The sequence below is a fragment of the Lagopus muta genome, chromosome 1, assembly GCF_023343835.1.
Source record: "Lagopus muta isolate bLagMut1 chromosome 1, bLagMut1 primary, whole genome shotgun sequence".
Lineage (NCBI taxonomy): Eukaryota > Metazoa > Chordata > Aves > Galliformes > Phasianidae > Lagopus > Lagopus muta.
In genome coordinates, this window is record NC_064433.1 from 57,232,691 (window position 1) to 57,304,779 (window position 72,089).

Sequence of the window (72,089 nt, forward strand, 5' to 3'; positions counted from 1 at the left end):
AGAGTGTTCCTTTCTGTCTTTCTTGCTGAAACAGTTACATTTTAATGAATCATTAAACATTCATCGGTTTGGAGAAAGACTGATTTCAAATATGAGTGAAGCAGGAACTCAGAGGGGCTACTGGAAATCTGTTTTCAGGAACTTGGCTTGTCTGATTCACAGTAGCAGAAATTTTTGTTTCACTAAATGTATTCAGTGCTGGGAAAAAAAAAAAAGAGGAAGGAAGGAAGGAAGGAAGGAAGGAAGGAAGGAAGGAAGGAAGGAAGGAAGGAAGGAAGGAAGGAAGGAAGGAAGGAAGGAAGGAAGGAAGGAAGGAAGGAAGGAAGGAAGGAAGGAAGGAAGGAAGGAAGGAAGGAAGGAAGCCCACCCAAATTTAAATATTATAACTGCTACTCATAGTCACTGACTGAAAACTCTCTCTGTAAGATGCATCAGTGCAATATCTGCTTGCTACCTGACTGCCTTGCCAGCTTGCTTGATGTGATGCAGGTTACAGCATGTGGTTGGAGAAATGATGGGAAACCACAGGGGGACATCTAACAGTGGGAGACCTCCCTTTCTTACAGAAAGGTCATTTTAGAACAACTGTCACCCTTTATAAAGATACTCACTTGGTGCCTGAGATGTGGGCAGTGAAAGGATGTATTGGCACTGAATGCTGACTTTAGCAGGAGCTTACTAATACAAACTTCAAATGTATGCTGGTGTTACCCCGGGCTTTAAGTGGATGTGAAAGGCCTAACAAAATGGGATCCAAACTTTAATATATTCTCACAGTTACGTGGACCTTTGGAGCTGGTGTGGACATGGGATCCATGCTGTACCCCAGGATTGTTTCTGGATGTCAGATTTATGTGCCTCTCTGGAATTGATAAATGTCTCTGCCTTGAAATTTTGGTGTGTTTTGTTGTTTTGTTGTTTGATTGCTTGTTATTGTTGTTTTCATTTGTTTTAAAATGATTGATATCTTCAAAGACAAGGAGATTGCCTCTTCTTGATTTTTTACTTTTAAATATTTCCTTAATCTGTAACACTGAATATGTATTAAGCAGTTGCAGATCTGCATCGTGCCACTTGTTTTAGAAGACTGGCATTAGTGGCAATGTTAAGGTGTGTGCTAATGTGATTTTAATAGAAGTCAGGATGAGGAAAGCATATCACAATCTGCAAGTCTGACAGAAGCCAGTGGATTGCCCTTTCTTAATTCCCACTTCACATTCACTAGGTGTTCTTGAGCTAGAATATCTCTTTGAGGAAAAAAAAATCAAATATTCCTATATACATTTTCAGTGATGCAGAATGTATTGGCTGCCTAGATTCATTGCTACAGTGATTGAATACTCCTGTTGTTAAAAATACATTTTCTGTTCTTCCCTGAGTATTTTCTGTTACAATAGAGAAAAAAGGCCTGCTTTGGCAAAACAAAGAAACAAAAACCACCACCACCAACAACAAAAAACCAACAGTGCGAGATAAAAATATCTTCAGCATAATAAGGAAAAAAAAAAACAACCCAAGAATAAGAACACTTCTACTAATTTCAATATGCTCCTCAATATACAAACTGTAACCAACTTACTTATTAGCTTATTTTAGTGAGATAAATATATTAAATTCTCAAGACAGACTTCTAACATTCATTTTCTCGTTAGTATTCTTTGAACTGTCTGTAATTTCTTAAACTCCCTTTTACAGGGTGGGCCATAACAAGATATAGTGCTCCAGTAGCAGACATACTGGTGCCAATAGCAAAAGAGAACATAAATTCTGTTCTGTAGTTCCCAATTGCACATCTGAAGATGACAGCAATTGTTTTGACCATTGTTGTTACACTATCAACAGGTGAAAATCCTATTCTACACCATAAAACTCAATTCTTTATCATTTTCTACTTTGAAATTATGACTTGTATCCTCCTGCTATGAAAAATATTATTTTATATTTGGGAATATTCTAACAGGTTTACTTCTTTGCAGTTTTTGCCACCTCATGGTGAACACTATATATCAGTACTTTCTGTCATCATCTACATTTTGTCATTGTTTTATTTATCTTTAATTTTATGTCATCTGAAAACTTTGTTAACGTGACTTTAAGATATTTTTCATGATCATGAAAGAAGATGAATTTACTTAAATTTGAGGAAAAAATATTAAACACGCTTAGATAAGAGCTAGGACTAAAAGAAACGCAGCATCTCATCAAGCTTTCTTGATTCTAAGAACGTATTAGAACTATTATTTAAGCAGTTTGAAGTTGATTTACAATATAGTACGCTGATTTTACACTATTTCAGTTGATTCATCAAGAATTCAAGAAACAACTTAAACGCCTTGCCTCTGCCTTAGAATGCTATATCAACACTTTTGCTTTTGCTGCCTAACTTTATTCTGCTGACAAAATATATGCAGTCAGTTTTTTCAGTCTTTTCTTCTATAATCATTTTAATTCCATTATCAGTCAGGGTCCCTTACTAATAATTATACCATTTTTTCATTTATTTATATTAGTCTAAATAAACTGCTCAAGTCATGTGATGTCTTTTAAAATAAGTATATAACATTATCCCAGTGTCAGATCAATGGAACTACCTCTGCAAGCAAAACTTGTTCAAAACATATGGGGATGGTGATCTCAGTTCTGGGATCAATACTGGGAGTAACAAAAGTGGTAGAGATAGGAGGCACAGTAAACCGCAAATACTTCTTTACTACTTGTTTTACTGCCTTCCCATCACCTACTAATGGTTTCTTATTGCCTTTTTCTCTCTCACTTTTTGGTCCTCTGCTCTTTAATTCCCTTACGCTCTTTCGTATGTTCTTCTACCTTTTCTCTATACCTTCTTTTCTGTTCACTTCATTGGTACCTGAATGTGGAAAATCACTCTCTCCTTAAGAGCTTAGTTTGCTTCTTCCTGATTCTCCATTTTGTTTCTTCTTCCAGCCTTTTATTGTTTTTTTTATTATTATTATTATTTGTCATTCAAAGAAAGCTAATTCACTTGTTAACTTATTCTTTTCCTTTCTTATGTTGATACTGAGCAACGCATTTTCATGTATGTTTGTTCGTTTTTCTCCATTTTCAAATTCTTTTTAAAGCAGTATCTATCTATCTTTTGATAGGAGACTGATTTGAAAAAAAAAAAAAAGAAAGAAACACTCTAGATCTTCACATGAATGAAAAATCAACTTCAGCAACTGAGATTATATTTGACCTCCTCTTTTTGATGATCTGCGGTGACTTAAAGGAAATCATTGCTCTTGACTACTTATATCCGGTCACTTCTTTTCACAAAATAGAACAGATATTTCTGTCCTAAAAAGAATGGATTGCATAAATACCTTAACCCTGAATCAATTAATTCAACACATTCTTTACAAAAGAATAAGTATTTCAAGTAGCAAGAAGCCTGCAACCCGTTCTTTCTTTTTCCAAAACAAGATGAATGTTAAACATTCTCTTTAAAGTGTCAGCATTGCCATTTTATTTCATTAGCTTGTGCATGGATTTGTAGATTTTGCTGTTTAAATCATATTGATTTCATGATTAAATTTTATTTGCAATATTAATGTGGTTATCACATTACTTCACCTCTATTTAGCTTAGTATTATGCAGAAATTATGTTGATGGATTGTCTATATTTGCTTCCTCACACCTTACAATAAAATACATTAAAAGATAGACAGATCACCTTTTCTCTACCATGTTGAAGCAAGATTCATAAATTCTGTAAGCACAAATGATCTCAAGTAACTATTCTTCAAATCCACTAAGAATTCCTCAGTCTTGAGCAAGGAATCTGCAGGTCATCTGCCTCTTTGCAGATAAATCCTCTTAAGAGACACTGAAAAGATCCCCTAATGCTGATGTAATGGCTGGAAAGCAACAACAAATATTGGATACAACATATGAAATATTTAGACTTCCAAATCCTGTTAATATTCTTTTGGATATTAGCAATGCCCCCATTTGCAAAGGATTGCTCTGTCGAGTAATTTTTGAGCAATGAAAAATCCAACATAGAAGCAGGACCTGAAGCACTAGTCATGCCTGCAAAAAACCTTGCCTTGCTTACTGCACACTTTGCATTTTTCCACACTTTTTTTTTTTTCTACACTTTGTTTACCATACATTTGTGGGTGCATGTATCTAGTGTCATCAACACTTCCACCCACTCTGTGGCACTGGGAAGATGTAATGCTGTCATCATATACCCACAAAATCAGTGGCAGCCAAATATCCCTGGCTTTGTTGTTGCTTATGTAAAACATCTGTGATAGTAAAAATGAGAAATAAATGCTATTTGCTTCACTGTCTAATCAGGAAACTGCTCTTTTAGTGAATGCATTTTTCAGCACAGAGTACTTCTACTGAAATGTATTAGACCCAATTATACGGTTGCTCATCATGTAAATCGAACGGTATTTTCCTTAGTTCTGCTACTAAAAAAAAATAGCACTGAACGTCAAATCAAAGGACAAATTACCTTGTCTTGCCACTGGTCTTATTTGAAGAGCAAGAGAACAAAGTATCATAACACTGAAGTCACCTTGTCTTGCCACTGGTCTTATTTGAAGAGCAAGAGAACAAAGTATCATAACACTGAAGTCTACTGGATCTGGGTCATGCATTTGATCACATTGGTGTCATTTTGCTGTGCTGTAGGTTGAATGATGGAGCATAAATATCAAGATGGAAATCAGATAAAATCCACCAATTTGCTTTAAAATTCTTAAGAAAGAGATTTCAACTGCAGGCTATAGAGAGGCTAGCAGGAGTTTGGAGGAGGAGGAGGGATTGAAATGGCTTGCCACAGTTTTTTAGTCCTTTAAAGCTGAATATGTAGTGTAAATGAAAGTTTGGGGCACCTGGAGAGACAACAATTTCTAGTGTGCAGCAGATTCCCAGCTTGAGCTCTGTAGCTGTTTAGATATACAGGATAAATCACTCTCTGAATCTCTCTTCTGACTGTAAACAAGATTTAAGCATTCAGACTGCTGAACAACATCTACTTTTCATGCCACAGAGGTTATGTAGGAGAGCCATTTCAACAGATTTTTATTGTTCACAGTCTTTTTATATGTTTTCAAGGCAGAAAATATAGAAAAAAATGTAGAAAAATACTCTTATGGTTGCTATCCCAGTTCACCACATATACACTTGGGAGAGATGAAAATGGTTGTGTGAAGGAGAAGAATTGCAGCAGTCAGACTACCACAACTAGGTTCTTACAGATCATTCTCTTAATTGTCAGATGAAAGAAGTTATGATTCAAGGCTCATCAATTTCCTGAGTGTCTTTTTTTACTGACTTCAGTGATTATCAGAATAATCCCTACAGTGACTTCTACATAGCAAATAAACAACATGAGCTCCTCAACATATGAGTAATGTCTCCTTTTTCATTCTCTTGGCCCACAATGAGGTGGATGGTGGTGGTATGGAAGTAGAAGTTGAAGCTTCCCACCAATATTCTGTTATATTTTGTTGTTGTGTGACAGATGGCAGCAGAGGAATAGTCTGATGTATTGGCATCTGACATAGAAGTGCATATGAAGTAAAGAGTGTCACTGAATTCCTCCATGCAAAATAAAATGGTACTTGTTGACTTGTTGACTTGTTAATCAACTTTTACTGAACATATAAGTAGACCGAAGAGTGGATAGTGAGGCAGTGGGTGGTGTGTTTTAGCAGTGGTGACTGTTATATGAAAGACAAGTCCCATTCCGGATGGCCATGCACAGCTGTCACACCATGAAAAGTAGAGAATCTTGATCAGCTCATCCAGCTAATGGTGGTAACTATGTTGAAAATAGTAGCTGAGAATTTGCTCTATCAGACAGTGTTAATGTGCTCTTTCTATCCGTTGTAGTTTCTGCCGAAATAAATAGGAGGCATTACTTTCAGAGCAACCTACATATCAATGCAGGACAGAAACTGTAATGTAAATCCATCATTTATGTTATGAATGCTAAATATACCTACCTTTTATGAACTCTCTATGCTTTAATCCACTGTCTGATCCCTGAGGCAGTTAAACTTTCTAGGTGAAAATTTTGTTGAATCTGTCAAGTTCTGAAGAAAAATGTATTTTCATAAACTAAAACAAAACAAAACAAAACAACAACAACAAAGACTATTTGGATTAGGACTTGCAGTGAAAAGAAGTGGAGCCTATGCTTAGTTCCAATTCTATGTGAGACAGCAGTTTAAAAATGGTAAAAATAATGAAATTAATGTAGCTCTGAAATGTGAAAGTACCTCACAAAAAAACAAAGAAACAAACAAACAAAACAACAACAACAAAAAAACAAAAGCGTATAGGGTAGTTTTGGAATCTAAAAGAATGAAGAAACAATGTCTGTTTAGTGACTTTGAGAACTCAAAAAACAGCTTTTCAACTTTCTCAAAATCAATAGTTACAATGCTATAGTTACATAGTTACCCTTTCAAAAGAATTGATGTGCAAATCTTATGCCTACAGCTCCCCATGTTATGTTTTTACGAAAAACTAAACAAATGGTTAGCCCATATAGCTTAGCCTCTTTAAGTTATTGCTTGCTAGAACTTTCAAATCTTTGTCTTTCTTGCTGTGCCAACCCTGACAGATTCATGATATGTATCAGAAATAATGCTAGTTGAAAGAAAAGTAGAATCTATAAATTTGTAGTATTACCTATCTAAATTTTAATCTGGATCAACAGCTTTATTGCATCCTTGATTTTTTTCGAACACTTGCACTGTATATCACCAGGAATAGCTGATGTCTACCTTGGTTTCATTCAGTGAAATCTCAAAGGGGGATCTCAACTATTGCTAATGACCAGATGACTGCAGGATTTCTCCTAAGCTAGGATGAGAACTTTCAAAAATGAATTGTACTGGATCAGAAGTTTTTAAAGGGAAAGAAATTTCAAATGACGATGATGTACATCCGTACTATAGAGCCTATCATAACTTGGATTAACTATTAGGTAGATTATATTCTTCTAAGGTTACCCAGTCTAATTTTCCTGACAAGAGACAATGCATATGAGTTTTTTAAAATATGTACAGCTTCTGGTTTCATAGCATCTACTGATGGAGCTAGTGTCTCTGTCAGAAACCCATTCATTAGATACAGGGATTCACCTGGGTTTCTTATCTGATTTCTTCTCTCATGTTTTCACTGTTTTATTTCTTGCTTTATTCTACTAATAAGGAAGTGGAGTCCAAAGGCCATGAAGGGAGAACAAGGGAAATCTAAACTACTCCAAAGAAATGCACACATACTAGGGTTCTGAAAGACATGGATAAGTATACAGGAATGAGAAAGTAAGCCCTCTAGAGCTAGACTGTAATCTTCAGTCAATTGGCTGTGAGACTAATATGATAGCAGGAACAACTTAGAGACAGAAGTGTTTTCTCGTAAAACTTGGAAGTCTTTCCATTAACAGAGTGGCAACAAATCATATTGCCTCTTTTTATGTGAATGTACAAATATTTACACATGCACATATACACAAGTGTACACAGAGATGGCATTCTTCTTCGGACCCCTCTCTAAGTCTTATAAGCAGCTCCAAAAAGACAAGTTGAGTGCTGGGGTATGGAGATACACAGTACTGCCAGAAACACTAGCACCAGTGGCTTCATCCATGCCAGAGAATGATCTCTAACCCGGTTATCACTATTAATACGTCTCTGGCTACTACTGTCAAAGGAGAAAAATGAAAAGAATGTTATTATACATATTCCTACTACTTCCTCAGCCTTAGATATTTGACTTATACATTGTTCCATCTTGCTGCCTTTCTGACAAGGACTTGGAGAAGTTAGACATGTTCACATTCTGTACGTAACCACTGGATATGTGAACAGGCAAGAATGACTTTCTTTTCCAAGCTCTCCTCGTCCACTGAGGTCATGTCAATGTAGTGCAGGATTTATGACACTCCTCAAATTTCTGCTAAGTACTACATTACTTCACTGTTTTCCACACGGATGCTTCCTGGTGGATACACCTCCTTTTTGGAGCTAAGTGCTCTTTCTGTCAGAGTTTTCTATGCTTTTTATGGCTTTTATGTGTGTATGGTTCATTCACTGAACTGAAAAATCAGTAGTTCACATATTCCCAGTCAGACATATTTTCCATTCCTAGCATCTTCATAAATGTGTATGGAGATAACTCCTGAGTACATGAATCAAAAGTCTAATTTTATCTACCATTTGTTGACAAGTTTGCCTAAAGACTTTTCTTCAGACAGCATGGACCTGAATTAAGCTGCATTTATTGCTCTGGTGATTTTCGTGTTCACATTAACCTTCTGGGAAAAAAAAAAAATAAAGAGAATCCCTATGATTAAACTTCACCAAGCTCAGCTAAGAGAAATGAGATCATTCTGCTTTCCTGACTCATCTCAGTTAAACGAGCTACTGAAAAGTTTTTGCTGCAGTCCAACCAATCAAGCATCATCTGCAATGATTCAGACTTCAGATATCTAATTATCTCTGTGTAATTATTTCAGGAATCCCCACATTGGGACTATTAAAGATGACAAGATAACTGAGCATGGCAGGCAGGATCGCCATAAGCTGCAGTCCTCCAACAGCATATGTAACTGTTTTTAGAAAGCACAAAATACGCAACAGCAGACTGAGAAGAGAGCACCTCCTGTTACTCTCTTACCTGGTCATAAATAATAAATAAGTAATTATTGGTTATACTAATATATACATATGCAAAATATATAAATATAAATATAAATAACTGTTGAGAACTTGCATCATCAACCTGAAAAAAAATATTTTAAAACACTTTGTCCAATCCACTACTGTATCAGGGCTCAAGTCACAGGATCATTCTCATGACCCACTAAGAATCCTTTTTTAGTATCTTCAGTTAAATTAATGTATGATTGTAAGGATTGAACTGAGGAAGTTCTTGTACCTCATGATGCTAGTAACACTTTTTTCAAGACAGATCACAAACCTTTTAAGAATCAGTATCTTTTGAAACAGTGTGGAATTAAGAGTCATCTTTGAAAATCATTTGAGCATTGAAATTCTATGTCTTCTTGAACTAAAGGGAAGAACCTCTGCCAGTCTACTTTATCTGAGTTAATTCTTGGGCACAACAGAAGTAGTAAATCTTAATTCTTCCAAGAAACAGAAAAAACCTTAAAGAAAAAATTGAATAGAAAAAAAAAAAAGATAAAAATTATGAAAATGTATCTGATTGCATTACGCTGACCTTTTTTCTAGCTTAAAGGTATTTTCTGAATGGAAATGCTATAATAGTGCTAAATAGCAATTTACTCACCTTTTTTCCCCCTGTGATTGATGTTTTCTATTTACTAGGCTGTCATGGAAACAGAGCATCTGTGCTCCTGAGGGCAAGTACAGCTGCTGTGTGCTGTTGAGTTAGAGGGAATCCTTCAATAGAGAATTCAGATGAGCTTCAGGGAGAGTGGACAATTTTAGTTTCTGTAGGCAAGATTTTCTGTGCTGATTTAGAGGAATATACTAGAGGTATGTGAGAAATATAAAACAGAAGTCTCTGTAACATTTGAAAGATAAAATCCTATCTCCCCCAAGTGATCAGAGAAAGCACTCAAAAGATTGCCACCTTGCACAAAAGCAGAAAGCTGGTAAATAGAAACACCTGTAATATACATTTAAAGAAGAGAAGAGGCCCTCAGATAAAATATTAACAGAGATTTCTTGCAGAATCATGGTCAAGTGGAAAGTAGGATTTCATTCTGGAAGTGGATTCATCATCCAGAAAAGTACAAGGTCACTTTTCTACAAAAATGGGGATATTTGCCACATTTAATGGTAAAATATTTACATTTTTACAACATAGCTCAAAAAACATAGTGGGATAGGCCTGAGAAAAACTTGGTGGCATAACTGCTTCAAATGAACTGTTTGACCGAATATGTATGTGGTTTAGCTAACGTGTGTGGTGGGTCTGGAAGTCTGCAGAGTTACCACAATGCACTTCTTAGCAGTAACACCAATGCTCACTGGCATCTAAAGCAGGAGTAACTAGGGACTGAGAAGAAATGACATGGAGAAATACCTTCCAAGCTGTTGAGGGTGAGGGGATGTTAATCAATTCTGAGCATTGTTGCAGGGAGAAAGACTCCAAATCTCTGTGAGATTAAGAGGTGTGGCTAAAGAATAATTGAGGTGCCGCTTTAATATTTTTACAGGTATTTTACAGGTCATCATCTTATTTTTTTGCATCACTCTCCACTGAGAACCAGTATCAGCCCATCGAGACAGCTTTTAAAGGAAGAAAATTCACTATGTAGCAAAGGAGACCTCTGGGCCTTTCCAGTGTGCCTAAACAAGGAAAAAAAAACAACCTAGACTTGATCAAGGGAGATGTAAGGGTATGAAAGGAAGATGTTAATAAGTTATATAATAATAAGTATAATAATAAGTATAATAAGTATAATAATAAATACTGTGCAGGAGTTTGTTTATTTGAGGAATAATTTAGAGCTCAGAAACATGAATAATGTCATGACATTTTTGTGTCTGAGTGACTAATCCACAAAAACTTTTCACTAGAAATTTTTTACCAGCATCTGGGAAAAATAAAAATATTAATATGTATGAGTGCTTCATAATCTATAGGTGGAGGAAAAAGTTGAAATAAACTAAACTTAATCATTTACTATAAATTCTTTTGTGAACGGATATGCTTCTCAGAAAGCAGATTCTAGACCAAATTTTTCTACTCTGACTTTAGATTATAATGAAGAGATGATTGGAAAAAAAGAAAAGGCATTTCTTATGAAGGAGCTGCCGGAGATATTCTAAAATGGAAGAAAGCTGTCCTGGTTTTATCAGTCTTCCATATCATGACATCATGTAGGAAGCTGTGTACTGCTGCACTTCTTGGGTCAGTTTCTGCTAGTGTCAGCTTACAAGAGTTCTGGCTCTTTAAGAGGAAGATACAGCAAGAAGAGACAGACTACTGTTCCCGGAAGACTCCAGTACTCTTCACTTCCCAGTCATTTCTGATTCTGGGTAAATTAGGTGGAATAGCACAGTGACTGGGGAGTGGGCTCTCTCTTCTTTCCAGTAGTGCAGTGAGCAACAAGGTTTGAACATTTCTCTCTCCCATTATTACTCATAAGTCCTTATTTTCTTACATTCTTTTACCATTTGCAGTAAATTTGTTACCTCTCCTTATCTTGGTCTAGTCTTTCACACTTCTTGCCCCTTGAAGATGGAAAGGGAAAGCCCTGTTGCTTGTGATAAAATCAACTAGACTGAAACACCAGCAGAAGAACAGAGATGACATAGCATGCAATATGGCAGCCACTGCTCTTGACAAGAGGTAGGATAATTCTGCAAACAAGAACAGAGCGAAATTCCCTTTTCTACTACTTACATATTTTCTTGCCTCTGTTTTATGACCTGTTTTATACAGTCATTATTACATCAAGTTGTACTTTCTTGACAGTTTATAGGTGTAGTTTCTAACATTTCCAGTCTTCTGGGTTAGAGAATGTTGAGCTGAGTTTGAACTTTGACTAGCTGCTTTCAAAACCAACAGGCTCCAAGGCAGCATAGGGCAGAGGTAATGAAGTGATTGCATCAGTTAATGCCCTTCAATACACTCTCCTATAAAATCTGCAGCCATCCGGCCGTAATATTCTGATACACTGAGGAGAAAATATTATTATCCTGTCCAAAACTTTAGGCTTCACTCTTATACTTTATTCTGTAAAAATTACTACTGTGCCACGTATCTTTAGCATAAAATGGTATTTTTCATAGTTACATTTGATATACAAATTTTGGACCACATAATGTGGTCTTCTATGAAATATGGCAGAATATAATGATTTCTCCTTAAAAAGAACCCCTCCCAACCCAGCAAAACTTTAGAAACACTTCCATATAATACTATGTGGCCCAAGTACTCATTTAGGACCTGACTTTTTTTGTTATAAGAACGTTATCAGCATTTTTTTTAAAAAAAAAGGAAGAATATATTTAAAAAAATGCATTATATAGTATCACTTTGCTTATTCAACTGTAGCCAGAAATCATCAAATTTATGATTCTATTAACTACAAATACATATGTTGCAGTCTAGCAGGTCAAACTTCTCCTTTTAATGTTACTTTTAAATGCCATTGAATAAACCCATTGTTTTCACACATGTATGAGTCTAACAGATCCACAGCAGGATAATGGCTGCGTCTTACTATGCAAAAACTATGTTTATTGTGTAGAGCTATTTACTTTAGAGGTAAATAAATCTGTGCAAATGAGTTGTATTGCCCTGAGGAAAAGAAAAATCACAAAATTCTTTAAGAAGCATTGTCATAGACTCAGCTGTCCCCTCTCCATTTGCTTTTTCACTTCATTAATGCTGGTCCAGCTGTTGAAGGGAAGCAGAACTTTCTGCTAATACATCCAAAATGATTATCAAAATAAAAAGCAGAAAAAAAAGAAAGAATCTGCAAAATAACCCGATTGGCAGAGAGTTTATTTGGCTTTTTAAAGACACATATAACACACTGACAGAGTCAGTAGTGCCTGATTGGTCCTGACATGAAGCTCCCAGCTGCACAAAACATTTTGGTAGTCTGAGTGGCTCTTTCTGATTAGATATGACAGATTATTATAATACTGTTATTTGATGGACCATGAGAGTAGAACTGACAAATGATTTCACAGCAAAGGACATTACTGTCTACTACAGAAAGGTATTTATTTTTATTAGTTTATTTTCTTCTATTTTCCATGCATCTTTTTTTGTTTGTTTGTTTGCTTGTTTTTGTTTTTGTTTTGTTTCTTTGGTTCTCTCTGAGGATTTGAAAGTAACTGAGGTTATATCATTTGCATATGCTTAGCATATGTAACAAGCTAGCACCTGACAATGTAGCACCATGGTCATGGATATAACTCTGAGATGCAAAGGGGCACTGAGATGTGAAGGGATGATGAACAATGTAATATTGTTTGCTTTGTCTACATATTGGGGTCATTTTATGTCATCAGAAAAGAGTAAATTATCCAAAAGACAATAGAAAATGAATGAGATCATCAGAATTATTCTGTTGTGTATAAGAACCCTGGGAAGCATGCAGATATTAAACCCTCCGTTTTGGCTCTCTGATAAAATAAGTAAAAAATGTACTGAGCTTTTTAAAATAAACCATACAGTAGAAAAGATGTGAGAAGACAGTAAGGGAAGAAGTGTGAATGTATCCATTACGTTGTAAGTAGTCTTTTATTTTCCTGTAGCCAATGCTTAACACATCTGCCATGTCAATTAAAGAATCATACCTACGTAGTAGAGTGATGATAATCATACAGGAGAACTAGGAAGCCTGGTAATAACTCCTCTGTCATGCTTCCTAACCTACATCCTCTTCTTTCAGCTTACTGATATCTCCTTGTAGCACTTATTTTTACAATACTAGCCTCCAACATTGTTCAAACTGCCACTTGTTCAGGTAGACCAGAATGACTGTGCTCATTACTGTGAAAGCTGCTCAACTCTTCTTATTATAACACTTAACCAAAGCCTAAAAACTGAATGGAAACAAAACACTGTTGTAGCTGTGTGCTAATGAGTCAAGTGTCATGTAGAAAGTTATTGGATTTTAACAGGCGGTAGAACTCGAATAACATTTTGAGCAGTGAATTTGCCACTTCAGTAACCACTTTAAATGTGTTTTTATGTATTGCATTTGTATGTGTAGGATGGTAAAATGCATGGGATGAACATATTTAATTTGCATTCTATGTTATAACTACAATAAAAAGGTAAAGTCATTGGAGATAAAAGCTTCCTATCTGGCCAACAGAATGTATAACACTTGATTTTATCTTTGCAATTCTCCAAATTTTACTGTGGCTCTAAAACTGTGAAAATCACACAGAAAATACATGAGTGGCGTAAAGATGCTGTGATCTGTGTTACTCGTGCATAGAAGCCTCACAATAATAATGAAGGTATCTAAATTGTCAGACAAGAGATGGATTAGATGACCTTCATAACCAGCTTTCTTTATTTTAAAACTTCATGCAATCAAAATCTGCACTGTGCATCACAGGACTGTGTGTTGTACATACAAATTCACAGAATCAAAGTATCACAGAACTGTGGGAATTGGAAGGGACCATAAAGCAGGTTCTCTACAGTAGATTGCACAGTTAGGAGTCCAGACAGGTCCCAAGTACCTCTGTAGAAGAGATTTCTGGGCAACCTGTTTCAGTGCTCCATCATCCTTACTGTAAAAAAGCACTTCTTCATGTTTGTATGGTACTTCCTCTGTTCAATTTTTAAGCCATTGCTCTTTGTCCTATTGCTATGTACCACTAAGAAGAGCCTGGTCTCATCCATTTGCCTCCCACCTCCCTTTAAATATTTATCAACATTTATCAGATCTCAGTCTTCTTTTCCCCTGGCTGAACAGACTCAGGTTACTCAGCCTTTCCTCATATGGGACATGCTCCAGGCCCTTCACCATCTTTGTGGTTCTCTGCTGAATTCTTTCTTGATCCCTGTCTTTTTAAAACTAGGGAGCTCAGAACTGGACACAGTAGGCTAAATGTGGCCTCAGCACAGCAGAGCAGAGGGAGAGGATAACCTCCCTTGACCTGCTGGTCACACCCTTTGTAATGTACAGGATGCTGTTGGTCATCTGGGCCACAAGGGCACACTGCTGGCTTATGGCCAGCCTGTTGTCCAACAGAGCTCCCAGGTCCTTCTTTGCAGACCTCCTTTCCAGCAGGTCAGCCCCTAACCTGTACAGATTCATCCGGTTATTCCTTATCAGGTGCAAGACTCTACACTTGCTCTTGTTAAACCTCAAATAAATAAATAAATAAATAAATAAATAAAAATTCTTTGCCTATAATGTGTTGTGTGCTCAGACCAACTCAATGCTGAGCTGTAGCTGCTCTTCTCCAATCTTCATCAGCTATTAAACAAAGATTTCCAGCTGAGAAGAGCTCCTGAGCTATAATACAAGGTGTAATGCAATAGGCAATTGAGAAAATCTCTCATTGCATTTAATTTCACCATCAGTTCTCTGCATTGTTCCCATATCCTCTAACAGAAAATCTTACTCCCCTCTTGTATTGAAGTATGTACTGGGGAACTGAACTAGCAACAAAATAACTAGTGATTGGTGATGACATACAATATGGATCTCCATTGAAGTACAAAACTACTATCAGAAGACATATATATATATAAAATATACATAACACCTTTACCAGTGTAAGATTCTTTGTGGCTTCACTTCACATCTATCATCTGACAACAGCAATAATACTCTTTAGCAGGTAATTAGACTAGAAATACAACACCTTGATTATTGAATCTCCCTCAAAGAGAGACTGTGTGGAATTGAGAGCTATCACAGTCCGGAACAGTGCAGAGATATCTATACAGCCCAATCTTACAGGCTGCATGATTAAATTACTGCTAAATCCAATGTAAAGATCTCTAGTCACCTAAGTAGGCAATGGATCAGACCCTTGATTTGTATGTTAGTCCTAGATAGTCTGTTAGTCTTAGACAGATAGATGCACTTCAATGTTGAGCTGTCAAATGCAGTTAGCACTCTGAATTCTGTCTGCCTAAGGTAACCTGCAATACCTCTTCCAGTAAAACAAAAGCTGTCCACGGTGCTATTGTAAATGGAATCCAGACATGGAGCATCCATGGAAATTACATTTTATGATAAACTGCTTTAAACTCTAAGGCTACAAGCTCTTATGTGGATTCCATTTTAACTTCAATGCTAGGAAAAAAAAAAAAAAGAAAAAAAAAACCAAAAACCCCCCACTTTTTACTTTGAAAGTAAAGTTCTACCAGCTCTGTTACATAGGTTGGTTCCTTCCAGAACAGCTCTGTTTACTTCAGATTGCATAGTGGTATTCATGACAGGCTCAATTTTGCTACATCCAAACCCATCTGGGGAGAGACAGAATAAAGAATCTCTTTCATCACTGAAAATAAGGAGTACATGAAAGAGATGAAAACATGAAGTAAGAGTAGAAGATTAAAATATAAACAGTGATGAAGAAGACATCTTCGTGAGAGAGAATATCATCCAAATGATACTTTTAGTCTTGTCTCTGGATGTTGGCTCTGTAGAATCAGACTGGCAGAGTGAGAACTCTCTTTTAGAAAAAACATTCTGTATCATTGGAATCATTGCCCTGCAGCACCAAGAGCTCTCATCAATTGATGGTGAAGCCCTCAGCACAGTATCAGTTTTTCACACAAGCTGAAGGAAACTACACGAGAGGGAGAGGTTTTCCTACACTTCCATGAAGAGATGCACTGCTGCCTCTCTTCTTGATCCTCAGTCTTCTAGCCTTGACTGCCATAGTGTTCTGCTCATCTCCTCCTTATGTAACAAGATTGAGGAGACTCCCGTACAAGAAGGACCACCAGAGTGATACAAGTATGTTAGTGTGTCTGGGAGCACTGATACTGTTTGGTGCCAGTTGCTTCTGTTTATCAGGTTGGGCACAGCTGCTGGTGTGAAAACATAAACACTCCGTACAGTCTATGAGATGTTCAGAGACAGTGAACACCCTGAGAAGTAGTTACTCAGCAGACTTGGGTAGATATCACTGAATATTAGAGCATGCTAGCCTGACACAGCACTTTACAGTAAACGAGAACAAAGTGGAAAGTAATGATCTCTGATTTTCAAGATATGGAAAGTCACTCTATGTAAATATTCCCATCAGTGTAATAACATATTGGCTCACTGATCCACCATGATGTTGCAGAAGTTATTATCTGTGCAGCAATTTGAATTTGCAAGATCCTTATTCATCATTCTGTTCCACCAGTTTTATGAGTTGGTGCTGAGAATCACAGCCAAGTGCTATAAAAGTTTATCAAGATTCTTTCAGAAATCATTCATACAGGATGAATATCTACAAAGATATTATGATCAAAATAGTTAAAATAGAGTGGGTAGATTATTCAGAGATGCTGGTGATTATGTGCTCCTGATAATAAGATATATCTAGGGACTTCCAATTGTCTTCCTGATTAAGTGCCACTTTCAGAAGATGATAAAAGGCTGCTGCAGAATGGTTAGACTTGTTGGTCTTTGAAAACATTTCCTTAAAATCATTCAATTCTCATGAACCGAACACATTTGTCCTAAGGTAACAAAAAGGGAAAAGCATTTCTTTATCATACTTTGATCTTTTTTTATTTACCCCCCCCCCCCCTCCCCTCCACACACACACACACAAAAACAAAAAACAAACAAACAAAAAAACTAGGAGCAAATTAAGCAGGTTTTTTGTTGTTTGTTTATTTGTTTTTTGAGAAATGAGGCCAGATGGCTGAGGTGAAGTCATGTATTACACGAGGAAATGCAGCTATCATTCAGACTTCAAACTTCAGAAGTTTTTTTTGCTGTGCAGACCTGGGGAGTTGCACAGGCTCTAGCACAGTACTTTGCAGGCCCATGGCGATAGAGTTCAGGATTTGTGTGTCTGTAGAAGGTGAACCAAGCTAGGAGCAGAGCCCTGTATGCACTATCTTCATCTCATTGATTCAGCCCTTTCATTTCATATTATTTGCTGAAAAAAAAAAGACCAAAATTGTCAGTATGTAGCGCAGATATGTGCTGCTGCATGTAGTACAAATCAGTCAGGCTGCTTTTTCAGACCAGATTTCAAGTGGTGGGCTGACATGTCCATGTCACCAGCACTGGTAGCTCCACCATGGAATAGCTGCTGAATAAAGTCAAAGGAGGAAAGTGCTTAGAGTCCACGGCAGTTATTTTCTTGAAGCTTAGTGAAGCTCACTGAAAACATTAGAAAGAACCCCATACTGTTAATAGGCTATGCTTCTGGCTTCTACTCCACCAGTAAATCTGTCCAAGGTGGTGTCCAGGAAAATGAATAGAGAAAACTTTATTACTTCAATCATAAACCTGTTCTCTGTCCAAACAATCTCATCTGTGCTCTTACTTCTGTCATTTTAGCACATCATTCTGTTTTCTAAGAAGACAGAAGAAGAAGAAAAAAAACCGCGGATTTTTAATGCAGGATTATACACAACACCAACAAACAAACAACTTACAAGAACTTATAAAGACCATAAAAAGATCTACCTATGTTTACATTCTTCATTTCCTTTTACACTTTAGAGATAGATATTATAAAAAATAAACTCCACTTCATGTGATCACTTTGTGATTACTCAACTTTTGATATGCTTTATTTTTAGATTGGGAAATTACAATGTAGTCATTGATTAATGTGAATTCTTTTGAAGTGGTAGTTTTAAAAAAGAGAGGAAGCTTTTATATATTTCAAATTGACATGGAAATGAACCTATTTAAATAATTTTTTCCTTTATTTTAGAATGGTCTGAGGTAATGTATGCAATATATTAACCTGTAATTTTGAAAGTAATTTTCAACACACTGCCTATACTAAATACATAATAACTTCCCTAAGGTGAGAGTCATTCATAGCACAGCCAAATGTTATTGATGTTCTCAATTTTTAAGGCTTTCCATTCTAACTGGCAGAAATGTTTCCTTCTCATTTTCATACAGTTCAATTTATGTGCTTCTCAGTCTTAACATACACCAGGATAAGACAGTTTAGTTGCAAAATTACTACAAAATATTCTTAAGAATCAATGTTAATTTTTCAGGTCATACATTATTATTATTATTATTATTATTATTATTATTATTATTATTATTATTATTATTATTAAATTGTTTTGTTAGAAGTGCCTCCCCGATTAAAGTTACAAAAAATGAACCTATAGACTCAGCTAAAAAATAACAATATTGAATATTTAAAAGTATTTAATTTTATAGTATATTGTAAATGTATTTACATTATAAAATATAGTTTTGTTTCCATTTTGAGTGAATTGAAAAAATAATTCTTCCTGCTTCCATATTAAGTAGATAACCAAAATGAATGAATTTCTAGTGCAGCAAAACTACCTGTCTTCATGACCTCATTAATCATAAAAAGAAAATTAGAAGGTATCACTGAATCCACTCACTGTTCTATGAATAAATTTGTGTAGCTGGCCTACTCATGATGACTCTTTCATTAGGAGAAACTTTTTATCTAACTGACAGGATTTCTCAGTTTTTTTGGAAGAATAATAGTGAATTATTTTCCTTCTACATCTGTTCCTTTTGCTTTAGAATTGACCTAATCCTTCCCTAACTTTTCTCCTGCCTCATTTAATCCAGTCTCTTGTCTACTTTGTCGCTATCATTGCTTTTTTTCTATTCAGTAGCCACCATGCTGTTGACCAGAGGCTCACAAGTTTAAAAGATATAATTTACATATAAATTAGCCCACAGTACTTCAGTGCCACTGTTCACTGTTCACTAACATTTAATATGACTAAAAAATATGTTGTGTCTTGTTCACATGAATTCTTGCAAAAAGGAGAAGCTAGAAAATCTTTTGGATCGTTTTGCTATGTTGAACATTCCCACAACTACTACGACATGAAAAATATCAGAAAAAGAATAGTTTATCAGCACAAATTATATTATTCTTACTATGGACTATTGCAAGTGAGACATTATGCTTTTCAGGAGCTAGAAGAATTTGGATGTATTATGATAACACCAACAGCTTCAATCTCACAAGAAAGAAGAATAAGGAAAAAGGAAAATATGTCAGTGAAAAATGAGCAAGTGAGCCAGAAAACATACAACATCTACATAACAGAGAGAGGTTCGAAGGTGTTTGAGATTATCGCTTGCACCATGAGAGCATGATGTATCAGCCTAGCTCTTGACCACTGGACTAACCAGCTTTTGAAAGGCTATTCTCAAACGTTCACCAAATGCATCAGCTGAAAGTATTAGTGTAGCTTAGCACAGGTTATAAAGTAACAGTACAGGTTATGAAGAGATCTTTGCTAGGATACCTCTCACAAAACTAAAAATCTGACTGATGAACAAGAGCGTGTAAACTGAAAGTATAGATGCAGGCTTGCTAAATCAGGTTCATTCTCCGCAGATTGAAATGCTGGAAGGGCTTATCTCAGGCAACTCTCCTTCCAGATGAGATAAACTAAATATGTGTGTAGCCTCTACATATTCATGCAAGCATGCAATAACTGAGGTTCATTCATTTGTCTGATGAATACATGTGGACTTAAGCTCAATGAGGTTTGCCTGATTGCCCTTCCCGAAATTCCTTCCTTTGCACACTCTTCAAGTATGACACATTCAAGTATCTACTTCTGCTCTTTTCCATTTTCGGTTACATTCCAGTTAGAAAATGTAAAGTGGTGATATTGTTAACATTATTAAATTTTTGATCATCTTCTTTCAACTCACTGACCCACATTTATCTGCTAGCATTTGAAAACTTTTGTGGCTTAAAAGAGCTGCAGATTTTTTATTTTTTTTTCCACATGTCAATCCCCCAGATTGAAGGGCTTGCTAGAGCCTTACTTGCCATATGGAAAATGTGCAAACAGACTCTTACTTCCCTTCAATGGGGAGGTCAAAATGGCTAAGATAATGACAGATGAACAGAGCTGCTACAAACAGCAAAAAGATGGACTTCATGCTTAACATTTTCCTAGCAACTGTGCTGACATATCAGCTGCAAAACAATGGGATATCTGCACTGGTGCAGATTTTATGTGCACAGTGTAGAGGCTCTTCTTCATTGCTGGCAAAAATGAATAGCTAGTGGTGGTAACTATGTTGAAAAATTGTTGAAAAATTGTGTTTTGTAGCTGAGAATTTGCTCTATCCAATAATGTTATTGTACTTATTGTTTCTGTTGTAATTTCCATGGAAATAAATCGAAGGCGTTACTTTCAGAGTGACCTACATGTGTTTCATATTAATGATAAAGAAATGCAGCTTATGTTTCACTTCAAACTGCACTGAACTATTTTTCTAGAAATGACCCTTAAAGTAGGGTTACAAAAAAAACAAAAACAAAAACAAACAAACAAACAAAAAAAAAAAAAAAAAAAACAAAAAAAAAAGAAAAAAGAATGGGAAACCTCAGTTTAAGTATTTCAGTGCCACTGTTATATTTATTATCTTTTGGATAGCTGTTGTACATATTATCTTTAGGGTAATATGTAGCGTTCATTCTTAGATACAAATATTCCCTTGATTTGAGAAGGTTTCAGTTGAGTGGTTGAAATATAACAACAAGATGGCAGGTCCCTGTTTGGCAGTACTCTCTCCATTAGATACGACCAAAACATCCTTTAAAATTCTTGGCTGGATTTGCAGAGACAATGAATGCTTACAAATATATCTAACAGCTCCTCTCTCTAGAAATAAAGCAATTAGCAGATACTCAGAAACTGGAAAAAAAAAAAAATTGAAAGAAGCTTTTACTGTATGCATATACAGTTAGAAGAAGAAACCCCAAGAGCATAACTATTTGATTATGACAATTAAAAAGCTGAAGTTAAATTTCACCTTGTACCTTGCTGAACTTTATTTTGCTAAACCTATTCTCTGTGAGAGCTTCTCTTCTTTTGAATTCTTATGAACGTGATCTGAAAGCAACCAGAACTGTTGACTTTCAGAGCATGTGGCAAATCTCTTCCATTCTCATGGGTGTCTGGGACTGTGAGAGACAGTAACTGTTGCTCACATTTGTCTTTAGCCATTATTATGGGCGTGAGATATAACTCATGGTGTGTTTCCATACTGTGAAAGTGTGTTTATAAATCATAATATTAGTACTACTTTATTACTTTTTTATGTTACTGTAAGTCAGAAATAATAATGAATGGCTATTGGCTTGAACTATTTATCCTCAGAAAATAATGAAACCACCAAAATCTTTATGAGTTATCTGGACATGGAATCTAGAAAAATAGTATGGGTTTGGCTCATTTTTTTTCTCCCTTCCTTTGCCCCAGTGGTTAGGAAGACAGTGAGTAAATAAGATTTGCCTTTTCTTGGCAAGGATGTCAGGGCAACCAAGAAGCAGGTTGCTTTCATTTACTTCCATAAGGACACTGTTAATTACTATGAATAAAAGGAAATTACATATATTATCTTCTTTAGTGCATGTGAATGCAACTTAGAATGAGGAGCAGGACAGTGCTCTTTTGTCCAATCCAGCCTGATGCAAGTTAGACTACAGAGCCGTCTGAGATGGAGATGAAATAGATGATGTAGTTACCAAAATGTGTGAATAGATTTTATGTAACCTTGTACATTTAGTAGGGAAAAAGTATTCAAAGGAATATACTTTATTCAGAAGATAATTTTTTTATTTATACACAGTTCAAGTTAGTCTGAAGAAAGTTGTTTCTCATTTTCCAGAGAGCTGAGCCTGGACTCATACAAAGCAAATGGTGGTTCTTAAAGAAGGAGGCCAACACCAGACTGATTTATCTTATTTTCACTCTTATCCAGCCCCCAAAACCTCTGGGAAACACAGATAAAGAGCTGATATGAAAGAACGACTGAAGGAAAATAGTCAGTCAAAGAAGAAATTATATTTCAGAATCACTGACTGGCATAATAAAGCCAAATACAGCAGTATGTGTATCACATGAATAGATAATGCATTTAATTTAATAGTACCAATGTTTGTTTTGAAAAGAGTCCATGTGTGGCTTTGTTCAACTTTGCTTTTGTTTACTGACCCGAGGCAAAGCGCTGCTGGATCTGATGCTCACCAATGCAGGGAAGATCATTAAAGGCATTAAGATTGAAGGAAGCCTAGGCTGCAGTGACCATGCCCTGGTTGAGTTTGTGATCTCGAGGAATATGGGCCTAACAAACAATGGGGTCAGGACCTTGAACTTTTTAAGAGTGAAATTTAGGCTGTTTAAGGAATTGTTGGATGAGATCTCCTGGGAAATTGTCCTTAGAGACAAAGGAGTGGAAGAAAGCTGGCTACTCTTTAAGGATTCCTTTCCGAGCCCAAGTGCTCTTAGTCCCTCAGAATAAGAAAGCAGGCAGGAGAAGCAGGATACCAGCATGGCTTAACAAGGACCTGCTGGTCAGACTGAGGGATAAAAAGGAATTGTACAAGCTTTTTTTACAGGGAGCATAGTGATCACAAGACAGTAGATTTCTCGATTCTTATTGAACCATAGACAGAAGTCCTCAGAACTGCCTCCTTGGACTTCTGGAGGGCAGACTTCAGCCTCTTTAGGACCAAGGTTAAGAAGGTCCCTTGGGAGATAGTTTTGAGGGCATGGGAGCCCAGGAAGGCTGGGAATACTTTAAGGAATTGATTTTAAAGGTGTAAGAGCTGAATATTCCCAAGTCATGGAAGACAAGCTGAGGCAAGGAGGCTGGACTGGCTGAACAGAGACCTTTGCCTGGAACTCAAGAGCAAAATAAAAGTTTATGGTCTTTGGAAGAGTGGGCAAGATACTTATGACAATTACAAGTTTGTAGTGAAGCTGTGCAGGGAGAAAATTAAAAAAGCAAAAGCCCAGATAGAACTGAACTTGGCCATTAAGGTAAAGGATAACAATAAATATTTCTATAAATACATCAACAGTAAAAGGAGGACTAGGGAGAATCTCCATCCCTTCTTGGACACCAAGGGCAACATGGTGACCAAAGATGGGGACAAGGCTTAAGTACACAGTGCCTTCTTTGCCTCAGTCTTTAACAGTAAGACTTGTTATTCCCTGGGCACACAGCCCCTTGCACTGGTAGATAGGAATGGGGAACAGAATAGGCTCTGCGTAATCCACGATGAGATGGTTTTGGACCAGCTCCAGAGACTGGATGCTCACAAGTCCATGGGGCCAGATGGATTGCATCCTAGAATGCTGAGGGTGTTGGTGGATGCAGTTGTCAAGCCACTTTCCATTATCCTTCAACAGTCCTGGCTAACCTGCAGACAAGAGACTGGCAAATGTGACACCCACCTTCAAAAAGGGCTGAAAAGATGATCCTGGTAGCTACAGACCATTTAGTCTCACCTCAGTGCTGTGGAAGGATATGGAACAGACAGTATTGGGAGTCATTATGGGTTAAGTAAAGGACAATCAGGGGATCAGTCCCAATCAACATGGGTTTGTGAATGCTAGATTCTGTTTGACATACCTGATTTCGTTCTATGACACTGTGACTATTTTCATGGATTAAGATAAGGCTGTCGGTGTGGCCTACCTGGACTTCAGAGAAGCCTTTGACACTGTCCTCCATAACATCCTCATGGAGAAGCTAACTGCCCATGGTCTGGATGGGTGTATGCTCTGCTAGTTGAAACACTGGCTGGATGGCTGAGCCCAAAGAGTTGTGGTCAATTGAGTTAAATCCAGCTGGCAGACGGTCATGTGGTATCCCCAGGGCTCAGTACTGCGGCTGCTTCTATTTAACATCTTTATTAATTATGTTGATGAGGGAACTGAGTGCACCCTCAGTAACTTTGCAGATGACACCGAGTTGGGAGGGAGTGCTGATCTGCCAGAGTGGACAAAGACACTACAGAGGGACCTGGATAGACTGGGTTGATGGGTCAAGGTAAACTGTATAAGTATTAATAGGACTGTGTCAGGTCCTGCATTTTGGTCACAACAACCCCAGGCAACCCTACAGACTTGGGAGGAATGGCTGGAAAGCTGCCTGACAGAAAGGGACCTCCGTGTACTGACGGACAGAAGGCTGAATATGAGCCAACAGTGTGCCCAGGTGGCTGAGAAGGCCTATGGCATCCTGGCTTGTATTGGTATGGTATGGTGAGCTGGACTAGGGAAGTAATATTGTCCCTGAACTTGGCATTGGTGAGGTCTCACCTCAAGTACTGTGCTCAGTTTTGGACACCTCGATACAGAAAGGACTTGGAGTTGCTGGAGCAGGTCCAAAGAAGGGCAGCAAGGCTTGTGAAGGGCTTGGAGAATATGCCCTACAAGGAGAGACTGAAGGAACTGGGGCTGTTCAGTCTGGGGAAAAGAAGGCAGAGGGGAGATCTTATTGCTCTCTTCCAATATCTGAAAGGTGATTGCAGAGAGAGTGGGTTTGGTCTCTTGTCACTGGTGACAGGTGACAGGACGAGGGGAAATGGCCTCAAGTTGCACCAGGGTAAGATTAGTTTGGATATCAGGAAAAACTTTGCTTAACCATCATAGGATGGTTAAGCACTGGAATAGGCTCCCCAGGGAGGTGATTGGTGATTGAATCACCATCCCTGGATGTGTTTAAAAATCGTTCGGATGTGGTGCTCAGGGACATGATTTAGCAGAGGGTTGTTAGAGGTAGGGTAGTATGGTTAGGTTGCAGTTGGACTTGATGATCCTTAAGGTGTTTTCCAACCTGAGCAATTCTATGATTCTATGATTCTATTTGGAATCAAGTGGGTGTCACCTTGGGAGAATACAGGATTGTTGCCTGGATTTCCTAAGAGGGCATTAGGAAAGCCAAGGTTCAGATCGAATTGAAGTTGGCGAGGGAAATTAAAAACAATAAAAAGGGATTCTATAGATACATAAGCCAGAAGAGACAGTCCAAAGAGAGCGTATCTCCTTTGATGACAAAGGGCAAATGGCTACAACAGATATGGAGAAGGCTGAGATAAATGAATTTGTTGCCTCAGTCTTCACTGGCAGCCAGGATTCTTGTATTACTCATGTCTTTGAAGAATCATAGAGTAGAATTGTAGAACCATTGAAGTTCACATCCCTGAGCCTCTAGGTGGGAACTGGTGATGAGCAGTATCCCCCGGGAGTCTCTCTTGGGACTGGTGCTCTTCAGCATCTTCACTAGTGACATCAGTGATAGGCTCAAGGGTACCCTCAGCAAATTTGCTGATGACATCAAGCTGAATGGTGTGGCTGACACATCTTCTATGGAAGGGATGCTACGCAAAGGGACCTCAACGAACTCCAAAGGCGGGTCTGTGTGAACCTAACGTTCAACATAGCAAAGTGCAAGCTTTTGCACTTGGGTTGGAATAATCCCAGACTGGTAGAAGAACATCTTGAGAGTAGCCCTGCAGAGGCTGGTAGCCCTGGCTCTGGCAGGGGGATTGGAACTTGGTGATCCTTGAGATCCCTTCCTATACAAACCATTCTATGATTACATGATTCTATGATTCTTTCATTTGTTCTCTTCTGCGGGAAAACTTCTTGCTTCCACAGTAATGCAGCACCATAAAGTCAGAATTAAATAATGCTTTTTGATGGATTAAAAGTGCTTGCACAGACAACACAGTACCCTTTGTAAGCAGCAAGCAGCCTGCAGAAGGCATGTCTAGTGGGGAGAGGACTGATCATTTATCATGGAAATAGTGACTACAAAAGTTGTAAATTCCATATGTCTGAGGTGGATGAGTCAATCTGCTCACATCTGAATATAACCCCGTGATCTGTTAGACAGAGAAGCCATCCTGCTGCAACGCTATTCTGTTACTGCAAGAAGACAAATTAGTCACTTCACAAATTGCCGTTATTTTTCATTTGTAGTTTCTGATTCCAGTTGCACTCTGACATTATTTCGAGGCTTTACCTTTTCTCTCTCAGTTTATCCAAATTATCTGTATTGGAATTGTTGAATTACGGCCTGAACCTCTGACTGATTGCCTAAGTGAGCACTGAGTCAGCCGCAGAAGCACAGGTGAAGGCAATTCACCTGCGTGACTGGAAGGGGTGGAGCCTGGCTTCAGCTCTCCTAGATCCCATTTAAGGGCTGACTGCCACCAAGAAGGGGTGTCTCTCTGGAGATCACTCCTTATGGAGTTTCTTGCAAACCTACAACACCAGTGAGCACTTTCATTTGTCTCTGATTCTCTTTTCCAATGTGATAATCTTACTAGCCTAACTTCTCTGTGTACTTATTGATTATACAATACTTTAGAATATCTGTATACTTGTTGATCTTACAATCGTCTAAATAGTAAGGCACTGCTGACAAAATTATCTAATCCTGTTTTTGTTGTTACTAGTAGTGTTGATTTCAGTTTTCTTTTTGTTTTTCTTGTCCCCCCTGTGAAACATTAGTTTAACTTTATTGTTTTCTAATAAAATTGAATTTTAAAGAAATTGCAGAACCTCTGCATTGATGTATAATTATATCTTTCTTAAATTAAAAACTAGTTCCAGAGAGTACAATTAAGAATGAGAAGTGTGCTAAAAGAAAGATGCCTGAATTGTCTAGTTTTTCATTAAATAACTGAGAAGAAATAAGCAACATAATTATTCCAAATCAGCTGGAGTCCTGGTTGGACTATTTTATATTCTGCTTTGCAGCAATCACAGTACACAAAATGTACTGCGGGACCTGTAAATATACAGCACCATTCTCTTTGTTGAGGTGGTCTTTTCTTTTCAAAACTGTAGTAGGATTTCTTTTAAATTGGGTAATCTACATATTATGTTTTGTGATTGGCATTAGCTCACGTCAGTTTTGTTTTAAATGTAGGATGGGTAGAGGTGAGAGAAATCTGAATAATCTGTACATTGATTATGTTGTAGAAAAGACATAGTTTTTACATATATAGACATCAAAAACCAACCAGAAATAATCACCCTTTTGAAAAAGTGTATGTTTATGTTGTCCTTGTTTTGAGATGGATTGTTCTGATCACATATACATATTGTTTTGTTCATTTGGCAGGTCGATTTTTTTGGTTTTCCATCCACAGCATCCCATGTTGTTGAGATTTACTCACATATCAAATAAAGAGAGTGATTTATTAAAACAGACCACTTCAATTATTCGAATTTTTAGTCATTTTGTTACAAAAAACGTGTAACCAGACAATGTAGACACAGATCTGTTTGATCTCTTTTGAAGTCTCATTTTAGACTGTGTTCACTTCATGTTAAGTTTTATTTAGTAGTTGTGAGCCTTTTTTGCTAGTACACCCTAGGGAGCAGATATGAAATTGTCTTACACTTACTTTGAAGTGACCTTGCATCATGAAGTACTCGAGACAATGACTGCAGTTTGGTGTGTTGAACATCTCTGTTCACTTCCATTTTCATTTCTGGGTTGACTGAGAGGAGAATAAAGAAGAAATATCTGAAATTTAACAGTATTTTTCACTGGCTAGAAAATATGTATTTGTTTTGTATCTGAAAACATTGTTTTCTTGTTGTGCTTATATTTTTTCTAAGTGAATAATTAAATGAGTATGAATAGTTTTGGCACCAATTTTGGATTCACACGGTTCTCATCTTCCATTAATTCATTTAAATTCATATGGTTTCCCAGCAATTTCCATAAATAAAATCCAAACAGTCTTTATTATAGATGACCTATACCACAGACTGAGTCAAAATGTGCTAAATACAGTAGGAAGTCGTCTAGTAATTTTAACTTGTTTTCAACTGGAATATGTACTGTGAAACCAGCTTCTTGCAAGGTTTCAATTTTCCTACAGTTACTGACATATTTTTGTATTTAGTTTAACCTGTCACAATGAAAGATCAACATATGTAGCATATGCTTCTGTCATAAAATTTTCCTCAACAGGTTTTTTGTTCCTGTTCAAAACCAGCCCAACACTGGAATACATATAAAGGAAAGTAATTTATTCCACCGTACAGTTCTCATCTTTCATTTTTACCAAGGGAAAACCGAGGTCAGCTCTGGTAAAAAGGACATTATAATAAAAATGTGAAATACAACTTATTCTTTATGAAACTGGGGAGAGAAGTTGCAGGAAATTAGTGAGAAGATTCACATTTCGTATCAGATTTTCCTTATTATTTTGTATTGCTTCATTCAACATGTAATTCTTCTTAGGGCAAAGAAATTTCATTTTATCTTACTTATAGCTCTGTCACACACTGATTGGTTTATTATTTTGATCTGGATTACAGTTTATGAATTTTACCTATAATTTTTTAAAATACTTGTGTTTTCTCCATCACATTGACTTAAACATCTACCACAGACTGAAGCAATACAAAGCAGCTTCTTAACAGAAATCTTTGTGTAATAAATGAAAAAGAGAGCCATGTGGGAATCCAACATGCTATGAATATCATTCAGCTAGTTGTCTATTCTGTCTTCAGGTAAAGATAAACTTTAGAACAAGCAAAAATGTAAACAGAAAAAAAGTTTATTCTTCCTAACATCTCAGGCACATTTTATTAGCATTTCTTCTTTTGCACAAGCATAATGAAATAATCCTCTGGTTAGTGTATAAAACAATGTCTTTCACAGTAACAGTATTAACTTCATAATGATATAACCTTTTTATAATAGTGATATAGTCTGCTTATATGCTATACACTACAGAATTGCAGAACAAATTAATGGTTAAGTTTGGAATGAGCCACTGGTGATCATCTAGTCCAACTTCTGTGCTTCTTCAAGCACGTTGCCCAGGATCACTTCCAGGTGAGTGCTGAATATCTCCACAGAAGGAGACTCCACAGCATCTGAACAGCCTGTTCCAGTGCCTCACTTCCTTAAATCATTTCTTTGTAGCACCTTATCTAAATCTCACCTCTTTTCATTTAAAGCCTTTGCCCTTGTCTATCCAGCCATGTAAAATGTTGGTCTCTGTCCTGCTTATAAGCTCCCCTCAAGTACTGGAGACTTCTTTTATTCAAGCTGAACAAACCCTGATCACTCTATCTTTCTTCATAAGAGTAGTGCTCCAATTCTCTGATCCTCTTTGTGGCCATTCTCTACACCTACTCCAAAAGCTCAACATCTTTCTTGTGCTGGGGGCTCCAGACTTGGAAGCAGTACTGCAGATGGGACCTCAGAAGGGCAGTGTATAATGGGGACAACCAACTCCCTCATTCTGCTGGTCACCTTTCTATTGGTGCAGCCCAGAATACTTCTAGCCTTCTTGGTTTCAAGTGCATACTGTTGCATCTTGTCAAGCTTTTTGTTCTCTAGGATCTATATCTGAGATGGGTCGACTCAAGTGCAACAACTTTTACTTGGTCTTCTTCAAACTCTTTAGATTCATGTGGACATACTTTTTAAGCCTGTTGAGATCCCTTTGGATAGAATCCCTCCAGCTCCACCACTCAACTTGATATCATCAGAGATCTTGCTGAGGGTATGTTAAATTCCAATGTCCATGACAGTGAGAAAGATGCTGAAGAGCACTGATACCAAGATGGACTCCTAGGGGACACCACTCATCACTAGCCTCCGTCTAGATATAGAACCAGTGACTTCAACCCTTTGACTACGACCATACAATTATTTATTCAGTGAATAATCTGGCCTTCAAATCCATATCTCTTCAGTTTAGAGAGAATGATGTGGACCATACCAAAGGCCTTGCGCAAGTCCAGGTAAATTATGCCAATTGCCCTTCCTTTGTCCACTAATAACACCAATCCATTGTAGAAGGCCAACAGATTGGTCAGGTACATTCTGCCCTACCTGAATGCACGCTGACTGTCTCAGATCACCTCACCCCACATGTGCCTTAGCATCTCTTTCCTGATGATCTGCTCCATGATCTTCTCAGGCACAGATGTGAGGCTCAGCAGCCTGTAGTTACCCTGGCTCTACCTCCTCTTTCTTGAAAAAAAGGAACGATGCTTCTCTTTTTCCAGTAACTAGGGACTTTGCCTTACAACCACAGTTTTTAAAATGTGATGGAATCTGACTTGGCAAGACAGCTACAAATTCCATGAAGGCAATGGGATTTTGTCATCCAACTCCATAGACTTGTACATATTCAGCTTCACGAGGTGCTCTTGGACTTTCTCTGCTCTTACACTGGGAGGGATTTTGTTCCCCTGGCCCCATATAGAGGTTCAGGGACACAAGAGGCTAGAAAAGACTAACTGAAAGTTGTCCAAGTATCTTCGAAAGTCAGATATTGACAAGTTGCAAGAGAGTGAAATTTAGGATTCTCATATCAAGCAATGGTAACAAATATCACAAAACTTCCCTTATTTTTTCTGGGGTCATTAAAAAAATGTCAAATTGTTCAGTATTTCTCTTTTCTTAACTTCCTTGAAGATCTCTGAGGATAATATTTTACTTCAGTAACATTCACAAGCTCTCAGGAGATAAAGAATTAAAGTGCTTTGATTCAGATTTTAAATGAAGCATGTCTATGTTTTTCCGTACAAAGGGAAAGGAATCTTCTCCTAACACCAGTATTGTACTTGATGAAAAAAGAACACAGAGTTATACTCCAGAGTAAGAAACATTGATGAATAATGAAAAAGCATTAGAAACACAGATCCAAGAAAGACAGAATGTACACATTATGTTAACTACATGGGATGTTGATTGCACTCAGAAACTACTGACATACTCTTTTACATACTCTAGGACATATTAAGACAAAAATCCTGAATACCAAACCACACAAATCTCCTTTCGTTTAGAAAAAAATTATTTTGTGCCTTTTATTTACCACTCATGTCAACTGCAATAAAACAACCAGGTATAGCAATACGTGGTCCTGTTTGGACCAGTTGTATGTTCCTTTTTCTGGAGTGCAGATTCTTTTAAGGAGATGTTTCCTTTATTTATCAATTAGACGTTCATAGCTCTGAAAGATGTAAAGTCAGTTACAGAGAACATTAGTGGAATGTAAAGCTATTTGTTAGCCTAGTGTTTTGCATAATCATGGAGGCATAAATATACTGAAAAATGGGTTCAAAGTTATAGGGTGAAGCATAGCTTCATTTCAGCTTTACTTTTTTTTTATTGTTATTATTTTTATTTATTTATTTATTTATTATTTCTCCTACCACTGTACATAGTTGACTACAGCTACTATTTCATTCATTTTTCTCATCAGCACTGATAGCAGCATTCGTACTTTTCCAGCCTGCACTGGAACTTTTTAAAAACAATCTGAAGAAACAGCAGAAGGGACTATACTTTCAAGGTCTGAAAGAACAATTTATCCAGATCCGTGTATGGATATCACCCAGATTGTCCCACATTTTCATCTTCTTTACATCAAATTATTTATTCCCCTTAGAATAGCATCGGTATAAGACTGTAAAAGGACCTTTCTCAGAATGGTTGTATTCTATCAAGGTTCCTCCTTTGGGTTGCTGCTATTTCTAAGGATTGTTTTCTATTTAACTGCGACCAAGGTTGTAAAGTTTATATGTGCATGGAATGAGCTCTCACACTTTCATGTGCTTGTTTTTCAGGCAACTGTCCACAGTGGAGAAGTCTCAGTGGCAATGTCAGAACTATCAGGAAGATGCTTCAGCTGTTAGAGTCTGATTCATGTCACTGAATGAAAAGAAGATTCTGAAGCCGAGCATATTTGTAAAATAAAACCAATACATCTAGAGAAAAAGAGAGGGGTTCCATAGAAAATGCAGTAAAAATATAATGTACTTTCAAAATACATGTAGGACAGACATACTAAGCTGAAAGTACAATAATTTTATGTTTTCTCTTAGTGTTGTGATCAAGAAGTCCCAGTGGAGAACAGGACCCTGTAAGCAAGACAGTTTTTTAGACAAAACTGAGAAATTGTCACAGAACATACTGATGTTGCTGACTAAGTAGATAATTGAAAGCAGGATGTTGTGTGTTCTCAAACAGTGGTAAAAAAAAAAAAAAAAAAAAAAAAAAAAAAAAAAAAAAAAAGTCTGTGATGTAGAGTATATCAGCATATTAAATAAGAATGTGTGTAAAACAAGTTTTGTAGCATCCAACAGAGTTTCACACCATTCCTAGATCTATGTGACCTGTCATACTTTTGTGAACTTGTATGATGAGCAGCTGACAGGAAGAAATTTACCTGCAGAGAACCACTGAAAAATTTTCAATTAGCACATTTATTTATATAAAAGCATATTCATAAGCAGATTGTAAAGTTAAAAGAGCAAATATATTTAAACAAGGTGTACAAATAATTGTTGACACAGCATAGTTTCTACTTCCTATTTACTTGGATATCTATTTTCACAATGAGAGTTACTTCTTCAAACTTATTTTCAAAGATGCGACTCTGGAGAAATAGATACTCTTCATCTTCAGCAAAACCTGCATTACAAGTTGGAGAAAAGGGACGTACCTTTATAGTCCTTCTGTGCATATTTTCTGTGTGGATTCTGTCAGTTTGAAGTATAGGAACACAATGATACAATATAACTTGCTCTAATTCTGGCAAATCATAAATTATGGTTAATAATTGAAGGAACTATCATTCCAAACTAAGGTGGACATTCGATATTTCATTTTTCTCACTGAGAATTTTTTAAGATACATGAAAATAGCAGACTGAAGCATTACCTCAGATCAAATCAGAATCAAAAATTTCTTCAGAGTAAATGTAAGCAAGAACTGACAGCAAAGGATTCTGGGTAATAACATGCAAATCAGTTTTTTTAGAAAACAGTGTTGGTTTCTGGATCATTTTAGTATTCACAGAGTTCTATTTCTCCTTAAAATTAACATCCATAAAAGATGTTCATAATTTTTTTACCATGCAATTTTAATTTCACTTACATTTTTTTAGACTGAGTCATTGAAGTAGACTATAGTAAGGCTCATATTTCTTGGGAATAAAGCATTTAATTGAGTGGACATCTGTAATACTGCTTTTTATCAACCTCCAAGAGTCAATGTATCAAAGTGGAAAAAATAATTTTGAAAGTCAGTGAAAGAATTAACATCAGTATTTCTGCAATTAAAATGTAAGTACTTATTGTATACTTGTTTATTGCCATTATTGTTTTCACAGACATGTTTTTCATGATTTTTAAAAGACTTCTGCACTATTTTTCTCACTGGATGTGTTAATTTCTTTATGCCAGCACAATTTACCACACAGCTCAACATCTGCAGTGCACATAAATATATGTCTACATTATCAGAAGTGACTATCCAAAGAGTATACATTTAGTATTATAAGATAATGTTATGCAAATGCCGCATAAATGATATCACTCAAGTCTTTAAGAATGAAAGTAATTTTTTTGCGGTTTTTCTCTATCCCTATATCAAATATACAAATACCAAACTTTTCCTCACTCCTAGTCCTGGATGAGGAAAATTACACTTCTTTGGAATAGTAATTATATCAGAAGATAGTGAGGCACTGAAAGAAGTTTAAAGAAGTATCTCACAATTTTTTCACTATAGTTTGAGAAAACTAACTCACATGATAATGCTAAGAGAAAAAGGTCAGTCTTTTACTACCAAACTTTTGTCAAAGGTACTTTTTAAAAATAATTTTCTCAAAATATATATTTAAAATAATTTTATGTATAACATTCTTTTATTGTATTTGATGTCCAAGTAAATCAGCTGAGGGATATACTTTCATCTCTTTGCCCAGATTTTGGATCTAGGCTCTTTCTTCATTCAAAGTTTGTCTCTTTTCATCATATTATTGGAGCATTTTGCATAATTATCTTGTACTTTATTTTTGTTTGTTTGTTTGTTTTTAACCACAAAATCCTTTTGTATTCCATTTTTAAGGTGCTTCTGTTTCTTCTTATTTTTCGACTTGTATAAAACATATCTATGATTCTTTTCCTTTGTCATGTTTATTTTCCCTTTTGCTAAGTCTCTTTGCCTTTTGTCATTGATCAAGTAGCTGGGATTCAGTATTCTCAGTCTTTGGTTTATCAATTTTGTTGATATTATTCCTGTTGTGCAAATCTGACTACAGTGATAAACTATTCGCAATTCATCTAGTTCTTCCTATTGTCTCTGTGCTTCAGTGATAATGAAAAAATCACCTTTGAAACTCTTTAATCCCCACTGATAGTTTGCTAATGGGTACCCCATAAACAGAATATTCGTTAGTGTTGGAGTACGAGATAAAATATTTTGTTCAGGCAATTCAGATATTCCCATGAGTTCTTTTAATGATATTACTGCTGATAATATGAAGGAATACAGTACACTTTAGAGACATTTTACTTAAGCTACCACTGGGCTTTTTTGCCCAACTATGACAATTGTTTCTGAGGTTCAAGAATTGCTCTCTGAAATTCTCTTAACAGAAATATCTGTGGCTATAGATAGCTAAAATTGAATGAGTAGGACACACCCTTTACTGAAGATCTCAAATTTATTCTCTTTAATATCCAATTATCAGACAGCTTATTTTAACTAACGTCCAAGGAGAAGTCAGACAAATAATACTATATGATCTTATTCTACTGTAAAACTTTGCCAATAATATCTATTGAAGGAGACACCCTTGAAAACTAATTCAGCTTTGAAGATGAGGAAATGATGAACAGATGTGGAACATTAGGAAATAAGAACTACTAATTGCAAGAAAATTCTTCAAACAGTTATTCCTTTCTTTTTTTATTTTTCCTTTTTTTTTTTTTTTTCTCCCTACCACTATTTTTTTCTGCTCCTGATTAATCAACTCATATTAAAATATCTTGTGTTTACTGTGTGCTTTTGTAAATTTAACTGCAGTATCTGGATCAGCAAGTTAACTCCTAACAGGTACATAGAAAAGTAGCCACAACATTCTGCAACATAACTTTACCAAGAGTGCTGGTAAAGTCCTTAGAACATTTTATTCATTTCTGTGAATATGAAGCAAGACAGAAGAATTGCCTGAGGTAATAACTGTCCATCTGGACACATTTTAACTCTAGAAGGAGCTCTAGAACTGCGCTACATGTTCATTATTCAATGCCTACGTAGCCTACGTAGCTGATGATCTCATGACTTGCATGTCTGTAGCTAATCCTGATGAAAAGCTTTGGTGAACCAACATATGGTATAGGCAAATGCGTGCGTACACTATCAGGATTAGGAAGGGGCTACAAGCATGATTTGTCTTTTATACCTCTCGCAAGTGGGATTTACCTTTGAATCATTATGAAGCATCACAGAAGAAGTTTCCAAGAAAGTTATTTCATTGTATGTTCTAGAATCAGTATCTACTTTTTCCTTAAACAATGATGACTTTCCTGTCTATATATCAATGGTTTGTACTATATTAATTGTGATTTTTTTTGGAAGTTGCTTGACTATGTGGATACTAATTTTAAAATTTAAATTGAAACAGGTACTAGAGTTTAAACTTATGGAATTTTTCCACTCTCTACTTGTTCCAACACTTCAAAATTTTCATTTGTATTCACTGCCTTTTTCTGTCTGAATAGCAATCTTGCTACAGACCTCTGATCTTAGATTAACGTCTAGTTAGAAAAACATTCTCACCAGAAAATCTTTCACTTAAACCAGTTCAAACAATATTCATATTTTTTAATGAATTCTTACTTCTGGTTACACAATTTTTGAACTGCGATCAGCTCTCTAGCTTTGACAGTCTGGAGTATTCCATTATACATTCTGAGATTCTCTATTTACTGATGCCTTTTCCTCTTTCTTCAATATTAGATTTCCTCAATATTGCATCCAAAAACAGCTTGTGATACACCTGCCAACTCTTTATCATCCTCTATGTCTTTTGTTATACAAATACTTCCAATCGAAACCAGCATATCCCCTCTTCTCTTCATAGAAATATAAATCTGGACACTATGTAGAGAAAATTCAGGTAATTGATCTGCCCCTTATTCAGAAATCAGAGTACATGACACATTACTAGGAGCACATTACCATATTCTTAACTATCTGTTTTCATTCTGATCACAGTAAAATTTTATCTACATAAATGTATAGGAGATGGCAGCTTTTTATATGAATATCCTTGTTATTATGTAGACACATGGATAAGAACTTCATTTTCTTCACATTTTTTTCTCTAATTCACTCTAATTATTATGCATCACATTCCTGCTTAAAAATGCCATTAGTGCAGTAAGAAACTGAAATAATACATTTTGAGTAAAATAGTTCATCAGAAAGTGCTTATAATAAGTAATGAATAATGATTAGTCAAAGTAAACAATAGACGAAATTTCACAGGTTGAAATATGTTTACAAAAACTATTGGTTGAAAAATTGGTAATGACAAATTCTTTATCAAAATCGAAATTATTAGAATGGGTAAGTAAAGAAAGCAAATAAATTATTCACAAGGAATATTACAGCCATGAAATTTATTGTTGACAAATGTTTGATAAAGCACATTGAAATAATCTCAACAATGCACACAGTTTTGGATTCTAAATTAGTAGTTTCCATTCCATAAAAATAGCAATAATAATAATAATAAAAAGTAACTTGAAAAAAGATGTAATACAACTTTATATATCTTAGTGAAACGTCTGCTACAAGTGGTAAGTAGCAAATAACTAGAAACATGAAAGTATTAAGTTGCATGAAGACTGAACTGAAAATGAATACCGGAAAGTTAACAATATCATTCTGGAATTTTTTTGTGAGATCTCACATGACATTTTTTCATTCAGTCTCATTATCATATCTCAAAAAATATAAATTTGAAGATGAAAGGGGGAGAGAGAATTAAAAAATATTATGCATGATATATAGTGGAAATACTGTAATTTCCACAGGAGAGATTGAAATGATTGGGTCTGTTCAGTTTAGTGAAGACGTGATTGAAATTGGCCATTTCAGGAGTTTAGAAAAACGTTCCTAGTGAATATACAGAAAATGTAAATCATATATCCATCCTATTCTTCTCGTAATTAAATAAGAAAGAATTCAATAAAATATCAATTCAAGTTGATAAATGGAAATATTTTTTACATTCTGTACGTCTGAAACAAGGAACCTAGTGACGAAATATTTGTCAGAATAAACTTAGTTGAATTTACAAAAGGCAGTGAACCTTTACATCGATATACAAACCTGACAAATACTGGAAATACATAACTCTCATTCTTCAGCATATACACTAAGTTCCAGTTGAGAAGAAGTAGTAACATTGCATTTCTCAAATGTACAAGTTATTTGGTCCTTAGTGACTGTATCTCTGCTGTGCATTCAGGAGGGAAAAAAAAAGGATAGAGTTTGACTATCATTATTAATCTGTTTACTTAGCTGTGGGAAAAGACTCCAGAGCCAAGAACCATGGAGAAGTACACACAGGAATGGATGGGTTCAGGAAATGGTTCATTTCAGTGAAACTTCTCCAGGCAAAATGATGAAAAGCTACACACAAAATAGAACACACAGAAAAAAACACATTTCTTTTAACAAAAGTAAATGAATAAATAAATAAATAAATAAATAAATAAATGTGCCTACAACAACAACAACAAAAATACAATGTCATTTTATCTATAATTATTAGAGTAAAAAGAAAATGAAATACATCTGAGAGACAAAAGAAAAGGTATATGCATCCATTGGTATACAAAATACAAATTTGGTAATAAGTATTTCTTTAAAATAATTATTTTGCTTAAAAAAAAAAAGGAAAAATACAAGACAGTAGTATTGAAAATCAGAAGAAACATTTAGATTCAGGATAAATACAAGACTTTTGTTCTTTTACTTCCAACTGTAAAACACACTTCTGTGTTCGTTCTGTTTTCTTGACTAAAGTTAGATAACACTTTTAAGGTTAACTTGTAACTATTCTTACTCCCTTATTTTTCAGAGTTGACAATAAACTGCAAAAATCAAGGATTTGCACAGTTCTCCTCAGTGACCTGCAGTTCTGTGTTTCATCATTCTTTTCTCAAGTTTCATTAATGTTTGTCTAAATTCTCTTTCTCTTCTGGATGCACAGGGTTTATCCTCTGTTCCAACTTTCTTAAGGAAACTTATGCTTTGTTTATTCATAGAATAAATAAAAATTTTATTAAGTAGCATTGCTGGATAAACATATGCCTTGAGCAGATCCTTGGCAACTAAATAAACATGAAGGCAGAAAATAAATGGTTCTGGATGATCAAAAGTTTTAGTATGTTTTCACTCTTGTTTAAAAGATTTTCCACAACAGTTGATGCCATGAGTGCAAGTAGTAAGACTTCAGCAAAATCTGCAGTCTTTAATATAGTTATTTATTCATGTATTTAAAAACAAACAAACAAACAAAAAAAAACAGTTATTAGTCTACACCTTTTAATACATCTAATAATGTATGCACTGTGGTTTAACTCAGTTTAACCCAAGTGGCTGAGCACTGCATAGTTGTTTGCTTGCTTTGCTCTCTCCTCTTCCCAGCAGCAAGGGGGAGAGAATTGGAAAAAAATAGTAGAACTCACTGGTTGAGATAAAGTTACTTACTAAATAAAAATAAAAAATAAAATAAAATAAAATAAAATAAAATAAAATAAAATAAAATAAAATAAAATAAAATAAAATAAAAAAGGGAAAAGGAGAATAATTATGGCTATATATATATAAAAGTATATAGCGAGTGATGCACAAGTAACTGTTCACCACCTGAGACCGATGCTTAGTTATCTTCCTGAGCAGTGGAAGAGAGAGCTGAACACCCATCTCCTTCAAATCTCATTCCACATGATGTCATATGGCATGGGATATTACCTTGGCTGGCTTAAGTCAGCAGAGGAGAGGAGAGGAGACAAAATGTAAAGGAGACTGTATTTGGCCATATTTAGTCCCTTAATTTTGAAAGATGTTAGTTAAGAAAATTCTAATTCCCTAAACTGCATTGAGAGGGACCTGGCACTGGGGGGAATAACTGTATCATAAAATCCTTTCCTTCAAAATCATAAACTGAACTGAGCATATTTTACAGAGCATCATTACTTTGTGTCTCTGCACACCATCAGATACTGGGTCCTTATAAGCAGAGTGTAACAAATACAGTGTTTTAGTGGCACAACATAAGGCAAAACTGATGTGGGAAGAGAGCAAAGTACTAAAGGGAACAATGTCTGAGATATCTGCACCAGCAAAGAACCCATCAAAGTTCCAGATCCTCACTAGAAGCAGATCACATACTACATTTCAAAATAAAGTCCTTTCTCCATCTCCTTGAACTCCCTAGAATTGTACCTGCCAGTTTTGTCTGGTGAAAAAACTCACTCTACCCAAACTACCCAATCTGGAAATTGGCGCATTTACATGGACAAGATTCAATCTGTCAGTATCATAATCATAATCATAATCATAATCATAATCATAATCATAATCAAGACATTTACTGCACATATTGATGCCCCAATACTAATAAAGCTCAAAGAAATACAATGTTGCTAAATATCTCCCTCCAACATGTATGACAGGATAATAAATCAATTATAGTTCAATTTTTTTAATTAAAACCTGAAACTTTTCTCATTTGTGATGTCCTACGGTTGTTTGGTTGTTTGATGATAAAGGCCATGCCAAGGTTTAAACCAGTTTAGATATGACTTTTTGCATCATAAGCTTTTCATGCCAAGGCTGATCCCAGAATTATGTTAACAAAAAAGCCTTGAAAGAAGGTAAAGATGATAATGAAACCAAGCACTGTGATGATTAGAGGGAAATACTCCAGATGTGTAAACTAAATCTGAAGAATTTTGCATCAAGTTTTCTGGAGAATTGCACATCAAGTTTTTCCAACATTATCACATTTTTGTTTTATAGGGGCTTCCTTGAATATTATGTATGACATGTATATCTGTGTATGGATATACACACATACACAGATGTTGCTCAGAAAGTAATGCCTCCTATTTATTTTCATGGAAACTGTAACATGTGTGAAAAGAGCACAACAACACTATTTGACAGACCAAATTCTCAGCTACAAAGCACTACTTTTTAACATACTCACTGTCTATAGATCTGCATTTTTATTAGCTATCGACAAGACCTTGCATGCCATGCTTGTAAAAATCTGCACCAGCAGAGCTGACTTGCTGCTTTTGTTGCCACTGCGGTAATGCCTCACCCATTAGCTCACTGTACTCACCTCCACTGTTTGGTCTCCATAAATGTTTCGGAAGTATAAATTAATATCAATGGGTAGAACATTTTTTAGCCATTGTACCCATGGAGGGATTCAATTACCTTTGCTTCATAAGCACTTCCATTTCAGACTGTCCCTCTGCTGCCACCTGTCGCACTATAACAAAACTTAAGGGAATTTTAGTAAGAAGGGTTCAACCTCTACTACCATGCCATCAACATTCACCTCTGATGTCATGGACCAACATAATAAAATAAGAAGCATTACTTTCAGCATAGAACATATAAATTTATATACTTAAATATATTTATTATTTTGTCTCATTATTTTAGACCTCTGTTAAGTTCACTAGGCTACCTAGTCCGATGTGCTGTAAGCCTAATTTCCCCATAGGTCTGGTATGTCTTTCATGAACTTATGTTATTAACTGGACTGTAAATTCTTTCTAAATAGCCTTCTGGTGTTATGAACAAGTAAGGTCTATGATCCCATCTGGTATCTTAAATTAAGTCAAGTGTAAGAAATACCATAACAGAGATTCCCAAAAGGCCTTTGTCCTTCACTTGGTTATGGTGGGAAGTTTTACCCATCATAAGGTCAATGACAATCTTGTACTTCTAAATCAGGTGTCAGGAGGAGTCAGTTTATGGGACCATCTCTCACAGGAGGCAGAGTATTATTATAAAATTAGGAGAGGTCATGAAATTTCTGAGGGGAAAAACAACCACAAAACAAACAAAGAAACAAAATAAATGTAACAGCTTACTGGACAAATAACCATACATTGCAAATCCATGCCGAATGTCTGTGAAAGCCATTGACATTTACTCTTTTATCAGGGGGATGTCTTTCATGTCTAAAGACTCATGTCAAAATTCTTTTCATTAGAGAAAACAGTGTAAAATATGTGTGCAATTTGTGGCTGCTCTGATTGTTCATCATCAAAGAAGCTCCATGCATTATCAGGTTCAGTGCACAGTTCATTGAGATTGTTCACATGGATGGAGGCACTTGTAATTGCTCCTCTTTCCTTGCCCAGCTGAATGCTTTCCATATGCTCTGATACACAGAGCAGAGGAAAAGAGAAATTCAAGGGGGGATCAGAGTAGCTCTCTAAAAGCTACAATAACAATCTTACAGAAGTAATTTTCTTTTTTTTTTTTTTGATGCTGCTAAAAAGCAAGATTCTATTGTAACTACAAATTTTCCTGTAGCTTGGGAATAAATAATCATCTCAACTTTAGTTTGAAATATTCTTTCACTTGCTTTATATATAAATTAATTAAAAGGATTATATAGTTGCTAAACTATTCTCTTCTATAGTGTGCAGATCCTCCAGTCTATTTTGAGGGCAGAAGCTTGATTCTCTTACAAGCTGTTCTCATTTTTAGCTAAGGAACTAATAACATTTTTCAATAGCAAAAATATAGATTTGGTGTTCCCATTATTTGATAATATAAAGATTTATGAACTCTCAACTTAGGGGACATTGCAACTGAAGTGTGATGTGGAATGCACACCACATCCTATGTGGTCAGTTTACTCTAGGAACAATACTGCAGTGAGGATAGTGTGTTTCTACTGTTCCGGCCCAGCACCATTTTACACACATTACAAATATGCGGGACTGTATGGGTATAAGGGAGTGAAATGTCTATTGATTATACTATGCAAACAGGAAGCTTTCTCATGCTAGGATTTGTTTTGGGGGAAACATGGAGCTCATCACTAGCTTAGGTTCATAGGGGACTCCACCATGAGCAGCACACAAGAATAGATGCTAGTATTCCTCTACTAGCAAGGAAAAATGCGTCTCCAAGACGGTGAGGAAGAGGTATAGCAAGATACAGTAATACAGTTCTGGCATCTACAATTGTTCAGATTAGGAAAATGTTCTTCCCTAAACAAGTGGTATGGCATTTAAACAGGCTCCCCAGGGAAGTGATCATGGCACTAAGCCTGCTAGTGTTCAAGAAGTATTTCGAAAATGCTCTCAGACATATAGTTTGATTTTTGGATGGTTCAGTGTGGAATCAGGAATTGTATTCTGTGATACTTGTGTTTCCCTCCCACCTTAGGATATTGATATATTAGGATATAGGATATGCCTTCCACTAAGATGCTATCCTGCATCAGAAACATGCCACCTAGCACTTCAGTCTTCTCCATGAAGTGCAACAACATAGTCATAATAAAAGGAGTAAAACATCCTCAGATCTGGATGCTTTGCCTCTCTTGGCATTTGGAGTTACTGACGATAATGCCTCAGCTAGCCAAAATGATCTTTCTAATATGTCTTTTTCAGCTGAAAACCGGGGAAGATATGAAGAGTAACAATACTGTTCCTTCACTATGGGGAAATAGGTTAGTATTCTGAGAGATTAACTGGAAAAATTTTATTGTAAAAACAAAACAAAACAAAACCAAAAACAAACAAAAACAAACAAACAAAACAGCTACCCCAAACCTTCTGCATTGCTGTCCTTACGTCTTTACTTCAGTCTGGCTACAATTACATTATAGGAAAGTTAATAGCACACTGTCTTGGCTCTTGGTCTTTGAGCTGTATTCAAGAGCTGAAATGGTTACTAATGTTACCCACCCATACTAAAATGCCTCAGCAGTTCTATGCATACAACTGTCTACATGTTTTACTGTCTTCTGCTTCTTCATCTGTTCTTCTCTTTTATTACATCTACTGCTTAGATTTAGGATGACAGGATATACTGCATGTGTGAGGCCATTTACATATCCATCCCTCATCAGTGCCCCATAGTTCAACTTTAAACTTTCAGACAAAATTTCTTTATTTAAAATTTCTTCACTGCTGCTCTTACTTGCTTACTAATCTGACTGATGAGTGGGAAAGTAAAATCATCTCATAAAGGACTTACGGTAATGTGCATGGGGATAGTGTGGAACTGTTGGTTTTGAAATGGAGAAGCTTGTATTGCCATGTAGAAAATCACTTCATCCATGCTGTCTGTGCCTGGGATGTGCAGATCTAAGTGCAGCTGTGCAATTGCTCTTTCTCTGTTAATTTGCAGCTCATGCTGTTCATGCTACAGAGGGCATTCAGAAGTATGTTGGAGAATATGGAATTATGATGGAAGCGTGGAATACAATGATTTGGGTAGGAAGGAACCTTTAAAGATCATTTAGTCCAACCCACCTGTCACAGGCAGAAAGATTTTTGCTAAACCAGGTTGCTCAGAGTTCCATCCAAAACGAATTTGAACACTTTCAGCTTGGGCACTCATCACATCTCTGGGCAGCCAGGTCCAGTGCCACTCCGCTCCTATCATAAAAAAATATCTTCCTTATATCCAGTTCTGACTGACACTCTTTTAGTTTAAAATCATTATCTTTTGTCGTATCATGGCAGGCCCTGGTAACAAATCTTTCTCTCTGCTTTATAGATTGAAAAGCTTCAATAAGATCTCTCTGAATGCTTCTTTTAGCCTGATTGAAAAAGCACATATCTCTCAACTTTTCTTCACAAGAGAGGTGTTCAGCATTCTCTGGTCATTTTCATGGCTCTCCTCTGGACCTTCTCTGGACATCTGTGAAGGAAAGATACCACGTAATAGCAAATCCTACAACTTATCATAGATTAACAGAGTTCCCGCTAGGCAAATTGACAGAAGGAGAATTGCATGAGAAGCATCTGAAGCAATTCAGAGAAGCAGCAGTCACAGTCCTTCTGCATCCCTCATCATGGAGACATCAGCAAGACAACGTCATCCAAAGCATGCAGCTCCTTCTATATGATAATGCTGTGCATGCGGTGATGACACCCTGAACTCTACCCACAGCCTGTTATCTCTCATCACTGCTTTTGATATCCATTTGAAATTTTGTGCTCATACTCCTGTTTAACTGATACAGGATGACAGCCTGGTCATCATCAACTAATTATGGAACCCTGAACAGAACTGAAGGCTAAAACCCAACTGGCTCTAGCCGCTGAGAAATCACCCTGATTCACAGCCTTGAGTAGCTTACTGTTGGAGGAGCTTGGAGGCTGCAGGTAAAAATAGGGAAACTGATGAAATTTGAGAAGTTACTGCCCATTGTAACAGTGGGCTTCACCATATTTGTTGCTGACATTTCATCAGAAAACTCCTTTTATGTTGTTTCCCACAGTGTGGAAGGTAAAGTGGCTGTAGGAGGTGAATGTCATTCAGACCGTCTCTGCGGTCCTATTTTGCTACCTCTTTCAGAGGATGCATCATTTATATCCACATAAAGCTGTTGCAAAAAAATAAAAGTAAAAATCCAGTCTCTCAACTACGTCCCACTCTTGTCATGCTGAATCACACATTATTTAATATGTTTTTTTTCTAAGAAAGGAAGTTGTGATTTTATGCCCTACACACGAAGGACAGTGTTTTAGAAATGTAACCAGTATCTTCTTGAATGACACTTCTCCACATACTGTTTAGTGAAAGTAGAGATATTACAAAAACAAAATCCCAGTTGCACAAGAGATCCAGCTAAAATCTAATAACCTGAAACTATCCAAAAGAACAGTTGTTTACCACACACAAGCTTTTCAGCAGATGAAATATGAAAAATAGTAATCAACCTGAAACAGAAGATATTAAGGGAAATGGGAGTGATTTCTGTGAAGGCTGAAAAAAGCATGATCATTATTACAGCAGGCTGCACCACAAAATTATTATTAGGACATGAAGAATTCAAGTATCATTTTCACTTGCCTTGAAATATCTGCACAAATCTATTATTGCACAAAAGATGTTCAAGAATGTTTCAGTTGTGATATTATAGTCCACGAGTTCAAATTAATGTAGTCCAGAGCAAAGAGGTACCTATATACAAAGCAAAATATATTACTGTTCTCACTGCTTTCCTGAAAAGCAATTGTGAATGCTTAGCATGAAAAATATTAAAGGAGGCTGATTGTCAACCTTTTCTGAAAAAAAACCTATAAGCTATTTTTAAAGTGAGTTTAAAATATCTGCCTCAGAAATAGAAGTACCTGATATCACTCCTGTTAAGTCAGTAGGGGTAAAGAAATTTGCTGAAAAGGGGATTTGAAAAATTATTTCTAAAATAATGACAAAAACATTACATAATAGTAAAAAGAATAATGAGAATTGTTTTTTAGGCTGAAGGATTCCTTTAGAAGAAGGTAACTGATACTTTGTATGATGACAGAGCAACATTACAAATTTTTCTCACTATAATCAAGAACTTCTCAATTTGCCTGGCTTAATGCTTGAATATCAACTGAAGATCATGGAAAAGTATAGATTCAATATTTACAGGTGTCAAACATATTTTTCTACTTTTAAAGTTTCCATGGGACAAGAGGAACGAACTCCTTCACTCCAGGGCATCCAACAGTAAAGGTCTGGGTACATCTGTGATGCTGTGTGACAAAGAGCTCTCTGTAAAGCCACAGGCCAAACAGGAAGATCGTAGTCCTGTATGGACTTTTACCCCTCTAGCTTTAGAAGAGAGCATTGTCATCAACTTTGTCATAAGGCTTTGTCATAAGCACTGTATTGGGGCTGTTTGATTGCTTTTCCAGTCCTGCAGCCCCTGCAGGTGAGCCACTCCGGGCTTTGAAGCCCTGGACGGTGTCTAGATGATAGTGGAAGTGCTCTGAGCTGTGGTTTCACCTCTCCGAGACTGAAATACGTGACGATTCCATGTAAATGGCTCAGGAGAATTATGGGAAGCTTTTGCAGAGATTTTCTAAGCAAGATCTTTCCTACTTATAGAAGAATCTCAGATGCTTGTTAGTATAAATGCATCAGTTTCCTAGGCGCAATCAGTAATTATTATTTCTACATAGCTTTTTCTTTGGGAAGCACACCAGTAATGTATTTGTAGTCTGCAAAAGATGACTTTCCTGTTTTGTCAGCCTCTTAATGAAGTTACCTAATGGGGCAAGCAGCTCATGTGTTCCCTTCCATCACTTCATCTTGCTAGATGAATTCTTCATCTTTTCCTATCAGCTGTGAGTTGGCCTCACAGCCTTGTTCTCATTACCCTGGGTTTTCACTTGGGATCCCATTGGCCCCAGGGCACATGTATGCACTACTTATGCCCACTTCTTTCCATTCCAGTTCAGACCTTGTTTACATTCACCTTGATAGATATATATATCTTTGCTATTTCCATAATCTAATTCTCATTCCATATTGCTGCTACTCTTTCACTATCCCTTGTGCTTGTGAAGTAAAATGCGTAGTTTTTAGAGCTAGACAATGCTTCTTCTGGAAAATGAGTGTTGTTTTCCATTTTGTTTAACTGAGCTTGCAATTTCTTTAACTGAATAAGTTAAAGTGAAATAAGGCTTTGTACGTAAAATGAACATCCTTAAACAAGCATTCAGCAGAGCAATAAAAAGTAGGAATTACATTTATAAGCATATTTTACCTCATGATTTTGTATATAAAATTTTCTTAAAGTTAATAAATCTGTTTTAAGGCTAAAATTTGTTGATCATATGCTTTTTAAGAAACACAGATAATAATAAAAAAAGAAAGAAATAATCTTGTATATGCAAATATTCTGCAATTTACAACCTATATCACTATTTTCTTTGGGAAGTTCAAATACTCAAATCAAAACTTTTTTTTTTTTTTTGGTTCTGCAGTCATGACATATTTTCCTAACTCTAGTCATCACTAGTGTGTAAATGTTTTACAAATGGTTTTGCTCTAAAAATGTCTGCACTGTTGTTGCACCAACAATAATTCACTTTTAAAGGTTCAGTAATTTCTGCAGAGGGAAAAGGGATAAATATTTTTAAATGATACAGTTCTATTTTGGGAGCTGTTCCCTCTAAAATGATCAGTAAATTGTGTATGGAAGAACAGAACCAGCTTTAATGTACCTAGAGTAGCAATTGGAAGTTAACTCAGAGCTGAGAACAAAACATACGAACAGCCCTCTACAGTAGCAGCTAGCACTGAGGCATGAATTTAGAGACCACATTACCCAACCTATCCACCAATTAGCAGCTGCAGTCAGTCACCTGGTAGCTGCACATTTCACTGGCTGCTGAGCTTTCTTCTGTGTGATAATTGCTTGTGCTAGTGCTGGAGTTCACTACCATCTGTTGGAGATAATTTCTCCAGAGTTCAGCATCGACTTGTTATTTCTCTGTTCATACTCCATGTGGCCCTGGTATTGTATGTAGGTGCTCCACATCTAGAAAATGTTTGCAATTCTCTTTCTAAGTCATTTTCCCTCAGTGATCACAGGAATATATTTCCTAGATCTTTCTTCCCAATATTGCTCTGCTCATCTATGACCTAGGATGTCAGGAGTGGCCCAACAAAATCTTTGGACGCAAGCATTCAGAGCTGTTTCAGATACATTCTCTGTGTAGTCTGACTGTACAGTTCTCTGCATTCTTTCTACACACATCTGTAATCTCTGCTGCAGATTGAGAGCCTTTAAACAGAGATCTGTCACCTACAGAATGAATATATACACATGCATATATATATCCATCCATCTATATATGTATATACATATATATGCATAACAAAGAGGAAAGAGACCTAGGTCAAAAGGATAAGTTGCAGAGGGAGATGGCAGCCCAAATTTGTTAGCTGAATTGCTACATTTCATATGTTTCTTGTTTCTGTTTCTAGACAAAATACTTTTAACTGACAGTGTGAATTACTGAAAGCCTTGGGAGTACTGAAAGCCAGTATTTGTTTTGCATGCTTCATACAATAAAGCAGAACATACATCTACTGAACTTCAGGCATTCTGCTCAATAATCCATAGGCTGAGTTTGTCTGCATGGTTTTCTTAACATCTCTGTGTGAAACAATAACTCAAAATCTGATGGAAGCTGTGCTTATTTGTCTGCAGGCCTTGAAAAAATAGCTCATTTCAGAAATTATTTTATGAAGACAAAGGATGGTTATAATGTGATTCTATGATTCTGAAGTTCTCAGAAACATTAATTTCCAACCTTCATAGGTATTTGGACTCTGTTTATCACTTATATCTTTCTATGAGAAATCCTCTGTGTGGGAGAAAAATTCTGGGTGAATACAACTGTTTCAGATGATGAAATCAGAAAACATGTTCATTCAGTTTTCTTGTTTGTAAATTTTTAGTTCAATCCCCTCCTACACCCTTAATTTAAAAGTAATTCAAACTGAAATTCAAGTAGTTGTTCTTTTCACGCAGGAAAGGAGCGTAAAATAAAGATCTATTGGGAATTAGTAAGCAGCAAGTGACTCAGGATTCAGCTGTCTGATACAATAGATATCCCTTGTGCATGTCAAAGCCTGGACATTAAAGATTAGATTTGTGCTATACTTGTCTATACAAAAACTGCCACACCATGTGGAACATCTGGAATGACTCATCAAGGTATAGTTAAGCAACAGGAAAACGCCCTTATTCTTCTTTCCCTGCTTAACAGGAGCTTTGTCCTGCTACTACATTTTCTGTCTAGCAATTGTAAACAAAAAGTGAAGGATGATGGAGCATTTTTTCTTCTTTCTTGATTTCGTGGTGCAAATTCAGGGGTGAAATACAGATCCAGGTCTTGGAAGCCTAAATTTGCATATCTGTAGTAGGAAGCTTCCTAACAAGCTAGTGAAAAGACTTCTACTGCTGTAAAACTGGCTTCCCAGAGTGAAAGTTTGGCAGTGCAGATAAGGAGCTCCAATTCAAAGGCTGTATCATTCAGAGTAGTCAATATCAACTTTTTGACTGTGCATATATATGCAACATTGTAGCTGGCTTTGGCCCTTCCTTTGTCCTGTGCAAAAGTTCTGTAACTCTGAAATATGGCTGGTATTTACGGTGACATTTGAAGTGGATTTCAGTGCTCGATGAAACAATATAATGTTCTCCAAATTCACAAATAAAAGCTCTGTACAGAGCAGCCAGCTACCATGGCGATATATTTGGATATGCTGATAAGGCACTGCCTTACTCTGGTGAAAGTAGTCATCACAAAATTGTATTCCACTGACACAACTGAACCAACACAGTATATTCAGCCATCATTCTTTGCATCTTATGTACATTAGCCACACACATTAGCAGGCTCTGACAAAGTCTGCATCCATGTTGCATTGACAAGAAGAAGCAGTGTGCTGTAATTGATGCAGCTTGCTACTAAGCCTTTTAAAAGCAGGTTGCTACATAACAATCACTCTGCCCAGAACTCGCTAACGATCTAGTCTAAAATGTAGCATTTTAAGTTAGGAATGGTAATGTAATGTACAAAGATTAAATAAATAAATAAACAGAAAAGAATCAGAAAGAATAACATCGTAATAAATCCATGGTAATGTAGTTGCGCTTGAGAGATATATTGATTGGTTGGGTGTTTCACATTTGTTATGCACTAATGCACACAGAAAGTTGACAACTTTGAAGTAATTACATAGGAACTGTTAGTGCTTTCATTTGTGTTTTGTGTTATTTTATTATGTTGGCATTTTTAAAAATTATAACATGTCATCTTAGATGTATATAAAAGATATATAGTTTATCCTTCAACTAGCCATTGACACAAGAGCAAAAGAGGACTATTTCCAAGAATTTGAACAAAGACATTAGTATGAATTTGTGGTTCTGTAAGCAGATTTGTTGCTGATTTTTTAAAGTTAAGTGAACATTAATTGTTGTCTAGAGTGAAGTTGTCAAAGGTGAAGAAAATACAGCCGCTACCTTCTCCACTGCTCACATCAAGATGTATGTACACAATGCTCAAATTGAGATGTAGGTACTCTTTGACCTGGCCACGAGGGCTACGGAGATAGCTGAGGTACTCAATGACTTCTTTGCCTCAGTCTTCACCAGCAAGGTCTGTAGCTGCACCAGTCAAGTTGCAGAAAGCAAAGGTAAGAACTGTGATAAGGAAGATCTGCCCACTGCAAGGGAGGTGTTCCAGCCAATAGCAGGGGGATTGAAACTGGTTGATCTTAAAGCTCCTTTCCAACCCAAACTACTCTATGATTCTGTGATACTCAGAACTAAACTAAAATTAAATCAATTATTTTACATACTCCATTAGGTAGCCAACTGGTACTTGCAACCTGCATTTGTGGAATTAACTGTACTGTCTGATATTGAAACAAATGACCTAGAAGAGAAAGACTTATTATGTCCATCACGTATTTGAGTTAAAACCACTTGATTTATTTAGTAACCAGTCACAGTCTAGAGCATACATTTTATTCAAGGAGTATTATGATCTAGTAAGATAATGCTGAAAAACTTGCCTCTTGGAAGAATGCTAATGCACTGCTTAAAATTTATGAGTATTCTTAGAGCTAAAACAATTTACTCAGATAATATTTAAGTATTGGGTCAATGCAATTTTAGAGAAGGATTTGAGCTCTGAAAGGTTTGAAAAAAACCTGATTTTTTATTTTTATTTATTTATTTATTTATTTGCTCACTCTCTGTGAGAGTAAAATGGGAAAGCAAGAAAGGAAAGGGAAAGGATCAAGACAAGGACAAAAACATTGATTCTAGTGGTCTAAAACGTAAAACATTCTATTTCCTATGTCTTGAAATATGAAGTTGAATTCTCTAATTTCATTTTTGCTTTTATAGTTATATCAGAATACATTTTTTGTAATATTTTGAATTTTTATGAAAATAATAAAAGAAAAATCCTCATTTTGATCAGTGAACATTTTTTCCCACCAAAGAAAATTTCTGGACTGCTTAGTTAATGATTTTGAAGATGTTTATGTCACTCATGTTGCTATGCTGTTTTAAGCTTCAGGGATGTAAAAAATACTTCATATAATCAGTATCTTAAACTATAAGGCTGAAGTAGTGATACAGAATCAGTGTTGCAGAAAACCTATATGCTACATTTTGCTCTTAATTCAAAAAATAAAAGGACAGTTTTCTCTTCAGGTGTCTTGATATTACACTATTAAGTTGAGACAGACTCATAGTTGAGCAGGCACATGAGAAAATAATTTAATTCATAATAAAATTCACAATTATTATTGAATGCTGTTTAGGATTTTAATTCAGCAATAAATTATAAAATAAAGTCAGATTTTCAATTTGCTTACAGATAGAGGTGTTTACATTATTATGGAATCTCACTCTAGATCTCTGCAAAATGAGATTTAAATGTTGCATGACACAGTCACCACCTGTCTTCCGTGGCAGCCAACACACATTTTTACATTTAGATGGAGAGATGTCTAGATTTCTTGATTAGCAAGTATTTGAGGAGATGTTTTTAGCTTTTTTCTGTTCCAGGTAGGCCTAGCAGAACCGATAGTGTGTCATTATGTTTTTGCCCCTCTGTCAAACAACGCAAGAGAAAATGAACTTTGAAAAGACAGATGAATTTTGTACATGTGAGAAAACAGAGTTCAGTTTCAGCTTTGGACAAGGGTTCAGACAGGTTTATACTTCAGTCATTTCCAGTCGATTCTGCAACTGTTCCAGCTTAAAGCAACTAAAGTTAAGAGAATATAAAACATGAAACTGTTGAGTATAACTTCATCTTCTCTCCTCACTGCCAACTTTGCTACTTTCATGAAGGGAACCACAGTAAATTATGGATCAAGAATAAGATATTATATTAACTTCTAAATGCTGTAACAGATTAGATAGGGAAGGTAAATTAGAAGGGAGGTAATTATTTTTGAAAGGTTAAGAAAAGGCTCTGGTCTGTGCTTTGTCACTTGTGAAGTACTTTTAATAATTTATTTCCCCCTTGGCCACCAGTTCTCATAAGTCATTCTCTGTGACCATGGGGTATATTTTTGTAACAGTCAATTCTTTGCAAAGGTCATTTTTATTTCTCGAGTGAAGTTGATAGCCAATTTTGAGAATGGTTTAATTCCCCATTAACTGTTGCTAATTTACAAGAGAAACTCCTATGGAAAGCAAACAAACATACAAGCACATAATTTGATGCAACATCAACTTAGAATAGCAAACAAAGCCATTAGAACAGCACGTTATTCAGAGTAGCAAATACAGGTGACTTGGGAGAAGGGGCAACCAAGCAAAAGCCAGTGATACATCAGTCTCTGAGAGAGCTAACATTTCCTTCATTAATAAATCTTATTGCAATGTTCAGGAGTGTAGTGAGAAAATATAGTGAGAAAATCCATGCAAAGCCAAAATGTTCACATTTAGGATTTTTGATATGTTGTATATAAGTAGACATAGTTAATCTTTTTTCTAACCTCATCCATAGAGACAGAATTTGAGAGTCAATATACTTTGACATTAATTAATTACATTTATCTAAGTTAATCCTTTAGTCTTATATCCATTCCTTTCCATACTTAAAAACTGTTTCTGTCCTGTAATAAATGTCAAATCCTCCTGCTGTAAATCCTCTAATCATTGAAAACTTGTAAACTTACGAATAACAAGTTTGTATTAGGTCCACTTTCACTTCTGAGATATAGTTACAGTATGACACTCTCTTTCTTGTGGCAATGTAAATTCCTCTCAATAGTCATAAAAAGTCTTCTTTGCCCCCCGTTATATATATATATATATATATATATATATATATATATATATATATATATAAAACATGCAAGAGCAAAGAGAAATTTAAAAGCCTGTCTTTAGGTATTGACCTATGTTAATGCTTTGTAATTAATGCTCATTTGTTCCATGCAAAATGCGGTAATACCTTTAAATTTAATGTAAAGCCTAAATGACTGAATAACAACTCATGATATCGTAACCCATTGTAAAATAAGATGAGTTTATTGCAATGAGCTTATACTCAGTAAAATAATGTGGTTTTAAAATCTGCGTAACTATTTATAGACAGACAATTTTAAGTGTCTTTGATAAAGTTAATCAAGCTATATAGATAAGTCTATGCAAGAAAGGAGAATCAACACTCTGTACATTGCTTAGGTGAAATCCAGACTTGACAGAAATTGACACTGGAGGATTTAATTACCTGCTATAGTCAAAGGTGTTAAAAAATCATCACCCTGCCAAAAGGACCTAGTGAAGCCAAGAAAGAAGGAGGAGAACAAAAGCCTTGGGCATTCTTTTTTTTTCTTTTTTTTTTCTTTTTTTTTTTTCCCCAGTTTATTGGCAGAAATAAGCTTATAAAATTTCAATATTTCAAGTCAACATCTAATATATCTGTCAGCCCCAAATAATGCTTTTTTCCTGGTTGAATGACCTTTCTACCAGCTTTACCTTTAAAAGAACCATTATTCTGAAACAAAAATTCAGTATGCTTTGTTCTCCGTTTTTAATAGAAAAGCAGATTTTGTCTGTCTTTAAATATTTCTTTCTTTCTACTAAAATCTACTTGATAAATTTGTGGTTTTTGCTTGCCCACTTCTGTGGGGTAAGCAATCGCTACATCACAGAATCTCCAAATGAATTGTGCCCAGCAGAACTAAACTACAGATTTTCACCTCAGGAAGGAAGAAGGCAATTCTTCCTGTGTTTACTCATAACCACTCCAGCAGCAGAACAAAACTAGTAAAACTTAATCCCTGATTATCCTTTGTATGCAGATAAATCTTCTGAAGGAATGAGGCTGAGGCAATGCCAGAGAAACTTCTCTCTGTGTCAGATCAGCCCCCAAGGGTCATCAGCTGACAGAAATGAGCTGAAGGACACTTTGAACTGTCCTAAACAATACGTATCCATAGGAAGAAGAAAAGGTGAGGGGGAGAAAAAACAATCCTAAAAGCATTCAAAATTCATCACTGTTCTCAGTCTTTCAATCTTTAGTGCTGCACTGAGAACAAATGGGCCAAAGTACAGAGACAAAACTTCAGTCTTCTGCCAGACAAATCCCTCTCCTAGAGCACTGTCTTTCTCAAGGGATCACATGCACTGCACAGTACTGCAGTGTTGATACGACATTTGTTTCCACAGCAACAAAATGAGAGAGAAATACAGGTAACATAAACTACAGAAGTAAGATTCTTCCTAAATGAAATGTTTTTCACAAGTTTTCCCAAGGCTGTCAGCAAACTCTCATCATCTTAATGTTCTTGAGTTCCTAAGTGGAAGAGTGACAAACAATTCCAAACCTGAATATCAAAATAGGAAAGAGAATAAAAAATAACTTGAGTACAATCTACATAGACATGTACCAAATTGTCAGATACAATGTAGAATTCAGAGTCTTCAATCAAATTCAATCAAAACTTTGATTGCTTATTTCCCAGCTATTATATTATTAAAGGTTATCGTATTACCTGAGGAATTATTTTCATGTTGAAATTATATATTAAAGCCATCGTGCTTCACCACAGGATATGGAGAAATCAGACTCCTCGCAGTAGTAGTAAGCAGGATGGCATTTATTTTCAAATATATTCACAAAAAATAGTTCAGTCATGAAGATACTTCAGGAAAAATTTAATTGTCTGTTTATCAAAGTAACATCCTAAGCACTCCCAAAAATTAGAAGAATCAATTATTTCAGTTATTTAAAGCCAAAAGTTGTACATGGAGATCATCTTTTTTGCCTTTGATGTAATACAATTAATATTATATCAGCCAGTCATTCATGTAAGATCCATAGCTTGCATTTAAATATGAATTCCTCTGCTAGAAACATAGCTGCTATTTGAAAATAATACATTGCCCCAAATACAGCTTGAGCCTGTCACAGACAGGGATGGACCCACTTCTGCTAATGTCGTCACCTGATGTGAGCAAATCTGTGCACTCCTACACTTCAGATGTTTGGAGACAATAAAATAAAAAGTTAAAATGGCATGTATATCTTTCAATGCAAACTTTCAAGAAGTTAACATTATAAACTTGTTGTGTCATTAAACACAATGAAAGCATAGTTCCTGCCAGCTAGAAAGAGTCTTTTGTCATAAAATAAACAATAGAAAAGGAGAGAAATGTGTACAAAAGTCATTGAAATAACAGTTGTTAAATTATTTTTGCTATATCAGATGCACAGTTCTCTAGAATTTTGTTAAAAATTCCAAGAAACATAGAAACCAAAAACTGAAATACTTGTCATTCTAGCCATTAGCACCAGTTATTTCTGAAATACAGAGAGTTCTGATGAGGGATTTGCAAGCAGAGAGGATAGTGGTTTACTATCATGACATTCTATTCTTCTGTTCAATACACTTCACAAAGTATGCCTCAAAAACTCACTGTGAATTAAGTTAGAAGAGTAATCCCAATGTTACAAAGGGAAAATGAGACACAGTGGGTTAATATCAGCTATATAGAGACTGATCTTACACTAAAATGCTGTTGTTCAGCTTCCAAACAAAACTCACCCATATCCTACTCCTTTCTTTTAATAGTGTGATTGTTCCTGCTTTCTAAATAGCACTTAATGTATTAAAGAACAAGCAAATTTTCCCTCTTTCGTTGGTACATGGGCTGCTGCAACAGTCTGATAGCAAACAGAACTGATTCCAAGGAACAGAGTGCATAGTCATATCTTTGAGAATCATCTGATCAGATGCTGGAATGATCTCTCAAGGAGGTGGTGGAGTCACCGTTCCTGGAGTTGTTCAAGAAACATTTAGATGTTGTAGTGAGGAACGTGGTTTAGTGGGAAATACTGATGATTGGTGGACGGTTGGGCTGGATGGTCTTGGAGGTCTTTTCCAAACTTGGTGATTCTATGATTCTGTGATTCTGATTCTACGATCAGCTTGATCGTGTGAATTCTCTGTGTATGAAAATCTGAAGTACTCTCAGGACTCACTGGACTGGATCTCACATTCTGCACTACTAAAATATATTTATTTTTATATCCTAAGGCAAGAGTTTTTTTGTTTGTTTGATTATTTGTTCTTAATAAAATAAGTTTTATTTGTCTCTTGAACAGTAAATCTAAGGGTCGTTAGTTTTCCTTTGAATTATAAGGACTATTCATTTATCTTCTATTTTAAAAATGAAGATCAAGAGAAATAATGTAGACTGAATTTCATTTGTAATGTGACTCCAAGAAGAAAAATACTCAGCTCATCCATTTGTATGGCAGACTAACAACAGAAAACTTACCCTTAGGAAATTTTGTTCCAAGATGCTGAGATTCACAGTTTGACCAATAGAGCTGATCAATGTTTTGTTTTTAATCAAATGACTGCATCAGTTGGCCTTTCATATAATCAGCTGACCTTACTTGCCTTCCAGCCCTGTCCAAGCTGATAATTTGACTATTTGCTTGAATTCCCAGCAAATTTCACAGACCAAATAGTAGAAAAATAGAAGTGGAAGAAAAGTCACAGAAAATGGAACAACTTCATGAGGTGACTTAATACTATCCGCTTGGAGTAGGACAGTAGTGAACATGATGCCCTGTCCACACAAACAAGCTGCAGAGCAAAGTGGTGAAGTTCTTTGATTCTGGAGCTGTGTGCTACCAAGGCACGCATACTAATTGAAGCTGGAGTTCTTGCTGGTATTCTCAGACAGAACAGGGCATGTGTATCATTCACTCAGCCTTCAGCTTCACCTCTGATTAATGTGTCAAGGTTTTTTTTAGTATAATCTCCATTCACTCTGTAACTCAGACAGTCACTGGATTTATATATGCAACATAAACTCAACTTTTTCTAAGGAAAAATTATTTTTCCAGGGATGGGTTGACTTTCCCTTCCACTACACAGAGGAAACTTACTTGAAGCATTTATCATCTGAAAATATATTTTTTTATGTTAGAGTAAGCTGACAATCTATGCAATCTTTAAGTTAGTCAGCATGGAATTTAACTAATCCTTGAAGCTTCAGACTCAGTAGAGTCTGTACTTTTGTCCTTTGGGTAGTAAAATACGATGAGAGCCTTTCTGAAATGAGAATTTTCCAGAGCATTTGCTGGCCCTTGTATAACTTGTACAGTACTGCGACATTATTGAGAAGCTATTTCCTCAGCTACCTTAATTCTCAGCACTCAACATAAACAGCTCCTCAGAAATGTTAGAAGAATCTAAATGATGAGGCAGATTTTCAACATTGTGGAACTTACTTCATAGAAGTTTATAATTATGTATTTTTAAAAGAAAGAGGAGGAAGAGAAAGGAATAATTAGAATATGACAAATTATTCATCAGTAACTCCCCACATTAGTGAGGCATTTCACTAGGAAGTTAATTATACCAGAATGATTAGTGTATCCATACTTACACTGGCACATCTGTAAGATGAAAATCAGGTTTTTCACAAAAATCTGATGCTTTTACTAGAGTTCACCAAATTAACTTAATGTCTCAAATACATTTCAAGGCCTCATCTAAAAGATTTGCACTGCTTAAGTTAATTGGAGATAAGTTTATTCTTCAAAACTTTTTTAGTTTTCCACTTCTAGATTTTAATTTTTTTTTTTTATTTTGATAAATGATGCAACACTGAAGAGTAGACACTTTATACCCTTAACCAAAGCAGAAAGTAGGTTATTGCTCTGCATCCCATAAGACTCAAGAACAACGCCATTAAAAAATGTGATGTTTGGTTCAGTGACAGTTTTTTAGATGACTAGAATTGGACTCCATATGAAGTCTTCCAAAATATGATGCAATTGTTGAGCTAGAGATGAAGAACTGTGTTCTCTGGGTCAAAGTAATAGTTCTGATTTCTTTTCAGTATCATTCATCTTTATTATTTTTTTCCAAGAACCTTTCTCAAGCCCTTATGGAGCTTCAAGGACACATGATCAGTGCAATTTTTTTTTCTTCTGTTATGTCCTTATTGAAATGAACTCCAGTGCTGAAGGAAGCCTTGGGTGTCTATTCCCTCAGCAGATCTAGGAACAGTGGAGTCCTTTACATGGAAATCAACAGATATTTTGAGAAGTTACTTGGAAAATTTTTATAAATCTCTTCAGACCTTTATAATTCACCTGGGTCCATAACGCATGGATTGTAGGGAAAGTGAAAAAGCACTATTGTCTCTTTAACTGCAGTTAATGGCTGCAGTTAATAGCTTGTGATATTATGTTGGTGGCAGGGAAAGGAACTGCAATTAGTTTTAAAAAAGGAAAAAAAGGACTGAGGTAACGGAAGTTGCCAGCACCAACTGATTAATTCTAGATAATAAATGAAGGTGTCATTATGGAACCCGTGGTTTGAAACATAATAAACCCTTAGAGAGTCTCAAAAGCTCTTCTTCATTTATTTTGGTGTTTTTTGTTTTGTTTTGTTTTTTACTTAGAGCAAGGTATCTTGTAGTGAGAAAGAAAACTTACAGTTGATAAAGTATATAAAGCAGGGTTTTTGTGTTGCATTTATATTGTACACCATAAAATCACGACAGAAAGCAGCCAGAGATCTAAGTGCTTCACATAATGATGAAGACAGACACATACATGCTACAAATTTGAGTTCAATACATTTTATATTAAGAAGCAGAGCCCTTCCCTTTCCTGTACTTTTATAAAATATCTATTACTTGGAATGTGAATTTCAACTTTATGTCCACTTCCATGTTTCACGTAAGATATTCTTATACTCATAAAAGTCATTTCAATGCCATTTTGTATTGTTTCCCATGCATGAATAACACTATTTTAACTCTTATTTAAGCTTTGCTATCTAACTATTTCTTCTTCACAATCCATTTTCCAGAGCATGATTAATGAATCAAGATATTCTTTTTACAGTTTCGTTCTCTTCATTACTATCTTCCAGTATTAAAGCATTGCCATAAAAATACTCATCTTTGGACCACTCTCAAAATATCTTCATTAGTCACGGTTTTCTGCACACTGAGAGCTCTAAAATCATTATCTCTTTCCGCTACAGATGACAATGGCTATCTACATAAACCTGAAGTCTAGAGTCTTCAGTTTTGACATCTTTTCAGCAGTATACTATCCACAAGACAGAGTGTTCAGTGTGGGGATGAGTGGGGTGAGGTTCTTGGTGATTTTGGGTAGCCACTTGCTGTGGCATCAGAAAGTAATCAGCTGCATTTGGAATTTGACATTGGAGCAAGGAAGAGACGACGCTACACCAATGCTTAATTGTGTGAGTTGTAGATGTCCCTTCAGAAGGTAAAAGATGAGAAGAGCTGAGGAAGTTTCACAAAAGAGCATAGGAGGATTTGCTTTTCCCCATGGGCAGCCTAAGATATGTGCACACTCCTTGACACTGAGGCAGCACTAGTTTCAATAGCAAAACCTAATCTTCCCATAAGGACTTGGATTGCATTCTGAAAAATTTCTAAGAATTTTTGATTATTGACCTTGGGATAGGATAAAAACTGGCTGGAAAACATGAGGAAGCTGCAGAGAGATAAAGCCAAAAAGGGAAATATCTTTGTGTCTTTATTTTAAATCTGAGTGACAGTTTTGCCTGCTTGATGTGAATATCAGTCTAGGTGATAGAGCTAAGGGATGGAACAGAATCAAATATGTGAGCTTTAGGAATGTAATAGCAAAAACTTAATCCCCAAACTAACCTGACTTTTTTAAGTGAGCTATAGAGTATTTTGAGTTTACAATGATCAGAGATAACCCTCCAAAATCAATAATAAAGTAGCATGCCATATATATGGCAAAAGTTCGAGTCCTAAGGTATACATTGGAAACAGTGACCTTGATTCTCCTTTTTTAGAGGCGCAGAGAGATGGGGGGAAAAAAGTGAAGTCAGTGAAGTTACTCTTATGAAAGATAAGGAGAGAAAGAAGAGAATCAGAACTGAGGTGCTTCCTATTTCTTTTTCAGCTACTACACTCTTTTTTTTTTTTCTCTTCTTCCCTTCCCTAGTTAGTACTCCTAATTTGCATGCAGAGCCAGCTCCTTGATAAAATCCCTCCATCAGAACCACAGAGTATATTGCTATCCTCAGCCAGGGAAATGGACTGAAGGATTCAGCAAGACAACAGTACATTAAAATGCTTGTGAAAGAGAGATGAAAAAAAAAAGCTGATTAAACAAAATAATGACCACATACTTCCTGGTAGGTAACAGTTACCCTAGGGCTGGAACATCACTATCAAGAATATAAATGAAAGGAGAATGCTGTATCTTCCAGAAGGTTAATTCTGATTGTAATGAAAACATTACAAGAAGTTCCAATTTTTTTTTTAATGTATATATATATATATATATATGTATTTATATATATATTTATATATTTATGTATATATATATATATTTTTTTTTTTGTCAAACAATTTTGTGTTTTCCTGCACAAGGGAAAAATCAAGTCATCCTTTTCTGTGACTGCGAAAATAACCAATTTACTGCAACTGAGCATGCTAAAACCCTTCATGTGAATGCAGATAATTCAACATATTTATACTCAAATCAAAAAAGGGCAGGAATGAGAAGAGAAGAGAAGAGAAGAGAAGAGAAGAGAAGAGAAGAGAAGAGAAGAGAAGAGAAGAGAAGAGAAGAGAAGAGAAGAGAAGAGAAGAGAAGAGAAGAGAAGAGAAGAGAAGAGAAGAGGAAAGTGACAAAAAATAAATGAGAGAAAGAAAGCAAGTTCAGGGAAATATCTGGGAAAATGTACTTACTTGTCAATTATGAAATGCTTTTTATCTTCAAAATGATTTATAAAATGTACCCAGAGACTATCTGCAAAAGAGATGTTTATTTGTTATCTCTCCAGTGGCAGCAAAATAAAAGCACATGACTGAGATGTCTCCTGTCCAGGATCCCACTGAACTGTTGTACAAGCTAATAGGAGAAATCATTTTATTCCTAGCATTACGTATGACAAGAAGCCCAAGTTGTTTTTTGTTCATTTGTTTGTTTATTTTTATTTTTGCTTATCTTATTTACTCTTAGGACAGTGAAATTAATCCACATCCATAGTGCTATTTAAATAAGACACTGTAGTGGCTTTTAGCCAATCTATTTCTCAGCTTTACTAGTTTTGGGATATGGAAATGGAATAGGGAATGGGTTAAAAAATTTTGTCTTTCCTCTTTTTTTTTTTTTGGTTTGTTTGTTTGTTTGTTTGTTTTCCCTACTCTATCCCAGTAAAACTATTGCACATTGAGAAAGACTTGTCCTAGAAAAAAAATTTCATAAGGATCAGTCACAGGGCATACATCTGACTTGAAGAGAATACCACTTCTGAGATATAATCATTGGTCAATGAAACTAAGCACAGTAACAGATTATAAATAAAAAATGACGAAAAAATGCAGAAAAAATGACGCCCACTGTCATTCACTGACATTTGCTGAACGTTCTACCCATTGATATTCATTGATACTTGCTAAACATTTATGGAGCCAAAACAGTGAATGTGAGCACAGTTAGGCTGTGGGTGGTGTGTTTCAGTGGTGAAGACATGGATGTAAAAGACAAGCCATGTTCTAGATGATTATGTGCATGTTACACCATGAAATGAAGAGTGTCTCAAGCAACACATCCACATTAATTGGCTAATGGTTGTGACTACATTGAAAAAATAAACATTTTTTGGCTGAGAATTCTCTCTCTCAAATAGCATTATTGTGCTCTTTGTATCTGTTATAGTCTCCATGGAAATAAATAAAAGGCATTACTTTTGGAGTGAAAGTGTGCGTTTTTTGTAAGGGGCAGAGATTTGCTGAAGCACGAATCAGTCATGTCATGTATCTCACCCAGTCAATGACTGAACTATTAGTTGCCAAGAACTGTAGTCAATAATTGAGAAAATAAGACTGATACATAATCAGACCCCAGCCAGTAGCTTCCCTCCCTATGATTTACCAGAGAGCAGATGTGGACTTGTACTTGTTCTGCCAAAAACAAACACACTCTGTCTCTCTGTCTATTTTTCTGACCCAGAAAAGGGTCTCTAAATGCATTTCTGCTGAAAGCTGCTTTGTGCTTACCTTAGACTGCTCAAGATAACACTTCTCACATTAATGGCAAGCAACTTTCCTGTCTGCTCCATTAAGAAAACCAGCATGTCATTAAATGGCTGCATGTCAATAACGGCTAGGAGGCCAGCAGTTCTGCTTTTGTCATTAGCTTTAAGCAGATGATATTTCCAAACAGGGAATATTAAGATGAAAACTGAAAATAAGCCCATTTTAAAATACTTTGCCTCCCCAATGCTGGTTTACATATAAGTATAAATAGAAATAGAAATAGGAATATATATAATGTTATATAATATATGCATACGATGTATGCATCATGTATATATCATATGTATGATTTTACAAATAACTCTCATTTATTAATTAACCCACAATGCATCAAGAAATATTAAAATGGCAGTCATCAAAATTTTTCAGTGAATTCTAAACAACAGCAGAAGAGAAAGATCTCTTTACCCCTACAGTTCAGCCTGAAATCATCTTGTGTCCTTAGCAATTGTTTTTCGTGGGGTAAAGGAGCTCTTTTTCACGCAGAGCCAGGCCTTGTTTCTCTGACTTTAGTGTTTCCTGAGAAGACATCTCCTAATGATGGGTTTCCCACAGAAAAACATGTGTCCATGCTCACTAGTTGATTTACTTCCATCAGTGCATAAGCTTGTGCTGCAGCTGATCCTGTATGTGGGTTGTAAGTGTCACTCTCCTCTGCTCAGTCTCATAAGTACTATGATATTCCTAAATACATAATGATCCATGAGGCCCCATGACAAATGTCACAATTTTCTAATATTCCAAAAGCTATATGCTGTAGCATATAAAGTTGTGTGTTGGCACAATGACATTATCATTGCACAAGTCCTAGTCTGTGCAGGAATACAAGTTGAATAGTCATTTTATTATTATTATTATTATTTTCTATGGAACCGTTGTCCTAAAAGTCTTCTCAGCTTTTTTATTACCTATGTACAAAATTCAATATTTTATTCTATTTTGAAATCTCTGCTCTCTATTTTGAAAACTCTATTCTATGCAACTTTATTACATTTTGAATGTCTAAACTGCATTAAAATATATATATATATTATTTCAAGTTATTCAGTTGAATATTAAGATAAAAATGCAATTCAGAACTGCTGTTCTGCATCCCAGAAAAACACTGGCTTAGGATTCATAAATCTATCTGGTTCCACATTTTCTACTCTCCTATAAAGAACTCACAGACGCCAAAGAATGTTCCTGTTTCATAGGATCAAAGCTTCTGTAATATATTAACAACATCTGGCAGGCAGTCAATTCCAAAAATTGTTAACTGCCTCCAACTCCACTGATGTTACTCCAGTTCTACAGTGGGAATTCTACCTCTTCACATACTGGGGATTGGAGCAGTATCAGAAAGAAACATTGAATGATTTTGAAATTTTTATTTGTAAAATACATAGGAAGTTTTCCAGTGTACACCACCTATTTTGCCTAAACTTCTGGGCTGTTTTTTGCACCAACTGGAACTTCTAACTGAATTCAGCGAGTGATTGCAAACTTAGGTTTTTTGCTTTGGGACAAAATGAAGGATCTCTGGATTTTTTTTATGAGAACTTCACACATAAAGTGACTATAGAGGCTGGAATGTCACACATTGGTGGAGAAAGAATTATATTTCAGCTGTGAACTCAACAGAAAAATTACAAAGAATAGGATAAAATCTGTTGCAAATTCATTGTAACTCATAGAGGAAAGCATGCCAATTTTGTATGGAATACTGGATCCTTCTTCCTGCAGAAGCAATAATATGAGCTGCAAGTCTCACAAAAAAAAAATCTCACAAGCATAGTTAAATATATACATATATATATGTATATATATTGCTCAGAAGCAAAAGAACAAAACACTTTACAGACAAAATATGCTGTTTTGGTGAAAGAAATTTTCAAAACCGCAGCAGCAGGTGACAATATGTTACTGTGGAGATTAATTACTTCTCCTGCTACCAAAAATGTCCATTAAAAACCTAATCTACAAAATGGACTCTCCTACACATACTACTTGTCCATTAATGTTGCGAGAGCATTTATCAATTAGATAACATGGGTGACAGCATGTACAATTCTTGTGAAGTAGCAACAGCAGGATTTCCATAGCATGTTCATATTAAACAACAGAACAATAACAGGTGCAGTGAAAAACAGTACCTTTGCAAAATCTGTACAGGAAAAGCACATAGCAATAGTGTGAAAAAAATGAACTACTACGTCTAATTTTTTTCATTTCATTGGTTAGTCTCTTCCTCTTTGTCACTTTGCCATTCCATTATATTGATCTGTATTTTTTCCCTCTCTTTTTTTTGTCTTCATTTTGGCCATCTTTTCTTCTCTTAATTTTACCACTGTGTTTAATAGCTCGTTGTTAATTAGCATTTCTCAGCCTTGCTTGCATCACAGTCCTTTGCAATCAGTCATGTTTGGAGAATTTGTTCCTTTCCCCTTCTGGAGTTGCAGTACAGATATTTTGCTCTCTTGACTACTCCAGTTTATCTGAATTTCACTCCATGGGTGGGTTTTTCATACTGTGAAACATTAAAGGAATACAATGGGATTTTTATCAGCAGAGAAAGCTAAAAGTGAGAAGGGATGTATTTTTGCTAAAGCATTTTCTTTCAAAGTACTCTTTCTCTTGATCCTTCCCCCTGTATTTTTGGCTCTATCCCACCTCCTGTGCAGCATTTATAAGGTCATCTGATCTGTTCCTTTTTTCCAGGCCTTTGGATTTTGCTGGCATTTAACTTGCTGCTGATAGCACTTCCCTGGCACCTCTCTAGTGCAATTATATATGACAAAAATGCATTAAGGATTTTCATTTTGGGCAGCTGAGTCTCCTCTACTATTCGTGATTTGGCATCTCTTTGATGCTTATCAGCAAGGCTACCAATTATGATGATGGTGGCTTTTGTGATGTGTATATAACATCTGTCCAGCAAAAACTGGAGAGACACAAGCAAATTTCTTGCAGCCTGTAGCAATGAAATTCTAAATGAGTTTTAGTCAGTACTTCTGTACCATTGACTGGATTTAAAGATCTGTACATCATCATTAGAAACTCTGTGTGTAGTCTTAAAGGAGGAGGATTTTTTAATTTTTTTTTCTAATTTTCCTTCCCTTACATGTTTCACTTCTAATTCCATGCTCACTTGGTTCATAAAGCAATCTTATTCTTCTAATATCCTTCTTTTTTTTTTTTTTTTTCTTTTCTATTCTCTGGCAGTCCTGTTCACACACTGATGGTTTAATTGAAAATGAGGCAAATGGAAATAAGAGGCAGAATTTCATGGAGACTGGAGATGTTCAGTGCTAGACTTCACAATCTATTACTGAAGATGGTTCAAAAATAATGTAGTTTATCCTACTGCAGTGTTTAGCATGGAGGAGATGGCCATCGATTCTTAGATAATCGTATTACAGAAAGAGCAATAAGTACATGGAATAGGGTACAAGAGAACATATTAGAGCAAGGGAAGATTAGTCATAGTATAATAGAATAATGGATGCTAAAGATGGAAAACACCTTCACAGCTCCTAAAGCCCTCTAACTTGCCAGACCTAGATTGTTTCCCACTAAAATACATCTTCAGACACTTTACTGATTTGCATTTTAGATTTCCTGGTAGTCACTCGCCTCCTGATTTTCAGAGATTGTTCTATGTTGCTAGGATGACTTACCCTGATGCTTTTGGTGAACAGAACGTGAGGCCAAGTGGCTGCTGGTTTTTTTTGTTGGTTTTTTGTTTGTTTGTTTGTTTGTTTTTAACAGAAAGCTTTCATTGCATCCCACAGTCAAAACTATGAGCTCCTGAAGCAGGAAGGCTGAAAGATGAAACAGTGCATGTGAGAGGGAACCAAGTAAGTAACCTGTGATGTCAATGATTTGATTTGCCTGGCAAAGATATAGGAGGTGAACTATAAACCGATCGTGGAATCAGCAGAAATAGCTGAAAGCATCACTGGAGGTCTTGCACAAGGCGCTACAATCATTAACAGTGGCACAGCAATGGAATGAAATGTGGATACATTTCTTAGAGATCCAATTAACTTCAGGCATACTTAAGAAGGTATACATGCATTTGAGAATTCAAGCAGTGCTGAGACAATAGAAATTTAGAAAGGAATCTGAAACATTTGCCCTTCAGCAAACAGGAAGAACTGGCTAGAAATGGAGAGACAGTCTAGAAAGTAAAACAAGGAGCATGGATAACACAGCATGTAAGTCCTTGCCTGTAAAACAGCTACAAAAGAAAATTTTGTATAGAAAGTTTTTAGAATATTTTAAAGTTTGTGCTCTTTGAAATCACGTGAAGAAAAAGAAATGATAGCATTTGATTATTTTTAACTATATAATATTTACTTTTCCAAGGGCTTCAGTAAAACTTTTCTTATTGTGAAAAATATCACATACATTTAAAAAGAAATCAAACACAAGGACATATGCTGGACAAATCTTAAAAGGAGAATGGCGGGAGGAGAAGGAGAGCTGGAAGAAACCATTAGAAAAGATATTAGAAAAGTTATCTTACCAGTGTTATATTCTTCACTACCCTCTTTCTTCAGTCACTCTTCTTTGATTTATTTTTCTGTATTCAGCTGGTTCTTCAGCAGTGTAAGAGTAGCATATGAAATAAACACATCTCAAAAATACTAATCCTTACTTTTCCCAATAACAGCTGAAGGACTGTTGTTTAATCTGATCCAAGTTTCCCAGAAAATTGGTTTTCAGATTATGAGACTACTACACTGTGGATGTTTGTTTCCCATCTCTGGTTGTTTGAGATACCCTTAGTGCCCATTTGATGCAGAATTGTGGAATTATAAGCAGAGATTTATTGGTTTGGGTATGGTAATTCACTTTACTTTTTGACATGTGATAGTGATTTTAGTTGTCCTTTATTTCACTGAAATTATATAAAGTTGTCTGTATTCTTGGAAATATTCAAAATCCAGCTGGACACGGTTGTCAACAGCCAATGTATTTCCTGTAATATGTTGAAGTTTTTAATGAGATATCTGCAATGCTATATTGCTGTTTTACCTAACTAATAATTGCTTTCATTTTCATTCATTTTCTCCTAGCTACTGCTCAATGAAGAGCACAAAATAATATTTTTCCACTGAATATTTACACTCCAAGAATATTTACCCTGTGATGTATGTAAGATAAATGTTTCTTTATAAATTGAAATAGTTGTCACTCCGTGGAGTTGTTTACCCTTTCCCAAAAATATTTCTACAACACAATGAGAGTATTTGTCTTTCAATTTTACCAGCAAATATTTGCAGGCGATGTTTTTTTATGCCCACCACCTGCTCTCAAGGATTCTCATTGCAAAATTATTTTCTCTCAGTTTCATTTAATCTTTTTTGTTAATTAATGTTTTCTAAACACTCTCTTTCCCATTTGTCACCACTTTTGTGGGAACAGAGCACCAAGAAACAGAGACAGAGTCCATGTATCCATGGCAGAATGACAACAGAGAATAACTTTGCTATTCTTTGGCCACTCATCTCTGCATTTGTAAAACTCAAACACACAAGTTAATGCTATTTTTTAGGCACACCATGATATTGTGTCAAGTACTGTTTGCTGTCTGATATCTCCCAGGCCTCTTTCTGCACTGAGAATTTGTAGGTTATTGCTCCAGCTGAAAAGATTTTGCAAGTTGTTTCCTCTTTGTATTTTCTTTCATTTTTCATTTCAAAGCTTTCATTTTGCTATCCAATTCATGCTTAGTAATATTTTGCTCTATAAGCTGTTCTGTTTAATTAAAAATGCAATTTTAAAAATCTTACCTACATTTTAAAATAATATTCTGCTATTTCTTCCCTAATACTCTTAGAGTTCTTGTATATTTTCATCTACTTCCTTAGAAATGAAGATAATACAAGAAAAAAAATACATATGTGCATAAAACCTGAAATTAATGCTTTATTATATTTAAGTTACCTGAATGAAGACCTTATTAAGCTGTGAAACTGTTGCACTAGTAGAGTCTGAAAGTGCTGTATCAAAAGAAGTGGCAAGTTATATGCTAAATGTTTCCTTTTGCTTTTCATTGGAAATCATTTCTGTAATTTTTTTACCCTGCTTCCTTAGCAGAAAGGGAAACTCTCTCATAACCTCTATGTTGTTGATCTGAGTCACATAAAGATGTTTTCATTGAACAAGCAGTGTTTCTAAGCCCAGATCAATTTTAATTTGAACAGAAAAATCTTACATCAAACTCCACACTTTCTGCTGGCATTAAGTTTGTTATGTGATTGATAGTTCGGTAAATATTGCCATTCAGACAGGTGCAGGACTAGTGATCACAGAAGACTGTACATGTAAGACACAGTGACAGACGCTGCCCCTTTTCACAATTCAGAAGAAATGCACTAAGACTATGAACCAACTCAAAGTTCAGTATGTCCCCTATCAGTGCAGTCTGAGTACTTTGGAGGTGTTGGTGGATTTATCCTCCTGCTCTCTACTGTGGAGTTGATCATAGGAGATCGCAAGCCAGAACAAGAAGAGAGTTTGAGGCTGCCTTTTGGCAGTGCTGACTGGAAAAAGGGAGAGCCATGTTTTTGGGTACAGGCATCACAACAGCCAGCACTCCAGATTTATGGTCAGGGAATTTCCTAATGCAGTCAAAAGAAGACATTCATAAGAGATGATCGTGGTCAGGCACTTACAGCTCTCTGGTGATCTGAAAGCACTTTCTGCTCTGAGGCACAGAGTGGCTGAACGGAAATATGAAACTCAGATACAGAAATATAGAGGGGAGTTAAACATTTCCTAGGATGCATTCCCAAGCCACATGCTTATTTAGCAGTTTTTGTCCTAACGTCTTTTTCCTTTTCCTTCCCTTTCTCCACCCCCTTCCCCTCACCTCCCTTACCCTCCCTTACCCACCCCTTCCCTCCCCTCTCCACCCCTCACATTCCCAGTTAAAAATTGATATTTTGTCTGGTTCTTCAAGCTACAATAACTTCCTTCCCACCATCAAGCAATGAGGATTAGAGGATTAAAAGCATTCTGACTGTATGATCAGATGGCAGAAAAGTGGAAGCAGATAGCAGACAAAATAATGCATGGATTGAACTGCTGGCAGATCCCTGATATCTCATTTATGGGGCCAACCAGCTGTTAGCTGAAAATCGCTGTTACCTTCAGCCTTCATTTGTGGCATAGTTATATCTAGAGTCAGTTATTCTCACTTCGGCTGTACACAGTCTCTCAAAGAGATGATAAAACTCAAAAATATTGGAAAAAAAAATACCATTCCATCTATTTTTTGTAAAACAAAGAGTGAGTGATAACTGATATCGCTAGTTACTTATGTGTTGAGAGTGATTCTACTTGTAAGCTACTTTACAATAGGGTATCCTGGGAATGATTATCCTTTATCTCGCTGATAAATAAACCAGGCAGAGCAAATAGAAACACATCACAATAACTGAGACAATTCACTTTCAGAACTTCTTTAGACTATATTTTACTTTTTTTTTTTTTTTTTTAATTTCTTAAGAACTCTTAGCAAAGCCAAATCACCTAACTGATTTATTTCCACTGGAAATCTAGTGTCTTTTCTAGATGGAACTGATTTTGTAAATATATATATATAAATAAATAAATAGCACACTCTAAACAGGCTGCCCAATTTTAACAAAACATATTTGTATGGATTTCTTCCCAGAGTAGAAATTCCTCTTTTTTCAATTGTGTGCAATTTATGACAATGCAGAAAATATGAGCCAGGTTCTCTTCTCTTTTGTACAGCATAAGCTTCAGTGAAATCAAATTACACTGATGTAAAACCTTTGTAAATGAGATCAGAATCAAAATCTACCTCACCCAAGACAAAACTGTTCCGTGGCTAAATAATTTCATTTTGTGATTAATTCAATATTAGTGATGGGGCTCAAATGTGTTCTGTAAACTCCTTTATGAATAGATTTTCATTCTCTCAGGACTGTGAAATATAAATGAAAAACATTCTACTATCAAAGATGCCACAAGTTCTTGTGACTTTTTAAAATGTAAACTTTCCATTCTTGCTGACTGTCAAGTATTTTTAGGGGGTGTTTTCATTGAAGGTGTTGGTTTAGGTTTGTAGATTGTTTCTGTTGGTGGTGGTGATCTTTGATGTTTTTTGTTTGTTTGATTGATTCATTTTTGTTTGTTGATTTTTGACTCCAGAAACCCAGGTATTCATTTTGTTCATCAATTACTACAGAAAGAATTCACTTTTTCCAGTCTCCTCCTAGACTTTGTTTTACCAGTAAAAATAGTTCATATGCGTAGCCTGATTTATTTCGTTTACAATTAACTATCAAAACCAGCATTTTAAAAAATTGTGTTTGTAAGAGGAAAATCTAGTTAGGTTCAGAGGGACACAATGTACCCTGTGTTTGCAAAATATTAATTGTGACTGGAATAAATATTGATTATGCTCTCTGTCAAATGACTGAAAAAAATATCTGCATTGTTTAAACACAAGTTACTTGCTCCTAAGAGATTTCCCACACCAGTGCACTAGGTGTGGGAAAACACTCAGTAAATGATCTAGTTAACATCGTACAACGTTTAAATATTTTTAATTAGAATCTTAATTTTATTAATTCCTAGTCTGTAAGTGTGAGGATTTTTCATAAACTCTGAGTTGAAGATCAGACACTGCTCCACAGGAATTAGTGTATCATATAAATTATTATCAGTGTCACATCTGGTATTGAACTGAGAGAACTTGCATTAACAGTGTAATCTTTGCTGCCGTAGTTCATAATGCTGAGAGGAGTAAACATCTAGTCTTTTATTTCTGACCTGGTACAAACAGAAGCATAACGTATCCCTAGTCTTTTCTAGAAAGGCATCATTCATCGAGGTTTTTCTCTGAAAAGCAAAAAATATTCAACACTTTTAAGCAGAGAGAGATCACATTCTGCCAGTAAAATTAGAAATATCATCTCTCTTCGCATAGTCTGGTTTTATATTAAAAAGCTTTAACCTAATCTTCATTTCTGATTATTTAATTCCTTATAACTGAATCATCCAGATAGGCAATATCTCTTCCTTCAGTCAATAGGCTCCAGGTCTTCTCAGGTCAGTGTCACCACCAAGATTCAAACGACTTTTCCCTTCAAAGTATCCTCTAGTAAATTTCCTAAGAATTATGGCATTTAAAATAAAAAAACAACAAAAAAGTCAAACAAAGAAATAAATAATTATTTATACTTTGTTACTTTCACTGTCCATCATTGAAAGACTTTGTTCTGTTGTTTGATTTGATTTTGAGAAAATGACTTTCCTTGTTGAGTTCCCTTAAATGATCACCATTTTTCCTTTTATGAAACAATATTCAACTCTTAGCATCTTCTCAAAATTATGGATTTTTGGATTATTCAATATTTAGAGTTCTTCACATCTAAATTTTACTTGTTTGACTGTTTCCTATACATAGTTTGACGTTGTTTGACTTTATTTTTAATCTGTGGAATTATCAGCATTTGATTATCAGCAAGATCTCCCACTTGGAATTTACAAGCATATACTAAGCACAAGGAATATTGTATACCATGAGAAAGTGAGAAGAGACCACCTCATAGTCAACAAGTTAAACAACACATCTTTCTATGTGTGAAAAATCAAACCCTGTCTTAGCTAGAACCACAAGATCCTGTTCCCTT